Genomic DNA, 69,396 nt, shown 5'->3' with positions numbered 1-69,396 from the left:
TGTGGTTTTAGTATATCCTGGATGTTGCAGAGGACACAAACAATGGGGCAAATCCACGGAGAGGTGGCTTGGGTACCACAGGGACAGTTCATGCAGCTAAATAACTCATAATTGATCAGTGCTAGTTGTGAGACAGATCCTCATGCCTTCTGCAAGAGTCTGACCATCTCCTAAAGCTTTTATTATGTCCTAATGCACCTGTCACTTAATGTATGAGCAGAAGCAATCTTAAGTCTGGCATTACCTTAACTTTCCAGTACTTGACTCTGTAGCCTCAGCTAATAATGTTCTTGAGAGGGACTTTCCAGTAGGTGATTTTATGACAGTACACTTGAAGAAAGGCCAGACTGGCACACCATTACAGAATGGTTGCTCTCTGACTACAGGCTGAGAGAAAAGTGGGGGGGAAAAAAAGAAAAGAAAAAAAAAAAAGACAAACACATGTACACCATCTATATATCACAAACTGTTTTCATAGCATATGGTAATGTCACATCAGAAATTACAGAAGTACATTTAAAAATTCTGTGGTTATGAAAAGAAATTGGTTGTCTCCTAGTGGAAGATTAGAAATGCATGAATGCTATGTTAGGTGTTACCTAGGAATACTGGGCTAGAGCATCTTTGCTTCATAGATTTAGGCAGGTTTGGCAGCTGGAGCTATACTTCAGGTTAGATGTGTGTAGTTTTGGGGCCAGATCTACCAAAGGACCTGCAATCAGCTCTAGGTCAACAGTGTCCGCTTCTCTAAAGTTTGAGTTCTTGTGCAATCAAATGAGTGAAAATACAATGATTCAGATGGCAATTTGAGAAGGAAAAACACCCAAACCACACTTTTTTCCCTGTAATGGGACAGTTTATTTTGGTATGCACCTCAGTCCCCCATCAGACCCACACAAGCCCTTGTAGCTATGGAGACGTCCTGGTTTTATTCAAATCTTAACTATGACTTGCTGCTACCTTCCAAAGATCCTGTAATTCTCTGAGCCACAAGAGCTCCTCTCTTCCCCTACATCTGCCACTTCAGCACTTGGCCTTTCTCTGGAGGGATGCAGCAAGGAAGCTCTTAATGGGCCCCCATGGGACAACAGAGGGAAGTCCAGGAGCTAAGGAGGAATATCAGGCACATAATTCATGACCTGCCTCAGGCAGAAGGGGGCAAACAATAGCAACAACAACAACAAAAACTCTCTTCTTTCCAGAGTGGATTAATAGGAGCTCCCACTGGAGCCCATTAAACAAAGAAAAATGCTGAAAGCATAGGAATATTGTGCACTTCATCATTTTCTCAGGATCCCCAGGGAAAGGAGGGGGAAAGTTGCAGTGCCGCCTAGGTGAAGGGGAGGAGCCTGAGAGAGGACTGGCTCAAAGAGGGGATAGCATTGCCAGGCAAGCGTGGGTCATATCTCCTCACTACGTGAATAGACATCTCTGTTGCTGTGTCTGCAGGTGATGTTTTTCCTTCTCAGGTCTGTATTCAGGTATCCTGTGCTCTCCCAGGATTTTGCAGGGCTCAGTGGATGGTCTGTTTGCTCTGCCATCCTGCCATCTGGTCAGTCTGACACAACTATCCTTGGCAGAGGCTGAAATTTTGATGTATTGTCTAAATTTAGAAGTGACATTTTTTCCAGGCTTTGTAAGCAGAACTAATGAATCACTACAGTGCAATCTCTTTTGCTCCCTCTTCATGGAGTTTGACCTGAATTTTACAAATGACAAAGATGATGTGTTGACAAGACAGGCTGCAAGGATAATATCTCCCAGTATATTCCAACAATCTATCTTGCTCCTGCCCAATATCTTCTCCAAGTCTTTTTTGTCTACTACTCTCATTCCTCTGTCAAAACAGTTTATTCTTCTTTTGGGACCCCATTTGTACAACCCTGAAAACAAATCTTCATGTCCTCTTACCATTTCTGTTCAGGACCTACAGAGAAATTTGACAATACAAATCATCCCAACTCCTTTCCCATCCTGAAATCACACTTAAGGTATTATCAGGCAAGAGGCCCAGAACAGAACAGTTCGCAATCACTTCACTTCCTATACATTGTTAGAAAGAGTAAGGCTTGAGGTATTCTACATGAATACTCATGAATTATTGTCACTTTTCCCATTATTAATATCTTCAAAATTATATATCTAGGCCCTGGGAATTGTGACATTTAAAGAAGCTGTAACAACTCTCAGGTATCTAGAATGAATCCATGTGGTTTTTTTCTGTTGGTTTCCTTTTTTCTATGCAAGTTGAGAAAAACTTGCAAAGCTGCAGAAGCCCTTATATGCAAAATTTCAAGGTTGTTCTTGGCTTGTAAATCATGGGATTTACTGTGTCAAGTAAGAGCAGGAGAATCTTTGCATAGAAATCAGGTGGATAAAAGTATCACTTCTCCACCTAGTAACATCTGTTCACCACAGGGATGACTTGACTTAGAATGGAGGACAAGAATGTAAGATGATTTTTCATTTCCCCACCTGGTTTGTAGCAGCCCAGATAGGCAGTCCCACAGGGCACAGTGCTCTCTCCTTGGCTTTGAGAGGAAGAAACAGTTCAAGCAGTGACCATGTAACATAAGCTGTCTCTTAACACTGAATTAATTGCTGTTAACAAAAACAGTATTTCACAAAACCATTTGCAGAACCTGTTGTGTGAAAGGTGTTGACTAATTAAAGTCCTTACAGGGTGTCAGAGCTCTCTGGGAACTTTATGACACAACATGGGTGGTTTTTTTTTTTCCTGTAAAAATCAAAGCAATTTTGGAGAAAGGTAAGATTGTCAAGTTTGTTTATCTGCGACCATCTCAGATAGATTAAAGCCCTATTATGCATGCGATACAGAATTTCTTTATTCCCACATAAATTATCTGTATATATGCAATTACTCCTTTCCAGGATGTCTCCCAGACTGGACTGCTGGATTATGGAAATAGCTAACAAGATAGAGGAAAGGGCTTTGAAAAATGGTGTAACGTGACTGGGCGGTTAACTGCGCCACCTGTTAATCAGGGCAGACAGCAGCTTTATATAAGGCATACATAATGGAATTTTTCCTGAATGCATTTAGCAAACAGTTGATTTTTCAGTTGCATCTAAGTGACCAAGAAACTGGGTCAGCAGCAAACACATGCATTTACAACTTGCACACACAGCACTGCACCATCAGGCCGAATTCACTATTCATTTCTTGTAAATGTTTTGAAAACCCTTCTCATTGTTAAAACACGTTGTTCTTTTAGCTTTAAAAAAAAAAAAAAAAAAAAAAAAAAAAGTTAGTTTACCACATTTGGGACCACATATTTATTAAAAACACATTAATTATAGTGAGATTATAACTGAAAGATAAATAGCAAAACAAAGCATTTCATTATGATCAAAATGAACTGATTTTATTGCACTAATACTAAACAACCAAACATAAAATTTGCTCTTTAATGGATTTTTGGAGTCCTTGACAGTTCAATTTTTCATCCTAATTTGGTTTAGGAGCACCACTTGAAATCTCAAAATACTCACAGGACAGGAAAGCTACTCTGCATATACCTGCATGCAGGATATGAATGACTCTGGACTAGTCTTCTCAGGGATGATGACAACAGATGGCAGCTCCACCCCAACAACACAGCATAAACATTTCCTACATAGCAATGACACTGAGGGGCATCTTAACCTCACTGACATCTGCCTACTGCTAGGTTAACTTTGTGAGTAATTTTTCATATTAGCACACTGAGAAAAGCATCTGCCAAAACAAAATAATACAGTGCATATGTGGTTAAGTATATGGGACAAAAAATGTCTCACACTTTGATGCAGATGTAATCAATACATTGTACGGTGAATTTCAAAGTGATGGGAATGATGGTTCTATACTCTAGGCACTTAACTTTCTCATGATTTATGTAAAGTAATTGTCAAGGTTTTCCCTCTTGAAAACAGTGAGAGGTATTGGTCTTCATTTGCTCCAGGGGAGGTTCATGTTGAAATAATTTATTCTTAGAAGGAGAAGTGCTGCAGTGGCACAGGCTGCCCAGGGAGGTGGTGCAGTCACTGTCCCTGGAGGTGTTCCAGAGCCGTGTGGATGTGGCACTGAGGGACGTGGTCAGTGGGCATGGTGGGGATGGGCTGCTGGTTGAACCAGGTGATCTTAGAGGTCTTTTTTAACCTTAATGATTCTATGGTTCTTTGATTCTACAACAGTGGAGATAAGTGTCTCCAGAGGGAAGGTGGGAACATCTTTTTCAGGCATTTTGCTCATTTGGAAGTGCCATTCTTCTTCCTCTTGAAAAACAAGACAACTCAGCATGGCACTGTTCAGAAGGTTAACTTCTGAGCATCTACATGCTAGAAAATGTGTGAAGGCCTCCTTCTTTAATTGTAGATACAACTTCGAAACAACAACAGTCCAGTACAGTGCTAGTGATTCATGGAAAGACTCAGTGCCTTCTCCACATGTGGATGATGAAGAACTGTTCTAGGACAGGAAGTTCATTTTCATGCATCACTAATGACATTTATTCACTGTGCAACAACAGCTGATTTGAAATAATGAGTTAGAGGTCATGAACTCTCTGTTTTACTCTGTTATTGATTCCTGCAGCATTTTCATCTTTTTTTTTTTTTCCCCTTTCTGAAGAATTGCTTTTATTTCTCAACAAGCAATCTCTGTAGCCTCCTTAAGTAGGTAGGGAGAGAGCTGTTCTTCCAGTGTTTGCAAGGATGGGCTAAATTAAGCAAATTCTCTCCTTATTTTTAACTTCCCACTATCCAAACAACAGATCAAAGCCATTTTTATGGCCACGCCGGACAGTTCTCCATGGCAATTGCTGCTCAGAGGCCTGAATTGCTACAAAAAGGCCAACCTTTGAACTCTTCAGCCCTTCCCACATATAACAGCTCCTGCTTGTTCAAAGCAAAGAGCCATGCTCGCAGTCATGGATTAGGTAAATATTTTTGGCAGGAAAAAAAAAAACAAACCCTCTGTAAACGGTCAGAGGGAACTGACAGGGGAGGAGCAGCCTTATGAGGTATGAGAATGGGTTAAGCAAAGGATGAAACTGCGTAACAAACACCTTCAAAATATGTAATCAGTGACCTGCGCTCAAACTGTTTGTGTGCTCTCTGTGTTGCATTCCTTCTGTTGCTGCTGTTATTATTTTTGGCCTGAGAGAAATGGCTTTCTGAGTCCATTTCACCTTGATGGATTATGATGCCATTTTAAATGTCAATTGGTAATAATTGTGCCATAAAAATAAATAATAATTTAAAAAGAAAAAAAAAATAGAACCATTATAAATGTTATCAGTTTAAACCCACAGTGTCCCTTTTATTAATATTTATAATTTATGGGTTTGTTGAGAAATCTGCAGAGACAACAAAGCTAATAAATCTGAGGTTAAAAGGACTGCAGAAGGCAGTCTGTGTGGGCTTGCTGCTAGATCACTGCCAGCTGTTGAACTTTGAGAAGATCGGAGCAGCTGTCACTGAGGAGGCTGGTAGAGTCCAGCAAGGCATAAAGCATGGAAGACAGCCTACAAGGACATGATGCTCCAGAGGTGACATGGAAATCTGCAGCTGTGCCATAGATAGAAATTGCTGGTGAACCTTATCACCGGGGTCTCTTACTACAAGCCTATACTTGCTCTGTATTTACTGGCTGAGCACTAGCCCTGGGAGAGGAGGTCTTGTGAGCTGTGGCCTCTGCTCTGAACATAAGCACCAGACTGCACTGGTTCTGTATCGCATGTGGAAGTGGGAGCTGAAGGAGCAACTTTCATGAACCAGGTGGACCATCGCCTCATTACTGTCTTTATGCAAAGAAGAGACCACAGGGGCAGGAACTTGAAGGGAGCTTATAACCAGGGAGGGGAGTGACTTTTTACATGACTAGATAGTGATAGGACAGGGAAGAATGGCTTTAAACTAAAAGATTAGGGGTAGATGTTTGACAGAAATACTTTACTCAGAGGGTAGTAAGGTTCTGGCACAGCTGCCCAGAGGGCTGTGGTGCCCCATCCCTGGAGGGCCAAGGCCAGGTTGGATGGGACCCTAAGCAGCCTGAGCTGGGAGGGGGTGTAGCCCTAATCATGGCAGCAGCTCAGGACTCAACTGTCTTTAAGATTCTCTCTAACCTAATCCATTCTATGAATATATGGTTGTATAAAAGGGCACACTTCCTAAGCAACAGCATAAATGCAATTTGTTTTCCTCTTTGAGATAGGCAATATAGCACAAAGAGCTCCCAAGGTTTCATCTCAAAATGATTTTGAGTCACCACATTAAGGAGTCTTTGCTTTCAGAAAGCTCACTGTACTTTAAAAATTTCACTCACTTTCTGGATTTCTAGATTTGCTTGACATAGCCAAGAAGAGTTGAGAAAATCAGCACGGCATGGTTTTCTTGTAGACAGCTGCCTGTTGGTGTGAAGAGGTGACTTCAGAGCTCAGCAGCTCCAAGAAAAGATGTGTTTCCTACCTGCAGGTGTTTATAGGCTGAATTGGACAGGTAGCACAGTAATTGTAACAAATGAGAATCATCTACATTTCCAGGTCAATCAGAAACATAAAAATATCCCCAAACTTCCCTACAAAAGCTATCATATTAGAATTTGGCAGAAAAAAATCAGTTCTTCACTCTTCAGTAATTTAAAAGTAAATCATTCCTTGTTTTGTACATAAATAATTTGTTACATTTCAGCAACTCCATCATTTAAAAAAGGGGTCGACAGAAATATTTAAATTTGTAAAATGTTCATTTGCATTTCAAGCTTCTATTTTTCCCCTTTTCTTCATTCTAGTACAATACAAAGAAAAGAAAATCCAACATAGCAATCATTACAATAAAAAAGAGTTCAAATTTTTTGTTAATGAAGCAGTACATATCACTTTATTTCCATTTTGCTATTTAAAGAAATATGAAAATGCTAAAGTCTTCCAGTATTACTTAAACATTTTGACACCAAATCTACTTATTTTTTTTCTGAAGAAACTTTTGTATGCAAAACATGGGATTTATGCATCATTACATTGATGCTTTGTAATCCCCTTTCAAGAGCTGTCATTTATTCACTCTCTTTCCTACTTTAGAGCTTGTTGTGATTTTCTATATAGAAGAACAAAAATATATTTCTCGGTTGGCACTGCCTTCAGGTTTAATAAAAAGAACAATACAATAAGACAGAACAAAAATAAAGCCTTCACGAGGAAGCTTTCAAGTTATAAATTTGTGTGTGTGCATCCCATTTAAACCCAAACATAGGCAGAAAATCATCCTGCCCCTGCGAGCAGCAGGGAGGTTCAGAGTCACAAGCTAAGACAGAATAGTTACACAACCATGCAGAGATTGATTTTGAAACATGGGTCTATAGCATTGTCTCAGCGGGTGCCTATCTGGAGAGAGTCAGCAGTGGAAGCAGGCAGTGTGTATTCTGTGAATACTGAGAGATTCCAGTTTCACTTGTTACGTGTTGTCAGTGTGATCACTGCATAAAGGTATGAAAAGTCAGAGTATGCCTGTCTCCCCTCTTTTTTCTTTGGAATATGTTTTAACACAGACACTTGTATTTCTTTAGAAGCTGGTGTGAGCACTCATAGAGACATCACTGCCAGAAGGCTGTGTCTCTTCTTTTCAAAATGGTTTGTGTTTAGCTGAGCAGAAACAGAGCTGAGGTGCAGAGGAGGCATAGAAAGTAGATTTTTTGCCCTGAGAGTCTCTAGCCAGGGTCCTCCAAAGATCTGAGTCTTCTCACAAGGAGTGTTGGAACCCATTAGACTTCCTCCTGGAATTGCCCTCCTACAGCAAGAAATGAGCCCTTTGAACACCAATGGGCTCTAATAACAAACCAAAGAGAGCTTTCCACAGTAAGGGAAAGCATGTCCTTTCTTTCAGATGAAGCAGACAAATCTACAGATTGTGCTTCACTCCTGCACCTACGTACAACCTTTGGAAAGCTGGGCAGAAGAGGGAGCTTTAAAAAACAGAGGCTCCCAGTCCCTGGAGATGGTTGCTGTGTGCCTGAAATCTTCCAGGCAATAGATAGCACAGTAAATAGCTGAGAGTCCAGACGCTGTCATATATGCTAAACTAATACACCATAGGCTGGGTCAAGGACATTTCATTTGACTCATGATATCTGAGAAACGAGTAAGATTTTAAGCCACTACAGGAAGACTGGTCACTGTTTTAGTATCCTAGGCAAGCAAGTAGGGAAAATAAGGCATTTGTAGGAGGATGAGCTGAGTTCCTCTTTCTGTTCTTTCATGGTAATCCATCTCCAACTGATTTTCAGCGCAGTGCAAAAAGGCAAGCCCTTTTCTTAAATAGGCTCATCCCAGGTGTACATTCATGGCATCTTTTTTTTTCTCTTTCCCTCAATAGCATGCTCATCTCCTCTCAGCACACAAATTACCCTCCCTCTCATTCTGACTAAGCAGAAAATGAGAAGAAATTATTCATCGTGTTACCATCCAGAAATACAGGCATTGACAGAACACAAAAGAAGATAAGATGGTGATGCTGCCTTTGTCCAGAGCAGCACCTCTCAATGCATGCTGAATTTATGGGCAAGGTGTCTTTCCTGCAATGCCACAAGACCTCTTGCATCCTCATTCATCGGGCAGTGAGAAGGGTGAGATCTTCCTTCACACACATGTCCCCAGTGAGGCACTGGGGATGCAGAAGGATGCACTGGGAACAAAGAACAACACTTCTCTACCTCTTCCATTTCATCAGAACAAAAGACACTCTTTTGTCTAACCTGTTGCCTGGGGAGAAGCTTGATTAATAAAATCAGTTAATTAAACAGACTTTGTTATAACTGTCTGCATCACTTTTTTTTTAACCTTTCATTGTTCTTCTTCCACTTAACCACCCACCCCCACTCCTTTTCCAGTATTTGGAATCTGGAAAAAGCCGAAAGCCTTTCATCTTATCAGATGTGTTTTATTGCCCCCTGGTTACACAGTAATTTTGGTCTCCGCTCAATTAAGAGGTCATATGATGGGATATCAGCTCAAGAATTGTCAGATCATTGGACAAATAAGGCAGGGCCTGCCGATACAGTAATAAGACCTGATAACGAAAGCACAGAGGAGAACCAGCAGGAGAGGGAGACACAACCATAACAATCTAAAAGGTGAGGGGCAATCTCAGAAGGACACACAAAATACCACTGTGGGACAGAGAGAGGGAAGGAATGTGAGTGTGTCTAACCACACATTCTTCCCAACATAAAAATTAACAAGACAGAGGAGCCTCAGGAGTGGAATCATTGGCATTTATCAGCAATCTCTGGGGAATCTTCTACCCCCACAATGGACTCCTGACTGGGAGACATAGACAGCCGGTGGGATGATTATACTGCTAGATTGTTTGAGAAAGAAAATCATGTTTTATCTCTAGGAGTAGAGGTGGGGGGTAGAGGGCACTAATTCCTGTTCCTAAGCTTGTTGCAAAGGGCCTCTTTTTCTCTTGTGACTGATAAGGTGGGACGATGTTGAAAAGCACCTGTTTGGAAAGTTCAAAGGGTTTCCAGAGTGAAAGAAAAGAATTTGAACCAGAGCTGGTGGCTATGGGGGAGAGCTAAAGGATAACATGGGAAGTGCTGGTAAGGGAGGTTTCGATGTGTGATACCTCCTTGTATGTGAGAGAAGTTTACCAAGTGTCTGGTTTGCTAGTAAGCAGTATGAAGGACAAGTATTTGTCATGCCTATTTTCTATTAAACTATTTTCTTAAGTTAGTAATAGCACAAAATCAAACAAGTAATCAAGGCTTGTAGCCTGAAACTAGAGAAGGAAGATAACTGCCCCAGAAACAGGATTTACCAACATGAAACAATTCTTCAAGGGCTTTTTTCACCTGGGTCTGTGAAAAGTACACCTCCTCCAGGGATGGCAATGCAATTGCTCAGAGCTTTGTAAATCTGCTCCGACCTGGGGCTGTTTGGAAGTGGGTGGGGTTGGTGAGACTTTTCACCTCCAGCTTCTGATGCTGGTTTCCCCAGGCACGGAAGCACAGCTCTAGATCCCAAGCTGGCCAGCAGAGAGGAGCAGCCACGTGTGCTCATTTCAGGGTTGCCTCAGTTTCTTCTTCATATGATCCTGCAGGCTGGCTAGGCACGAGAAGGGAAAGGTGCACACCTTCCCAGCTGCATGTTTCTTGGGGTGCATCAAGAGCAGGGTGAGCAGGAGAAGACTGTCCCCCCTGGGGCTCCTTTGGCAGAAAGATGATGGACCCCTGTGAATGTGCCAGCCAGATGAAGCCCGGCCTGTCCTTTTCCATTGAGGAGATCTTAAAGAAACCTTCTGCCAGTACCACCAGCAATGAAACCAGGAACAGGAATAACTATGCTGAGAGATCTCCAACTCTAAAAGCAGAATCACCGTGGGCCTTTGGTAAGTACAGGTTCACATAATGAAAAATTACCTTTGTTTTTTTGGTTTTTTTTTTTTGTTGTTGTTGTTGTTTGTTTATTTGGTTTGGTTCGTTTTTTGGTGGGTTTTGTTTGTTTGTTTGTTTGTTTGTTTTGTTTGTTAGTTTAACCACTAAAACCATCTGGTTTGATTAGATATAATTTTTATTTTTAAATTCTTCAGGAATTTGGGATTTCCCCAGTCAGACACAAATAATTCATTACATTACAGAAATTATCTCTAAGAATTAATTTCCTTTTAACCTCACAGAAGATAGGGCTCTGCCGTCAGTCTTTGAAGGGATTTTGAACCATCCAGTGTCAGTGGAGAAATGGGTATGCAACTTGAACAGTCATTGCAGGTAGCTCTTTTCAGTAACAGTGAGGTGTCCTTATTGAAAACAAATAGAACATCCTGTACATTTCCCTTTAAAAAGAATAGGTTCTAATATTAATTAAAAAAAAAAAAGTGGGGTGGCGGGGAGGAGGAAAGCATTGCTTGTCACAAGGAAAGAGAGACTGAAATTCAGGAAGCTGCCCTAAAACTGCTGCAACTTAATGAAGATGATTTACAGTTATATGAAGAGCTGACTGTGGTCTGGAGTGGCAGTCAGATTTCATTTTGTATCATTTTCTGATAAATCTGACCACTCATCCTCAGACAGGAGAAATGGTCTGTAAGGGTATTGGTAGATAAGGTGTTTTAGAACTCAATCACTAGAACAAGAAAAGAAAAATCATCCGTGTTTAATCATTTTTGCTTATTGTCAAGGACACTAGGCCTTTTCATGTTCTAAATAAAACCAACCAGTATATAACTATATATCATGACTTCGACCATAGCAAAGCAGCAGTACATTAGCCTTTTTGACTTGAGTTTCCTTAGTTAAGTTAATTCGGCTATCAGTGAACTTCTACCCCTTCTGAAACTGTCTCCTTTCTTTCCTTAATAAAGATCAATGACCAGCACTTTCTGGATCTAGTATTTATTATTCTTTTTTAATCTACACTTTCCATGAGACAGAGGTGTTTTATGTATGCAGGCATCTTCACTTAAATGAAAAAAATGATCATAAGTTTTGATGGAAGATTTTCATACACTTCTTGCTTAACTGCTTTCAACAAAGCTAAATGATACACTTTATTTTTTGTAACACAGAGAAATTCTTTGTGGATTACTTCCCCATTTACCTGAAGACTGGATGAACTATCAGTAAGAGAGTCTTTTTCTAAAGACCTGATGGTTCAAGTAATTGTTGCTTGTTCACATAGTTTCAGCTCTTTTTATGTCATAGTGGAATTCTGATCTGGACGGGAAAGAAAACAAGATCTAAATCAGGAAGGGAGGTACAGAAAAGTGAGCACCAGATCCAGGCTATATATTAATTATGGTCCTGAAACAGAACTTGCTAGATTGCAGGAGTGGACAGGGACATAGCTGATGGTGCAAGCATAAGAGGACCCACATGACAAAGGAGAATGGGTGCCAGGTTGCCTAGTGGGAGGAAGTGCTTCTATGAACATTGCAAGAGTGGGATTCTGTGAGTTGAAAGTCCTTTCCAAAAGGCCCATGGCCATCACCTTGTGCTATTGGATCCAAAGTGAAACATGCAATATCACAGAAAACAGACAGTGCTGTTCATAGCATGGATTACAAAACTGCATTTAAACAACGTGAGACATCTCTCCGGAAACAAACAAAAAGAATATTGTAGACAGGATCAATTATACTAAGTCTGTTTCATGATCAGTAAGTTGAAGATGACCAGCCCTGTTTTACAGTGCATCTCAGCTAAGCATTCCACTCCACGCTCAAGAACTGACAAAACAGTATGTGGAACATGGCAGGTTCTGGTCAGGTTCTGGGAATTGCTTTACTGTATTGACAGTGCAGTCTGATCCCAAACTGCTACACTTGAAAGTACAGTCAGTTTTTCCCTTTAAAGTGATGCAGGCAGAACAGCCTGAATTTGCCTTTAACTTCACATCATCATCCAGCCATGGGCTAGTTTACCAAGAGAATACAGTGTCCCTTCTATTCTCTGCTGGAAATAAGGCTGGATTAATATACTTAAGGCAGTGTAAAACGTTGTCTAATTAAAGAGGCATGCATATATGTATGAATATTCACCTACCTCTCTCTAAAACTAAGAAAACATAGGAAAGATGTACAGAAATTCCAAAATTTTGTTCTATATTGTTGTTGCAGTTGATCAAAGAATTTAAAAAATAGAATGAAAAAGCAGATCTTCACTTTTAGTTTCTTACTAACACCAAAGAGATACCTAAGCTTATTACTCTTTACCTTCCCAGCAGAACTGCCAGCTTTTGCAGATAGAGTTTGTTTCAACATCGTAACACTGTGCACTGTACATCTTGGGATACTTGCTGTGTTTCATCAAAGTCATCCAACTTCATGTCATTTAACACTGGCATTAAACAAATTATGTAAGTATTTAGCCATGTATAATTTGGCCAAAGTGAGGGAAATTAAATAAGCTAGGGAACTTGGTGGAAATTCCAGGATAGGATACAAATCCAGCTGCTCTCTCAGAACAGCTCAGCAGCAGCAAAGAAGGAAGTACTAAGGTCAGGGCTGAGTCACATCTTACTGTAGATTTCCCACCTCCCATATGTTATGCGTCTGAGCCAGGCTATGATTTACGAGAGTCAGAGATGTCTCATACACATACCCATATCTCCCATGAAGTAGATACCCAGGCTAGAAACAATTGTCCAGCCAGTCTGTTGATCTAGGCAGTCTGGAGACCAAGGTCACACTGGTCCTAAATCCTAACTCTGGGTTCAAGTGTTGAGAAGAATTGTGTGTAGAGAAGAATTGAGAATATTCTGGTGGGACCGGAAGATTCAGAATGTCAGAAATGAGGGACATGATCATAGTTTACCCTGGAGTCCTTTTCCAAGGCAACTCAGGGCACAGGACCAGATGCCCACAAGAAGTTAGAACTAACTTAAGTTATATGACAAAAAGAATGTGGTGTACAGTGACAGCAACTCATGGAAAGCTGGGGCAGTAGCTGATCACATCTAGGAAGATTTCTGGGTCTGATTCCTAAGTTCACATATTTTTGTAATGGTATCTTCACTGTGATTTGGAATAAGGAGTGTAGTCTTCCAACAAGCCTGTTTGAAGTATTAGGCATTTGTGTGATTACTACACAAACATGACTACCAGGTGCCCTGGAACTGCAGTTGTTGGCCTGAAGTCTACTGAAAGTTTTGAGTTTTTGAGAGACTCCTACAAAGTTAAAAAAAGGAATGGTGAACAAGAAGATGTTTTAGTATTCAGCCTGCTTCTTCCCTCTAATTTTTTCACAGTGACTGGAAAGAGTAACCATGGTCTTTGCAAGGGGCACAAATAAACACTCAGCAAGTACTGGTCTCCTCCCTAGAGTCAAATCTTTCATTTTAATGAGCATGGACTAGCAGGTGTGTTTTAGAAAAAGGGACGGTCTGCTAAACAAGTCACTCATCTGTTAAGTGAATTGGCCCCTCTTCTGAAATCCCTGGGAACTTGATTTTAATGTGCTTGAAAGTACATCTGAAATAATTGTTCATTACTCCCCCAGTTTCTGTCAGTGAGGTTCCACCAACAGGAGGTCTTTTGTCAAGGCAAGGAGAGCTGGGGTTAAGTACACTACACCTGGGAAATTAATAGTAAAAGCAGTAATAGATGCAGTAATTGTGTTATTTTGTCAGCATTATGCCCTGTTGTGTTAAGGATATGCAAATTAATATCAATTCAACTGCTGCTTCACACACAAGTGTCAATATGGTGAATATTTACTTCACCCATGGCAACACTCCACCCAGATTTGTTGCGAAAGAGTAAACAGAAGATGGAAGCATATAACTGAATAGATACCATCTGGCCAATATCAGCAATTCACCCCACCTTTCACAAGAAAAAGGTATCTACCTAAAAAAAGAAGCAAGAGAAAAACAGCACACACACAAAAAAAAAGCTGCTTGCAGTTCTCAGTAACAGATTGGTCCCTATTCACCATCTTAGTAGGACCCTAAAATGCCTGAGGCCTTCAACAGGTCAGTTTCTCTCCAGTGATTCCACAAAGAGGCTTAAATAGAACTTAGAGCATTGGAAATAACCTCCTATTTCCAAAAACAAATCTTACATGTTCGCCTGAAATTTTCCATCCTTTCCTACGCAGTTGAAAGTCAAACCAAAAAGGCCATTTTGGGCCGTGAGTCAAAGTCATTTCTGTGCACAGCAGTAGCAAATGTCCCATGTTGCATCAGGCCATCTCCGTAACCAGGAGAAATGAAGAAAACTGCAGTACCTGGAGGAAATTTTACTCCCCATGCCAATTCACAGATTACTTTTCTGAGCTCTTTGCTATAGTCATATGAATATGCATTGAAAAATACTGTCTGGCCTTAAGAGCTACCACTTGCTAGTGCCCTTGCTTGTTGAGGTGAGCAAGTACTGTAGAAAGTTGCAGTAGGAGGAGTAGGACTAGATTCTGGAACTCTTAACTCTTAGATCTGTGCCTTAAACTCAGTTTCATCCACTTTCAGTCTTCTCCAGAAAGTTCCTTTGATTTTTCCAACCTCTCCATGAGGATTATACCACTATAATTTGCTTCTCTGATCTTAAAGAAAAGTTTCTCCCATTCCTTTATACCAGTTCATGTAGACATTGATATTTTCCCATCTGCCTAGGACAGTCTCCCTTTCCCTCCTTGGTTTGTCTTTGTCAGTCTGATTGTTCTATATGTATTAATATGTCCATTGTTACCATTGTTATGTCCATCATTACGGTATGTGAGTATCTCAGGGAAATATTCCAAGCAGAAAAAGTTGTGTATGGAAGATAAAGACTTGTGAAAAAAATTATTTATTTATTTATTTATTTATTTATTTATTTGTATCGTAATTTGGAAAACTCCAGTGTCATCCTTAGGAAGGCTTAATGACTTCTTCAAAAAGCACCTTGCTCAGGCACCCTTGTATTCTTCATTAGTGTAGGATTAAAGTGCTGTCAGTTTTGTAACATTTTTGTCTTCACAGCATCCCATCTGGCAACAAAGTGCAGCTAGTCCTTAATTTTGTGATGAAGGACTGAGATAGAAATCCTAAGAATATACACTAACACTGACATCATCTTAGTTTTTGAGCAAATTATCTAATCCCAGCTCCATACCAGTGTCCATTTCCAGATCTATTCTTCTCCCTCATCCCATTAATGTCGCTCTGTACTCCATCTGTCTCCCAACCAGAAAACTCTAAATGAATTGATCCTAAATGAATTAAAGGAGTCCCATTTTGCATGATATGCATGAAAAACAGAGGTGGAACTTATACCACATTTTTAAGGTCAGCATGGCTGGACGTATGCAGTTGTACTTCCCCAGTTTCCCTGGAGATCTGAGGTAGTTTGAAAAGATAACATTTGAATAACCATTCATCACTGAAAAGAAATTTTGGCTAATTTCCAGAGCTCCTGTGACTGTATTTTCTTCATGTCAGTGTCATCCCTCTGTACAATTCCTATTGTCTAGGTTTTTACTGAGGGCAGAATTGGTCACTTCATCTCCAGATGTTATAATTATCATTGCTTCAAGGCTGGTTAGAAATAGAACTTGCTACTTGTTCAGAAAATAAAACTTTGACAACTCTAAAAAGTTAGATGATTTGCCAGAACTATATCCTGAACCAGAAATGAAATAGGTATTAGAAGCTGAGTTTCTGCCAGCACAGCCTATTTGGGGCCATGCCCACTGCTGTTTGAATACGAGAGAGGTGAGCAGAATAACTTAATGTGCTGTGACTCCCAGAGCCTAAATGTGAGTGACTGCTCAGTCCACGATTATGCTAATATTTTAATGTTCTTTGGTATTAATAACTGATCTGTGCTGTAACATTAGCTTTAGTGCAGTGTTAACCATGGAACCTAAATTTCACAAAGTTTGCTGAGTTTATGCGTTGCCTCTTACTCTGCCCTTCCAAGCAAAGAAGTCCAGGCAAGGAGGAAAATTAGATCAAAATCTAGGTTTGCCCATTAAAGCAGCAGAGACCCAATTATCTTGTCTCCAGACAGTCAAGACTGAGACTTGAGATTAGCCTCAACTTCCACTGAATGTTTATAATGCACTATGCACCAGTGTCATCTGTCACAAAGGTAGATGGGAAATGTTGAGTCAGCCTGGGCAAAGGCTACCATTAGAATGAGGTGATACCTAAATCTGAGCAGCAAGCTGGTCACAGGTAGGACAAAAGGTCCTGGGCCAGGAAAGACAATGACCTTTAGCCTGCTCTATGGCCCGTCTTCCTATACAATAGATATACCTACAGGTGTTAAAGAAAGGATCAGAATCGAAAAGCATTTGGCATCCAGAAAATTCTATGGCAATCTTGCTGATAGATTTCTAGAGCAACCCCACATTTACTGCATTTCTGGGTTCTTCAAAAAAGGTAGCCGGTGACTTGGTTCCTGGCATGGAGACTGATCTTTCTTGATCTTTTGGCTTTGTCTCCTTATTTCTACACTCATAATTTGAACATGAAGAAAGCAAGGAAAAGATTAGAATCTGGGGGATGAATTCACCACAGTCATGCCCCTGGCAACCGGGGGGTCATCCTAAAAATGATGTAAAACACAGAGTAAGTTCATTTTAGCTATGATCTAGCTGTATTGGTAAAGTATGTAGACCAGACATGTTTCTTTCTTTCACCCTTACAGGGAAGTGCACCTAATTACATTTGCTTTCTCAAAGCTTTGCTGTATTGTGTCCTTCACAGATTTCAGCAGCAGGAGTCAATTACAGAATGACTTCCCTTCAGATAAAATGCTTCTCCCTGCCATGTGTGCTACCCCCATGGCCAGAGCAAAGAAAGTGCAGTCAGCTCACTGCAGGAGAGCTACTGACAGCTCAGCTTCCTTCCTGGGTGAGGACATAGGACGTGAACAACTGGAAGGCAAAAGAAAACATGAGGAAGAGGAAGACCAACTGTGTGATTTCCCAGTGGACCATCCACTTCATGGTGAGTGTCTCCAGACCAAAACTTTTTCCTAGAGTACTCAAAATGATAGCTGTTATCTCACATGTTGATACGCAACAACAGACATCACGAATATTTCTACTCAAAACTCCTGCCTGAGTCACAGGTGTGATTCAGCTGTACAGTTCAGGGGATGACCTGATGGAAAAGAGATCTGAGGAGAAGGACCTGGGTATGCTGATGGGTAACAGTCTGGCTATGAGCCAGAATTGTACCTTTGTGGCTTAGAAGGCCAATGGTACATTAAGGTGCATTACAAAGAACTTGGCCAGTGGATCAAGGGAGGTGATCCTCCCCCTCTGCTCTGCCCTGCTAAAGGACTCATCTGGAATGCTGTGTCCAGTTCTGGGCTCCCCAGTTCAAGAAAGACAGGGAACTTCTTGAGAGTGCCCAGCAGATGGCCATCAAGATGATGGAGGTCTGGAGCGCCTCCCTTATGAGGAAAGCTCTGGGACTGTTTAGTCTGGGAAGACTGAGGAGGGATATAATTACTGTTTATAAATATCTAATGTGTGGGAGTCAAGTTGATGGGGCCAGTCTCTTATCAGTGGTATGCAATGATAGAACAAGTGCCAATGGATCTGGAATGCAAGAAGTTCCATACAGGCAAGAACTTACTTACTTGGTGACAGAGCACAGGAACAGGCTGTCTAGCCAGTTTATGGAGTCTCCTTCTCTAGAGATGTTCAAGACTTGTCTGGATGCTTTCCTGTGTGACCTACTGTAGGAAACCTGCTTTAGCAGGGAGTTGGACTTGATGATCTCTGGAGGTCCCTTCCAACCCCTATGATTCTCTGTGATTCTATGTGTGATTCTTCAGACTAACCATCAGAGGGCCCGCCCTCTGAGCTAAGCTGTAGCTCAGGCTTGTCAACCCTATCAGTTTTTATGACAGGGACTCCTTTGGGGGTTTATTGCCCTCCTACTTTGAGAAGCAATCTACAGAGCTAGCAGGAACCAGGTATTGCACAACTTGAGGAGCAAGGCTGCCGAACATGCCGAATCAGCTTGATGCCTTGCACACACCCTGGACCCATAGCACAGGTGGTGAACAGGTCAGCAGCACACAAACAAGCAAACAGGCAATGGGCAATAGTTCTGGCATGTAGGATGTGACAAGTGCTGCTTTAAGTTTGTTGAGTTTCCAGAAAGGTTAATGTGGACAATAATGCTACACTTCAGAAAACTGCCTCTTAGTAGCAGTAGCGAGATCTTTCTTTCCCACATGGTTTGTCTTGTGAGAACCTGCTGTCACCTCCTCCTTCTCCACAAGACCACCTGTCTTGTTGCAGAGAGGAGCACTGCAAGATAAGTGAATATTTTAGCCAACTTTCTTCTTATAAGTTGCAGGCAGTAAATGACAGGAAGGCAAAATCCCATGTTGCATCCTCAAGGAGGGGTCAGGGAAGCTCATCTCTGGCATACAAAGCTGCCTGTGAATGTTGAAAAGGAGAGTATTTTGTGCAGGAGGGAGTCCCCAGCCATGGTGAAGACACTTTCCCAGTGTGGCAGAGGAGGTAGGCAAGTGTCCCAGCTCAGCATTTAGCCTCATTGACTGACACGGTGGTTGGTACCCACCTGATAAGCAAAGCGGGAGAAAGCATGTAATTACCTGTATAAAACTGAGCTGGGTTGAGCTGACCCTTTCAATGACAACTTGTATTTTAAAGACATTTTAAACAAAATCCCTCTGTTCCCTGGAGGCAGTGGGGTTTTGAAACCAAGCAGAGCTTTAATGATGTGCCATTTTCTAGGCTACTGGTTCCTGCAGTTGCTGAGTCTTTGATAGAAACTGGCTGAAGGAGAGGGAGGAACCAAAAGCACTGGATTGGCATTTTCCCCACAGTGCACAAACAATGATGTTTCGGATCCTGTTCACACACTGTGTCATTCTTAACAGAGAGCTGGAGGCCTGGGTTTAAAATCCTTTTCAGCATCATAAGCTCCAGTCTCCATCCTCCACTCTGCTAATGGAAAAGAGCAGGCAGCTCTTTTTCTCCTGCCTCAGCTGCATCTGGAGTTGTCTTTTCTAGTTGCAGTCAGCAGCAGAGCCTCCAGGAGAGGTAGGCTGGCATCATCCCCAGCAGCTAATAGCAAACAAACTTCTCTTACCATGTCTAAGTGACTTTGTGCTCCGGGTGTTCTTTTGGCACAGTCACTACAGGCTGGTTACATAGAATCCGAAAGCACTCATAGAATCATAGAATCATTAAGGTTAGAAAAGATCTCTAATATCACCCAGTCCAACCATCAACTCATCCCCACCATGTTCACCATTCACGTCCCTCAGTGCCACATCCACACGATTCTGGAACACCTCCAGGGTTGGTGTCTGCATCCCTGGGCAGCCTGTGCCACTGCAGCACACTCTTTTGGAGATTTTTCCTAATACACGACCTGCTCACCTGGATCAACCTGAGGCCATTACCTCTTGTTCTGTCATTGTTACCAGGGAGCAGGGGGTGACTCCCACCTCTCCCCAACCTCCTTTCAGGTCATTGTAGAGAGCAGTGAGGTCTTCCCTGAGCCTTCTTCAGACTGAACAACCTCAGTTCCTTCAGCCGTTCCCCATCAGACTTGTGCTCCAGACTGCTCGCAGTTTTGTTGCCCTTCTCTGGACACACTCCATGGCCCCCATGTCTCTCTGGTAGTGAGGAGCCAAAAACTGGGCACTGCACAAGAAGTGCAACCTCATGAGTGCCAAGTACAGAGCCTGCTAAGAAGCCATCTTGGTGGTGTCAAAGGATAACATCAGCCTCACCAGGAGGAGAGCCTTCTGACATGGAAGACAAGTCTCTCACCCCTCTATCTGTATAAAATATCTACACAGTTTGTGAGAAAAGGCACATGGCTCTGACTGAGTAGACACATTTGTGCAGATGTCAGGGAGCAGAAGAGATGAAGCATGCAATAAAATCACTTCAGAGGAGGGAGAGATGGGTTTTGTTTGGTGCTTCTTTGGATAGGAGGAGAAAGATGAGGAGGAGAGTATGACAGTACACACTTCATGAGCAGACAGTTTGAGATAGCAGGAGGACTCCAACAGTGACCCTTGAGTTTGGATTTGGAGCATATTTCCAGGCAAGACCATAACACTGCAGTATTCCTAGAAACTTGCTTTTCCCACAAGATGGCTTCTGCAACTAAATGGGTTAGAAATGCGGCATCATTTAAACCAAAGAGATTTATGCCCTTATCACAAAGCACTTCTTGCACTTTGAACTCAGAGGCTGTGTTGCAAGTGAAAAAAAAAAAAAAAAAAGAAGAGCCCTCATGTTAGAGATACACATGCAGTGCCATTTAATTTTGCTGAGCCCCCATTTGAATTTGGAAGATTTCATCCAGCACATGAATACTTTCACCTGTGGCAAACTGCATGAAAAACTCTTTTCCGAAAACCCAGATCTCAGAAGTAGAATTGGCACAACCCGATTTAGAAAGAGATCATACTGAGAGAAGCTTTACTTTGGAGCTGTAGTTGTAGATGGCTGCCATTTTGCTATATGCAACCGCCATCACTGCTGGTGTCTCCAGAACTTAGGAACAAGCACAGCAAACTCTTGCAGCCATCAGTCAGCATCATAGCACCAAAACCATGTCAACACCCAAGTTAAATACTGAGCACTCATTTTCTTTTTAGTTCCTCCTCTCTGCCCTGTGTGAAACCCTTGTGACTTAACATTTCACCTATGCCAGCTCCTGCTGCAGAATCCCAGCTTGATTCAAGTTCTCGTGGGCAATTCTTCTACAGTGCATTTCACTCAGGCTGAGTCTGGCTATATAACATTTGTATTTGTGTGTCTCCTGTAACTTTATACAACCAAATGCAGTGGGTGAGTGTTCCCAGAAATGCAATTATTTCATAAGTTTTTAAGCATGGGTAATGATTTCAGTGCTCTGCTCCAGCCAGGGAACGGTCAGTGCCTCAGAGAAGACAGATAGTAGCATCACCTTAGTACACTGGCAGATGCCCAGTCTTCTGGGACTTATTCTCTGGGCAGTAGTTCAAGCACAAGGTAGATCAGGCTTCCACAAATGGGGCTAGCTCCTAATTTCAGCAGGAACTGAGGAATTCAGGACATGGAACAACTAGACAGTGTGATTTCATGCAGCTCACGTCACCGTCTTTCACTGTAGAGGATTCTGCCACAGTGAGTAGAAGTCATTCATGTATTTCTATAGCAGAAACCCTCTGCTCATTGCTGATTGGGAACTCAAAGATCTTTTTATTACTCTTACAGATTAATTTTAATCATAATATATTTGATCCCAAAGCATATTGACAAGTTCTGGAGGCAATTATCGTAAAGACAATGGAAAATATGGAGATTATCCCAGTCCTGGAAAAATTCTGGCATAAACCATGTCCCTTCTGCATTGATGCCAGTGTCAGGCATCTTTAGTTTGGTGTTTATGCTTTCTCTGAAGCCACAAATTCATTTGTTCTGTTCATTTCAAATGATATGGTCAAATCCATGTATTTCTGTGAAATGGCATGGTTTATCACTCAAAGAACAGTCCTTTCCCCAATATGCTGACTTAACACATTTATAAAACTCCTGAAAGACACTGAAGCACTGTAGAATCACAATTCCAGATAAATATCTGCTGCCCAGAATATGCCAATGGGACTGAGAAAAAGAGCAGAAGCATCCCATTGTCCTGAATAATGAAATGAAGCAATTTGAAATGAAAAAGAAAAGCAGCTCCTTCTTTTCTGGGAATTTCAGATCCAAAGGGCACATTACACAGGAGGTAGAGGTTAATTTGCTCCTGCAAGTCCAATCTGTGTAACATGACCACTTGTAAAGTTGATGGCACATCTTGATAAATTTACTTCAAAGGTCTTAGAAGTACTTATTGGCTTCTCCCCAATTGTCTGAAAGCTTTTCTTTACACCCCTAGGATCTGGTGCTTTTAATTACTGTTCTTTAATATTGATGGCAAGCCTTTTACCTACTGTATGAGCAAATGCTTGATGCTGAAATTAGAAACAGCAAAAGCTGTGTACTAAAATAATGATGGAAATAGGCTTTCTTGGAGGGAGTGCAGACGCTGAGGCGGGGATGTAAACAAGTGTACCTGATTGATGTCTTGAGGTTTGCCCAGATACAAGTAATCACAAATAGCAGGAATAAAGAAGAAAACAGGCTGTCAGTGCAACCTGCCATAAGCTTGTTTTTCTCCATGGGTACATGGGCAGACAGCTGGGTTCTGACAAAGGCTGATGACCAGAGAGTGTGGGGGGGAGTGCAGTGGTGAACCTGTATGCAACACTGAGTACCATTGCTAAATTACTGTGCCATACTTAACCGTCATCTCTTTGCTGGTGGATGGGATGGGATAAAGTTGGAAGGGAGTCAGGCTGATGGTGAGTAGCATCCCCAACAACAAACTGTCCGTGTGCATGGTTTGATGTGTGTCATTTAAGGGCAAGATTGGTGGTAAGTGGATAGTTGGACTAGATGATCTTAGAGGTCTTTTCCAACGCTAATGATTATGTTGTTCTATCTCCCTGCCAGCTCCTCTGAAAATCAGACTGAGAAATTCCTGCAGCCACTGCTGGCCTAGTGTTCTTAGCATAACTGTTTGCACTGCCCACAGCCTGCACCTCTCTGCATTTCAGCCTTGCTGTCAAGTGATTAGGCACTGCGCTGTGCCGTAGAGTGAGCACAGCTCTTTGTCAGGGAATTGCAGACCAAACAGGGGGAAGTCAAGCCTTTAAATGTTCCAGTCCTGCTGCTATACACTGACTTCTGCCACGCCTCAGTGGCCAGCAGCTGGATGCTAAATGCTACATTTCACTGGCAGGAGTCTCTATTCAGAGCACAGTGTATACATACAACTAGGATCAATCTCACTGGCTGTGCCAGTCCATCTTGAAATTGGCAATAAAACCACTTTAGTAAAGATTAGCTACAGTACCACATTCCCGCCTAAATAAATACAGCACAAGCACTTTTGAAAGCCTTGAAACACCTCTTCAGCTAGGAGAGGGACTGCCTGGGCAGTACCCAGACAAGCATGTTTTGACCTGATGCCATCAGCACGCTGTAGTAACTCTTTTTTAGAGTGGCAATTGCTTTGCTATTGGCTTGACCACCATGAGCTGAATGTCACCATGGGGGAACGGTGTCCAGAAAAGTCACTGGAAGGAACCAGCTGGGTGGCTCAAATATCTGTAATTGATTGAATTAAAAAGAAGAGAGAGTGTTTTTCTTCCAAAGAGGCTGAAAGGAAAAAACAGAATTCAACAAGATATAATGAAGCTTTGTCAAGGCTCCTGAGTTTCCTTCTGAAAAACAAGGGATGTAGGCATTTTTGTTACACTGAGAAAAACATATTTCCAAGGATATGAAGCTGAAGTCACTGCTTGCTTATGTAACCGCTTTCTCTCTTCTTGTCAAAGCAGCAGCAAAATCTTTGAAGCTGGTTATCACATACTGTGATGGAGGGTCTGTCTGGAAATGACAGAGGATTGCAGCAAGATAAACTGATCCCACCAGTTTTCACCTGCCTAGATTACATACTTCAAAACACATGCGTCGGCACTGACTAGTAGCCCTTCACTGGGATTTTTGTTCTTTATCTCTCTAACAAATGCTCCTAGTAATGAGATCAAGTAGGCTTGATACAGTCTTAGCCTGCTAACAGGCTAAGCGTAAATGGGAGTTGCAACTGCAGTACTGCAGAGATAACACTGGTTTAGCTGTTTCAGGTATGCAGGTGAGGCTGTAGCCCATTTGTCTGCTACAAACCAGAGCCCAGAATGGATTTGCCAAAGTATAGTGTTAGTGCAGATGCACAGCTTTTACTCAGCAAACTTGGGTACAAGCACTAATCTTCAGTATTTATTTGCTCATACCTTTAATACCTTGCAGCTGTGTTACAGTGGGTGGTGAAAATGAGCCATTATACGCTAAGCTAAGCTAAAATAATGTAAACAAGCAATTGAAAATTAAACTCCTTCAGCTATGAGTAGTATAAAGCCTTAAATTGCCTTGCTTTTTAGGAAAGGAGTGATAGAGGTGGGTATTTGATGACCAAATTTCACAACGACTGCTGGAAACCAAGTTGTCCAACTCCAACTTTAAGCAGGACCAGCTTAGGTCAGATTGCTCATTCCTTTGTCTATTCAGGCTTGGAATATCTCCATGGATAGAGACTTCAGACCCTCTGCAGGACTGTATCCCCAGATCACACTACATCACGATGAAAATATTTTTTCCTATTACCTAATCAAAATTTTCCTTGCTGCAGTTTCTACCAATTCTACCAAACCTTATCCTTTAGCAGCATGCCTTTAAGAAAAATTGGTATTTCAACAAAGCTCTACTGTTTCAACTTGCTCCAAGTCTGACCTAGTAATAAAGCCAGATCTGCAGAGGACAAATGCGCCTGTTACTGAATTTAAAGAAGCTGTACTGCTTTATCAGCGTGGAGCATCTGGCCCTTCCAATGTCAACAGTAAGGCAATGTATAGACAGCTGTATTTTTAAGCATCTGCAAATGCTGACATATCTAGCTGCCTGGTATTTCCAGGCTTGGTTTCAGCAGTCAGCTAACCTGTAAATGACTTTCACAGAGCATAAAAGCACACTTGAATATCCCAGCTTTTACATAGAAAATAGCTCAGGAAACTCAGACAAAGTCTTATTTCCCCAGAGACTCTAAAGCTACGTTTGCAAAGCCAATGTTAGACTTTCAACACTTTCTAGTCTTACATCTTCCACCCACATTCTTTATTAGATAGTAATTCTGAATGCCGTTGTTTGCTATGGGATCTCTAAGCAAAGGTCCCAAGGCAAAGAGAAGTATCAAAGCTACAGTCACAGAAAGTTTCATCTTGCAAGGGAAAATGTTAACATACAAGCCCAGATTTTTTTATATATTTTTTATGGATTTTTTTTTTTTAATCAAAAGTAGAATGACTGATTACTTATAGAAAAATATGCAGTTTCTACTGGCAAAAGCCTTGATTACTTCACAGGAGTCTCTGTTGTTAGCAATTTAATTTCATTTCCACTTGAAATCAAAGCCTGTCCTTCAGTCTCTACTGTCCTAATGCCTGACCTCCTGTTATTTTATTTTGTTTAATCTGATGAGAGCAAACTTTGAAAAACCAGGTTCCAGAAGTGGCTCTTATCAGCACTATGTAGATCTTTCCCTTCCATAAAAGTCATGTCTGTGAAACAGTTCAACATGCCCTTTCAAGAAGGAAAAATGTGGAAAAAGATGAGAGACAGGGTGTTTCTTTTTCCTGTCATTGAGATATCTGAGCTGTTTTCATATCAAAAATGCTGAGAGGAGACACTCAAAACTCATGAACCCATTCTCTTTTAAACTGCGCTGTCCAGTTCTGAATGTCTATTAGCTGTCAGTGGGAAGTACAATCTGGCAGATCCATTCCCTGTCCCCTCTATAGCAAAATTTGAAACACTGAATGGTTCAAGGCATTCTATCAGGCTTACAGGTACTATAAGATGTTCAATTCTCACTAAGTTTATTCTCACATATACATCTCCTATGCACATCCTTTGTCTTCTCATTCTCATATATTCTCTGTAGGGCAGACTTTGCAGCTCCTTCCAGACTCATGTTCTTCACTACCGAGTCTTCTATATCCCATCCCTGTAGAGATAGTATTGTACTGCTTGATACAGATGATTTCTTGCATCAGTCTAGGTTGATTAATCAAATAAACTCTGCACCAGCTGTCCTGCTAGACATTCTTAAGCAGATAGCCAGGACATATTTACATCATCATCTTTGTCTACAATGTGTACAAACATTCTGTCAATGGAGAAGTCCTGCAGCTAGCAAGGTCTGATAATGTAAAACATTCTTTTCTAGCTCAAGTAATATTCTCTAGTATGGGAACTAAAGGTTTTGCCTTCAGTTTTTATTTCACCTGTATGGTGCTTACTGATAAGAACTACTGATTGCTGTTTATATGGTGTCCACTCTGGTGGGATCAGATCCAGATGGCCTTTGACAATCATTTAATTCTCATTGTGGGCCACTTCAGCCATTCTTACTCTATAGAGTCTGGTCAACATATGAGATAGGTCTTATACTGGATTAAATAATTATTCATGTATCCTGATAGAATACTAAAAATTAAAAAATAAACTAAAAAACAAAACAAAACAAAAAACAAAAAACAACACCACAAAAAGCAAACAAAAAAAACCCCCACTTTTTTCATCTGAAATAACATGTTAGATTTTAAAACATAGAAAGCTTCTCTGCATAGTTATCAAATTATATTGTAGTGCACTGAAATAGGAATTTAAAAATAAACAAACAAAAAAACCCTAAGCTAAAAACACATGGGTCTTTTTCATTGCTAATTCTGAAATCTTCTGGGAGGTAGTTGTGTTTGTTTCTCCTGAAGGCTTTATGTTTGCTAGAAGTTACACAGACTGACATGGAATACGAAGCCTGGCAGGACATGAACTCTGCTAGTATTCCAGAAGTTTATGTGCAGTTGGGACCATATGAAAAAGGAGGTAGTTACTTTTCAGCTTGGATCACTTGCTCCCCCCATGTAAATGTTGGAGGTAGACTGCAGTTTCTCCCAGGTTTGGAGAACAATCTCCCACTACAGCAAAAGGCAGGAGCTCAGATCAGTTTCCAGTGAGACATGCAGGACATTGCAGGAAGGCCCCAAATTTCTGAGACCATTACAGAGTCAGGACAAAAAAATTGTTCTCTGGACCCAGTATGTGAATTGCCCTGTGCTATAGAAATATAAATACTCTATATTGTAAAGATAAAAATGTAGCAGAGAGATTCATTACTGTATGACAGAACATAATGTATTTGACAAAATATCACCTTGGTACTCAATCTTACCTGTCTGAAGTATTTCCAAGGAAGATATGGAAGACAATCCTCACAGAAAGGTGTGAGGTGAAAATCTTTCACACAAGAGACGCTGTGGACTAATTTAGTAATATCTTATCCTCAAGGACATGTCTTGAAATTCATATTCTCAGTGCTGATAGTTTATATTGCCCTTCTCAATTCATAGTGCAACAAATCCTTCTTTTCTTACAGTCATCTTTTAGGAAGGTTCAAGTCAATGCAACTTTGTAATTAGAGCTTCTGGAAGAGGATGCCCATTGTTATCTTCAGCATATATACAAAAAATACTTCTCATTTCAAATCTCTTCCCTGGTAGCATCAGCAAGATTCAATTTAAATGACATTTTTCACTTGGGGCTGAAGCCAGGTCTGCTTTTTAATGAGTAGTACTTTGATAGGCCAGTGAAAAGTCTAATGATGCGGATTTAACTCAGTTGGACATAAGCATTATTAGGTTGTTCCTGAGATATGGGAATATTGACAGTGTTTATGATAAATGACTCTCCTCAGTTATTCTTGCATGAATGATCTCCTTATCAATGTATCTGAAGTATTTTAAAAAGAGCAAGTATTCAGAATGGATTGTACTTACTTACAGGTTCCCAAATATTGCATCTCAGGCATCTTCCTACCAAATCGATGGGCAGAATTATTTTCCTTATACTCTGTGTCAACAGAATCACAATAAAATTTCCACGACAGAATGGAAAATGTCATATTCTGGTTGGGGTAGAGCCTGATTTATATTGTCTGAGGTGTTTAGATACCTTTTTCACTGATTCAGCCCCAGCTAGGAATAGTTTACGCTAATGCTAAAAAGGAAAAAAATGTATTTTTTGTTGAGGGAATAAGCTAACTGTCCCTGGGTAACTGTTCCCAGTAAGAAATGCATGCATCTGGTTACATCGTATGCATTGGTAGTTGTCATCAGACCATAGATAGCCAAAAGCAGTTATTCAAAAAGGGGGTTTTCTTCAGCAACATTGTGTCAATGCCAATTACTTCAGGTTGTTGAGTAGCAAGTTCATCACGGACACTACTGAGATTTTAATTTTTATCCTTCTACCAAGCTGCAGTCAGGTCAGAAGAAGAAATAACTGTGACTCACAATGCTTGGGGCATAGCTTTTTGCACTGCTCATTCAGTGTCAGATGGAACATTCTCCATTTGTGCATCAGAAAGGATTCCAGACATGGGATGAGGCTGAACTCCATGTTCTGCAGATCAGTTGCCTTACAGCTTAGTTTCTGCTCTCACCCTGCATGCAAGACATCAGTCCTTCAGCATCATTTAAAACCAATCCAGACTTTATTCTAGCTTACATCAGGTGGATCACATAGTTCATGATCTAAATAAAATACTCTTACGTGGGAGGGCATTTTAAAAATACTGTAGGAGTGCTCAGTGTAAAGCCTGTTTGTGAGGTCACACTGGAGCACTCTAAAAACTCAGTTAAATATGTAATTTCTCAGCAGATTTGACCTAGAAAGAAACTGATGGAGATATCCAGTGGCAGGGTGACGTGGGAAAGAAGTTACTAGTGCTCTGGGGTGAAGGGAAGATGGAGATGTTGACTGTAAGGTAACTGTCATGAGGTTCAGCAGTTCTTTTCTGTTTCAGAGGTTACAGTAGTCTAAAAACGGCTTGGCTGAATCTCACAAAGAGTCAGTCCCTATCCACAATAATTCAGTGGCAACTTTTAAGGCAACAATGAACATGTCCACGCAAACAGAGCCAAGGAGCGTAAGGAAGCGAGGAACAGCTGCAGACTTTGTAATAGATCTCAGTAACCTTGCAAAAACTTAGATAAGTATCCTGAAGAAATAGTCTGAGAACAAGGGCCTTGGTCTAGGGAGAGGAAGCAGGCCAGGGCTGACACTGTTTATCTATGGACAAAGGTTTCCACATTCATTCATTATCCCCTCACTGCCCAACAAGATTCATGGCTTCCCGAGTGGGGAGAAATTCATTTTAAGTCCAAGGAAAATACAGACTTCTATTTTATTTAACAAATAGCCACAGATGACCTTGAATATTCAAACCACTCTTCTGAGGGTACTACACCTCAGAGCTTGGGGAAATTGTAGTAACACCAGAATGACAGCAAAAGACAGGCATGGAAGATTTATAAACTGAAAGAAAAATGGTGATTTGTCACAGGCACAAGAACAGCACCAAAACAAAATGGAGTATCTACTTATTCTTTGTCTTTACATTAAGAATTTGCTCACAAATAGTTAATAAAGGATTATAAATTAGCAATGAATGTTGAATACATGTGACAGATGAGCAACAAAGATCAAAGGTTCATCCAACACTAAAGGACTCTGATGACAAAATCATTGCAGAGATAACATGGTTAAAATGCATTTTGATTTTAAAATATGTATATGTCTGCAGTTGTTGACAGGCAGTGAATCAGAATTAGCACTGCGTGTGGACACTGTTGATTTTCTTTTTGAATGCTAAAGTCCACATTCATTGTTGGGTCAGGAGACAAGCATCTGAAGTATGTACATCTCTAGAAGGTGTTGGAGATGCCATCCCAACTGCACAGCAATTTGTAGAAATTTCTGTATCTCTGAATCTTCTTGTTGTTCTCTGGCTATTTCCATTGAAATTCAATATATATTTCCTTCTTTGCACAGCTGAGAGGAAAGGGAAACGGAGAATCCGGACAACATTCACAGCTGAGCAGCTTCAGGAACTTGAGAAGATTTTCCAAGTGACTCACTACCCAGATGTCCATATTCGCAATCAGTTGGCAGCAAAGATTAACCTACCAGAAGCCAGAGTTCAGGTACATTATGTCTCCAAAGGCTAAGCTCACTGCATCAATTCTTTACTCAGGATATATTCTAAATATTTCATGCCTGAGTGACAACACTAATGAAATATGTGATCTCTGTGTTGCTTTACATGAGAGGCCAGTGTCATTATTCTCCTTTTACAAATAGGGTAAAAAGCATTTGTCACACAGCTGAGATTAACCAAATGGGATTAATCAAAGGGTTAACAGGTGGTTTAAGTATATTAAATGCATTGCAAGTAGAAGTTACAGATGGTTATAAGCAACCTATTGGACTCTGTAGCAACAGAACAGCCATTTATGAAAAAAATATGTATCGATTTATCAACCTTTTATAGGCAACATAATTCATTGCAATTCACATTGTCTCACTTCTACAGTTTTTCAAAAAATTGAAAATAACTACCCAAATGAAAATGTTTTTTAATGTCTTGTAATTTGAGACCACAGACTATAAATGCCCTGACTGTAATTTCAGTTCAGGGAAACTAATCTAGCTTCCCCCAGCTGTAATATCATCTTTATGACAGAGCTTAACACTGACCCCATATGGCTGATGTATGTGAAATATGCTGCATTGAAATATATATATCACTGGATTTGGGAATTTGGTATTCTATTTAGAACAGTTGTGATGATTTTTAGAGTTTCTGTACTTGTCATAATTCTGGAGTCATTAGTGTATTTCTGTGTATGTATCCCACTCTAACAATCAAAGTTCACCATAGAGCATTTTAATGACTATGACATGCCTGGGACTATGGACTAACTGTGATGATACTGCTTCATAGTAAGGAGACAGGGAACATCGGAACAGCACAGCTGCAATGTTCCTACTAGCAATATCTGTGCACCCATAACACATCTGCAATGGCATGAAGCATGAGATGGGCTACTGGTCAGTGTTCCTGAAAATCAAACCACATGAAAGAACAAAACCATCTTCCATGTTAAAAAAAAAAAAAAAAAAAAAAACAGAAAAGAAACAAAAACAAAAACCAACAACACAAAAAACCCAAAAAAAAAAAGTCATTTATAATCTGTGGAGAAAAAGAAAGAAGGAAATAAACTCAGTTATTGTGGGAAACATCAACCTGAGATGTAGAAGAAAGAAGAAAAAGCACACCTGAATTCCAGATAGCAAATTCCCTGTGCAGACAGGAAATCTGACATGGAAGTTCTCCATCTTTCTTGACTGATAAAGGTTACCGGACTAAGAACTAGTGGTAACTTAAGTACAAGATTATTTTAATTTTGATAGTATTTGTTATATATAAACAAAAAAGGAGTGCAAAAGACATTTTGAAATATAGAATCTGTGTGTCTTGCTTCTAGTGACTTGCTGCTTGAGAAGCATCTTGGGTCATCAGTTTGATATTCAATCAGTCCTGGAGCCCAGGAGATATTTCAGGACCTGGAAGAGAGCTAGTATTGTGTCAGTGCTTAGAAGTGTAGACAGAATGAACAGATAATGACTGACCTGTGAGACAAACATTGATTTTGGCAAAACAGTGATAAAGCTGATATGAGCCTCTGTTAATGATGAATTAAAAGAAGAGTAATATAGTTAATGCTTTTCATCGTTGGCTTATGGAAAACAAATGTTGTCAAACTCTTTTTTTTTTTTTTTTTTTTTTAATTAGATTTCATATTTGATTGATAGAGTTAACAACATTGAGGGCATGTGACTGCAAGGACCTTGCCTTGGTCTTACGCTGCTCTTGGATTAAGATCAAGATGCCATGTGCTAGTACACAAGAAGCTGAATGTGCAGCAGGTGTCCAATCACAAATGAGGACATTTCAAAGGAGGTCTCTCATAGAAACCATTTACTTATACAAAGGTCAATTTGTAATGCGTAATCAGTAAAATCTTTAATAATAGAGTTATGAAATAGTAAGAAGATAGGGGACTGGTAAATAAGGAAGAAGTTGATTCTCTAGTACATCGTGTTCTGTCTCATTAGTCATAGGTCTGCAGGAGAATAATATGTGGACGAGCACAGAGTAACAGACAGAAGCTGTTCCTGCAACATGGGGCACACCAACCTTCCACTGCACTCTGTTTTAGCCTTTATTTTCTCAAATATCCTTTTGGTCACCCTCCTTCATCCTGCTCCTAGCAAATGCTACTGCTGAGAGGGCAAATGAGTGCTTTGTGAAGTCTCAGGCAAGAGTAAGAAGACAGCTGATCCTGGCTTTAGCACCAGTGTGATTTTCACAAGCACATGCAAGAATGCTGTACTTTGTGCCAGTTCAAAAGCACTGGAAAACTGCAGGTTAATAGTAAGCAGAGAAAGAGTAGTATCAGTAGGCTGATGTCTGTGGTGGATAAAACTTGCAGGAATAGGTTTAAATCCCAGTAAGGGAAAGTCAAGGTGCACATTGAGAAATCATTCCAAGGGTGGGGGTATTAGAGAGCCAGTTGGGCAAAATGGTTTTGATTTGGGTTCTAAACACAGCTGTGCAGATATTAAGTAATAACAAGAAATCCCTCAAGTGAGTGTTTTATCCAATGTGCAGACTCTGGAAAGAACACTTAAAAGGTTGATTTTTTGGCTTTGGTACACTGCTGTACCCTCAATCGCTTATTGGTGATAAAGAGGAATCATTTCAAGGTACTGTTTCACCATATAACTTCTGCCTGCTCGAAAGGGAATAGAGCAGTTCATACAGACTAAGCAGTTCTCAAACACATGCAAACCCAGATAAACAAGTCTGTCCTTTCAGTAACCTCAGATAATGCTAACTATCAGCAATATAGCATAGGTCTCCTGGCATTCCCATTACTTCCTGGGCAAGAGATGCTGAAATAATTGAGCTGTTCATTATCAGATTTAAAATGCATATATATTTTCAATCAGCAGCATCTGTTTTTGATCCCTAACACCTTGTGTTCACTTGAGCCACTTGCCAAGTAAGAAATGCTTACATTCAAACAGCAAGTTCCTAAGCCAGCTGGTCTACAATGGAAAGGGAATCCAACTTTCACAACATTGCAACAAAATCTACTATTTTGGCTACACAGCTAATACTTTTGTGCCTCAGCCAGAAGCCAGACAGGTCAAATAAACTGATAGATGAAAGAAACTGCCTTGAGAAAACTGGTTGCCATGGGCAAAAGATATGGCAGATAACAATGAGAGCACTGAGTGATTCAAAAGGTGGCATCTTCTTGAATCTTTTGCTTAGTATCCTTACATGAATTTCAAAATGTTACAAGACAAATACAGGAAAAACCCTGTCGTCATAGCTCAAAAGGTGATATGGTCTTTTTTACTTTATATATTTATACAATATAATATTTATTTTTAGAAGATGCAATTCTGTGAGAGAAAAGTGGTTGTTCCAGTTATGCAGAGATTCTACTTGCTATGCAAAGTGCAGGAGGTTCTGTGTCAAACACAATGTTTTCCTTTAGGTTCAGCCTCTGTTTATGCTGAGCTAGAGGTCAATGTTCTCTGAACCTCACTTAATGAACAGAAAAATTAGTCGGATGTGAGCAATTCCTTCTGTAACAGTTATTTCTGCATCCTTTCTTGCCTGTATTCAGATCTGGTTCCAGAACCAGAGAGCCAAGTGGAGGAAACACGAAAAATTTGGCAACTTTGGAGGCCTTCAGCATCTGACAGAAGTTGATTTCATTCCTGCTCCCAAGTCAGATATCACAGTGAGTACTGGTAGCTATCTATAAAGCCAGTGAGGGGAGACAGCTATCCTTCACCAGATCAACTTGTCACATGGGACTATCCAAGAGAGAGAGTCAGAAGGACAAAAAATGGTGATATGATCCAAATAAGTCCCAACAAGTGTTGTCAATGAACGTATTTTTTTTTTAGCAGTAAGTATTATCACTAAACCTGTTCCATAAATACGCTGTGAGGTCTCTCTTGTGGGGTAGTCCTACCCTATTTTACTACTAAAATTTTTACATGGATTTACGTTCCCTGTAAATCATGCTTTGGGTCAAAACATCTTTACCACAGCAGGCAATGTCCCAAACTGGAAGGAACAGAACATTTCTAATCACAAAGCTGTGTTTCTTTAGCCAGTATTCATTCACAGTGTCCAGCCTTGTTAGGCTGATCTGTTGCTTTTGCCCACAACTGTTGCCCTTTGTAGGCCCAGGACAGTTAGACTAGGCTGGCGCACAGAGTCCTTCTCTGTCAGTAGTATTTCCATAGCTATAACAAAGAATATTTTGCCTTTATTCCTGAGTCAGAGCACTTCACTGGGTTTCAGGGAGCCTATTCTTCTACTTTTTTTTCCCTTAATTACTGAGCACCAGGGAAACAACTAAGGTTGACTGCAATTTGTATCTAAATAAAAGTCAAAGTCAGTACTGATTTATCTAAGACTTCATTTTTACTCTTAAAAGGCTCCTAGCTTGATGCCGAGGAAGTTTGCAGCCACCATCCCTTCCACAGGATACTACTCACCACTGCAAGGGCAGCTGACAACTGCTTGGCTGCCCAGCACATTCTCCTACATCCCCCACCACTTGGAGCTGCTGCCTTTCCCAAAACCATGCTTGTTCTTCAACGTCCTCCCTGCCTACAGTGCACCACGCTCCCACAAGATGGAACAGAGCAGTATCTGTGCCAGCTCTACATAGAGGATATGGAGGAGCAGGGGACTTGGGGAGCACAGTTTTATCACCCGTGACAGTTTGCAAGGGGCAGGTGTTCTCCTTAAGCAAGTATGCTGGGATGACAAATGGCATGAAGTCAGTACCAACACAAGAAGCTGCAGTCTAATGAACATTGGCAAGAGCCACCATGGACTGGGAAGGAGATCAGTGTTAACCAGAGGAGCAGCATGTTCTGCAGAAACCAAGCCAAGAACTTCTCCCTGGAGGGACAGTGCACCAAACTGAGTGGTCCTGCAAAAGAACTTGGTTTTTACTCAGCACTGAGATATGACCACATGACTCTATTGCACCAATGCCTTGGGGAAGGAAATTTTCCTGCTGTGAGGAGCATGTAGCCCCAAAGTGAGGCCAAACAGGATTTTCCTCCTCCATATATATAGGTTGCTTTCTTTGGATATGCTGTTCTTTACTTGGGGAGGGGCAAAGAACATGTTTAGGTCAAAATATCAGACTTTCAAGATACTTCTGTTTTCCAGAGCATTTGGTGAGGGAAGGGAGTGGGTTTGGTTTGATGGATGTGTTTTTGACTTGAATAAAGGGACAAAAACACTATTTGAGTTTAAATACAACAGTCTGAGAGGGGCAAAAGGGCTGAGCTCTGGATTTGGTACTGTGAGTCTCCGGGGGCAAGAGAATTCTTCAGTTGGTTAATTAAAATGCTTATGAAGAAGCCTCTCAATTTTTGACCTGAATTAAGAAAGCTCTGAAACTCCATCTGAAACAATAACAAAAAGAGACGGCCTAACTGAGTTTAATCTACTAGACATAATAGGATGTTATGACCCCACAGTTTGGCTTAATTGTAGATCAATAATGAGATCGGCCTACCCATTTACAAAATGTCTGTATGCCCTATTATTTGCATAATATTAATCTCCTTCCAACATATGGCTTTTTCCCTGCTTGTCAAAGGTCCAGTGCTCCTTCTGCAGATGTCTCCACTGACTCATGGGAAACACTGTTGGAAGGCATTGTTTAAAGGATTGCATTGTTTTTTGCTTTGCAGCCACAACACACACTGCTCACCAATAGGGGAAACTGCTGAGCAAAGGCAGTAAAATGTGGTCTCCCTCCCAGACATACCACTTGTAAGGGTGGCCAGTTGTGACACAGTCCAAATACAAAGCAAATCACCACCCAAATGCTTGCTGAAGAGTCTGCTGTGTGTATGTGGGAGTGCAGATAGGTTAATGCCTCTGTATAGGTTGTACATTTAAGAAATCTCTCTGGGTATAATCCAGCTGCCAGGTCTTCAGCCTTTTCCCAGTCACTGATAGTTACATAGGGTTCACAGTGAATTAATAGCATTTCTGCCATCTGGCTGGTACCAGTTGCCCCTGTATTTTACATTTGAGAGACCTGAAAACAACTAAGTAGTTGATTGTTGCAGGGTAAAACATGAATGAGCAAAACCCTGCCTTGTATGGACTTAATTTCTCCAGGCCACAACTATTCATCAGAAAACACTGTCCTGTCTCCCACAGGTGCTTCATTCCCTTTTTCCTGCATTTGCTTGAGTCTTTACATCCTCTTCGTCCCTGGCATCTTATCTGTCATCTAAAGGACAGTCAAGTCAGACACAGCATTAAAGTTCAGAACCATAAAGGGGTTAAAGCAACCAACTGATTAAAATCAAGGGGAATTAGTTATGCTATTCACCTCTTGCAACTTCTGTTCTGGGCACACATATACTTTAAACCTGCCTGACAAAGGTTTGTCAGAGGAACAAGTTGTCTGAGGAAGCTGACCACACACTAGCAATACCTGCTAAAGTGCAGCAATGGTTTGATCCTAATTTCAGAGTAAAAGCACAGGTGATTCACTTTACTTTGTAGGTGTCTGGGGATTTATCAGGGAAAAAGAGTCAGAGGTGTTCAGTTCTTACTATACTGCTTCAGAATCTAGCATCTCTGCTATGGTTGTCCCAACCAGAAGAACTCTGGCTATCTCAGTAGCCCAGTAGCTGAAAAAAAAGCATAATTATAATCTCTATCCAATGGGCCCAGCAGAGAGCTCAGACTCAAATCTAGTCACAACATTTTGTTCCCTTGGCTGATCTGGATAACTTCTCCAAGGTAAGGGGCAATGTGACATTGTCCCTGTATGCTTTGCCCTCATGAGGCTTTATCTGGAGTATTCTTTCCAGGCCTAGGGCCTCCAGCACAAGAAAGAGAAGGGCCACAAAGATGACCGGGGGCTGGGACACCTCTCCTAAGAAGACAGGCTGAAGGAGCTGGGCTTGTTCAGTCTGGAGAAGGCTGCAGGGAGACCTCATTGCAGCCTTCCAGTATTTAAAGGAAGATTAAAAGAGGGAGGGAAATGAACTTTTTACATGAGTAGATAGTGATAGGACAAGAAGGAATGGTTTTAACATAAGGGAGAGGAGATTTTGATTAGATATCAGGGGAAGTTTTTCACTGAGAGGGCAATGAGGCACACCACAGGCTGCCCGGAGAAGCTGAGGGCAACTCCCATCCTTGGAGGTGTTCAAGGCCAGTTTGGATGGGGCCCTGGGCAGCCTGATCTAACACTTGATCTAATGCCTGGTAACTCTGCCCATGGCAGTGGGGTTTGAACTTGATGATCCTTGAGGTCTCTTCCAACCCAAGCCATTTTAAGGTTCTATGATTCTATAACAGATTAGAGTTACAGACTCCTTGCCAATGGACATCCTGGAAGGCTGTTGTTCAGCCTCGTGAATCAGGTCATGTTAACCTAAGGACAGCTCAGAAATGAGTGTCCCAGCCTGTGACAAAAATGAAGCATCATTACTTATGGTAGATGTTTAGAGGTTTTACTTCAAATGACAAGGCTATGCAACCTACTTCACAGATACTCTTTGCAGTCCCTCACAAAGTCCCTTATAACCTTCACAGTTCCTCCCCTCTGTTCGTGGCTCTGATTTCCATTCTCATACTGACTTGTCTCAATGTGCCAGGCCACCAATATCAGATAAATAAAACCTCTTCAGCACAAGGAAAACAACCCTGTCGATGATGTTTGCACACTGTAGACACCTCTGAGCCTTCAGACTGCCCTGGCTTAGCTCACCTAGCTATCTTGTGTCCTTGATCTTTCCATGTAAATCCTTCAGGGTCATAGGTATTGAGGGCAAGATTCTGAACTGGATCAAAAACAATTAGATGGATGACCAAGGTCCGAGAACCAACGTAAATTAGCACCAATCAAGAAGGTGGAGACTGGAACAAAGTCCAAAGAAGTTGATGAATATGCATCAGGGGAAGGGATTGGGGAGACCAGTGAGTTGGCAGGATCAGGATCAGCTTTGTTCATATATCAGCAAATGGGGAGTGGTGGGCCTGCACTGCTGGAGGGGAAGAGGGCACGTCTATACAGAAAGAAAGTTGGATACCACATAGATTATGAGGCTGCCCAACTCCCATTTAGATTATTAAATGTGGAAAACTGGCTACATATGAGACTGAAATTGACACCACTGGGCAGAGCAAGGAGGAACATGTGCAATGATCACTACTTTGATCAAAAGCTAATTTTGCTGTGCCGTTTCCTTTTTTTTTTTCCTCATAGCTGGACTTTCCCAATTGGCAGACTTTTACCATCACCATAGTAAGACAGCCCAAGGGGTTCTAGAAAGCTTTTCTGTTATCAGTGCTGCTGTTGTTCTGTGGGGGTGTGTGGGGGTGGCTGAAAAAGAGAGCTGAGGTTTGCAAGGAGTTGTTTACTTTTGAGAGTTTCTTTTTTTTTCTTTCCTGTGATTACCACAGTCAGAAAAGGAACATGCAGAGAGAGTGCAGCCTGCTCTGCAATTCTAAACAGGTACACACTAGACCTTGGGTCAGAAAAAACTGTGATTTAAAGCAGCTAAACATCTGGTTCTTCATGCTTGTTGAGCAAGATCTGTATCCTTTTCCCATTCTGTTATCTGACTTGACTTTGCTAAGCAACTGCACTGTGCTCCATCACCCTACATCTCCTCTTAGCCTGGACTGAAGGTCTCACTTAAGCATCTCCTTTTTTTCTCTTCCATGTGTTTTTGTATTTGAGAAGATTATATCAGTTTAACCCAGGGACCAAATGAGATGCACTTATGTGCATCTCAGGGAGGTCAACCAGAAAGTCTGGATGCAAATAAGAACCTAATTCAAAACATAGTGGTTAATGGAATAATTCAGGTGGGCCTTCATTTAGCCAGGAGATTTTGTTTCTTTCCAAAAATGTTGCTTAGGTCCATCCTCTTTGCTTGTATCTTCAGGCAAACCTGCTCTGTCCCTGGGCCAGTTTTTAGCACACTCTCCAGCCATTGGATGTGCTCTTACTTTGGCTGAAATCCATCATTTATAATGTCTGTCCAAAGATACCCACACAGACTAATTTTGTTTTCAAGGGACTAGCAATAAAAGCTCACCCCTGCCCTCCCGAAGCCTGTCAGAATGGAAAGGGCAGGAAGGGGAAGAGCCTTTCATTCCATCTCTTCAGAGCTGGGAGATTCTCAAAAGATTCCAGAGCTGTTTCATTCATTTGATCAAAAATAAACCTGGTGTCAAAGCCGCTAAGAGGCTTTAGAGTAAATGCTTTAGAAGAAAATCAAAACATTTATTTTTTTTATCAGCTAGAAAAAATAAATATCTGCATCTCAAGGTAGCCAAGAATTAATTACCCAAATAGCTGTTTTCACAGCCATTTCAAGGAGAATGTGTGGCTTCATGGGACAGCTTGTGTTGGGGCTGCAAGCCTTTCTGGGATCAGTATATCATGTGATACATGCTGGCCACCTAAATGATCGGCAGCCTGTTAAAGAATTAAAGAGCATCAGCCAGCAGCCACGTGCCATGAATTCATAGCAGCTGCCCCTTTTTCTGCATTTCAAATCTCTCTAATAATCACATTCTTTGCCATTGCATTCCTCATCTTTGCCATGCAGCTAATGTCAAGTTTACAGAGCAGAAACTCACTGAATTCTTCATCATCTTCAATTAAATGTAGGTGCTGCTATTTACAAACCCCCCAGGCCTTGTCAGCTTTTAACAGTTTCAAACACTTCCAACAGCAGAAAGAGCTGTTTCATCTGCTCCTCAACAATAAAAAGAGCTAATTTAACACTTCTCTTTCTTTCTCTGCCTGAAACACACTCTTGACTCAGGGATGGTGCCCTTTGCTTTGTTTGTGTCTGCTGAAGCTAAGAAATTGTTCAGGGCCTGCAGCAACATCAGCCTTGCTTGTCACTATTTTTTCTACCCTCTGATGCCTTGCTATTCCCTCTCTCCTTTCTTTTACCTCCTCATATGCATTTAGAGAACAAATGCTCATGCTGCTTTTGCTTTATTCCCTTGGCTACACTCCTTTTACTGCCCTGAACATAGGTCCATCCTTCACAATACTGCCAGGATTCCTGGGGTGGGAGTGCAAGCTTCTTGGAAGGGCGTCAGGCAATGGAAAGTATCTCCTTACTGCCATGAAACTCTTGATTGTGTAGGAAGCTACTCAAGAAAGGCCTTCTCCACAATTTTCATGGAAAAGGAGGAATAAAATAGGTGAGATTTACACTGAATATAAGGAAAAAGATTTTTACACCAGTGGGGGCACTGGCACAGGCTGGCCAGAGTGGTGGTGATACTCCTTCGCTGGACACATCCAGGATCAGGCTGGAGAGGCTCTGAGGACTCTGATCTAGGTGTGGGTGTCTCTGCTCATTGCAGGGGAGTTGGACCACATGGCCTTTAAGGGTTCCTTCTAACTCAAATGATTCTACAATTCTATGGGTATATAAGTGTGTAGTGTTCAGGGTCTACCATATGGTTGCCAGTGTTACCCCTCCTATATTTAAAGAAATGTAGGTTCCTATCAAGGAATCTTAAATCTCAGTCTGCATTGCAGGTGTTTGTGCTATATTTTATTGATGGCATTTAACAAGCGCCCCTCTGTGCAATTCTCAGACACTTCGAATTTTACCAGATTTTAACCTTCAAGTTAACAGTTTTCTGTGTTACCTGTCTGCCTCAGGCTGATGTATTAACTTTAAGTGATTCGGTCTTCTTTGAGAAAGAGTCTTGGGAAAACATGCTGTTTTGCTCACTGTGACAAAATTCTGGTACCCTTTCAAAATGGAATGGTGCTTAGAGCAGGAGCTTGAAATCTGGCACAGAGGCAGCCTTTTCTGTCAACTGTGCTTTTTGCTGTCATTGCCACCGACAACTGTCATCTGGCCAAAGTATCAGTCTTTGAAGAGAATCAGTTCACACAGGTTTATTTCCAGTCCTTCAGGTTATAGCAGTTACATTCCCTGAAGAATCTTAAAATCTTTAAGGTTAGAAAAGACCACAAAGATCATCTAGTCCAACCATCAACCCCTCACCACCATACCCACTAAGCATATCCCTCAGTGCCATAAAGGCACAGAATCAATGTTTTATGCAATGCTTATTCTGATGGCTCAGCACAGCTTCCTCACAGACTCACTTTGAGCTTGCTTTGAGCAACGCATGGCCCAGACTCTCATGACAGCCAGCAGAGAGAGCTGGCCCTGGTTTCTGAGTGTCCCACCACCTTAACCACAGGAGCAAGATGGTGGAGAAACCTTCTCTACCTAGTAGAGGGGAAAAATTCCTCAGGAGAGGGGGGCTGGCAAGGAGTTGTGGCTGAAGGATGACTGGGAAGTTGAGAGGGTATAAATAGAAGAGTGATGCTAGTTGATTGAGGACACACTGATGGGAGGCCAGGGAGGTGCCACTGGCAAGGACACCTGTAGTTTCATGGAGCCAAGATAGGGGAGTTGCATAGCAATGAACCAGGGACAAGAGCTGATCTGAATTGCAATGAAGTTCAGGTTTGTGCCAATGAGTTCCCAGCAGATGCTTAGTTGGTGGCTTGAATTTTGGGGATCATTTGTGGAAGGCTCCTCCTCATGCTTTGCTTGGCTGGGTCTACACTACAGATCTATTTGACACTACTTGATGGCAGTGTGCAAAGCTCAAGAATGCTCTCAGCCTTTTCCAGCTGTGCCTTTCTTGATTCCCTCCTGCAACAGAGAGAGACTACATTCCCTCACCTGAAACATGGGTTGTGAGGCTCAGATGCCACTGGGAGGAGAATGGCAGAGAGAACAGGGGCCTCAATATAATGCCAGAGCAGCAGCATATAAGGCCTGAAAGCTCACAATTAATATTGAAGAGGTCCTGCCTATGGCCTGTCTTTCAGTGAGACCTTCCAACCCATGCATTCAATTAAATCAGATTCTACAGGGGAAAAAAAGCATCCAGCAATCAATTAAGGACTGTCACAATACAAGAACAAAAGTGGGCAGAGCAGAGTATTCACTCCACCCTTTTGGGGTTTCCTATGCCTTTTAGTGCTTGGTTTATCTACTTTTTTCTTTGCTCATCTTCAGCCTGCGGTGTTGCAGAGAGCATCACTGGAGAGGGGCAAACAACAAGGATAATAATTCTATGTGCTATGAACAAAGCTAAAAATTCTCGTTGACTCTGATGGAAAGAATCTGACTAGAGTAGGAGCCATTTTATTACCTGATTATGTAGTAACTTACTGAAAGGCGGTAATAAGATGTTATATAAATGTATATATCTGATGAGTGTATGTGTGTTTGTAAACGTGGGTGTGTTTCTTGAATGAAACTGCTTAAAGTCTACTGGGTCAAAGAATAAAAAAATAAAAAGAAAACAAAACCAGCCACACTGGACCAAACCCCACATGTACACTCATACCAGCATCCAGATAGTGTTTTGATGGTCAGCACTGGATGCTTTGGTACATGCACTAGTCACACTGCTATTCCTTGTTGTGCTGTGTGCATCAAGTCAATATTGTGCTTTCATCCAGTTCACATAAACAACCTGACTTGCTGCTATTTCTCAACAGAAGCTTCTCTGTCCTTAGCATCATCTTCTAGTTGTGATATATCCCCTGACACCAGAAAACCTTCATGATCAGGATTATCCTTTTCCTCCTCTCTGCAATGCCTTCACAGTCTCCTGCCACTGCCTATTCCAGAGCAAAAATGCAGAGCCTCCTTTCATCCCACACAAGCACCTGCCTTCCAAGGTACTCACAGCACACCCACTTTTCACTCAGATTCTTTGAGGACTGACTGAAATCTGAGGTGGACACAAGCTCTGAAAAACAGATCCATTTCGGGTTCAGGTTGGATACTAGGAAAAGAGCAGTGCTGCAGGGGCACAGTAGTAAGTAGGTGTGAACAGAACTACAGCTGGAGGCCCATTGATGTTGCACTGGGAGTTATGCAAGTGCAAACTGGCATTAGCACAGTGTTCCAAGACTAAATATCATTCCAGGTAATTTACTGTTCTCCAGTATTAAAGCTGCTTTCTGTACAAAAACAAGAGCACACAGTAGCACGTCTTTTATTTTCTGTATGCTTAGCTGAGCTACCTTAGCAGTGTTGCTTTCATAATGTTAAATCTGTACTCATGTTACAACAAAAAATGGCGCTGAAGGAGCCATGAAAATTAGTTCCTTCTCTTCTGGAAAATGACATCTCCAGACAGAAGTGAAGGGTTCACATCCTGGTGAGCAGCTGTAAACAGTGGGTCTAAGGTGCAGCCATGGCTTTTTGCCTAGGGTCTGTAGCAGTGGCAACTATCGCACCTTCAGCACTGGTATTGACAGATACCTTCAGCAATACTTCCTGCTTCTGCCTCTGAGACAGGTCATGCGCTATGTTGAATTGTTTGAGTAGGCTTCCCACTTTATACAGAGGCTTTGGGTCTGTAAGTGCACCTAACTCTTCCTACCGAATTTATAGGGAGACTAAATCCCTAATTCAGGCAGGCCCCATCATACTGATCCTCAATGTTTTTCTTGTAATGAGGGGCCCAGAACTGAACACAGCACTGGAGGTGCGGCCTCACCAGAGCTGAGTACAGAGGGACAGTCACCTCCCTGCTCCTGCTGGCTGCACTATTGCTGGTACAAGCCAGGATGCCTTTGGCCTCCTTTGCCACCTGGACACACTGCTGGATCGCGTTCAACTGGCTGTCAGCTAACACCTCCAGAACCTTTTCCTCCACTTGGCTTTCCAGTTGCCATGCCTCATTTCTATAGTGATACATGAGGTTGCTGTGACCAAAGTGCAAGACCCAGCACTTGGTTGTGTTGAAACTCAAACAATTGGCCTCAGCCCATCAATCCAGCCCACCCAGAACCCTCTGTAGGGCCTTCCTACCCTCCGGCAGATCAACGTGATAGTTGTCTTAGAAGTCTAGTAGTCTGCTTTTACCATGCAGCATGGCAAGTAAAGCAAAAAATAAAAAAAAAAGACAAAGGAAGGCTTAATTAAAAGATAAACATAAATGAAATCAAAACAATCAATGGTAGTTCAACTCTAATTGAATTTTATTGTCAGCAGAGCTGCTGTTGTTTTTCCCTTCCTCCCAAACTGAGAAGCTCTGGAGTAGAAATTTCCCGCATTGAATTTCACATTCTGTTCAGTTTGCTTGTGAATTTTTTATTTATTTATTTTTTTAAGAAGAATGTAGGAAAAAAAAAAAAAAGAAAAGAAAAAAGGAAAAAGGAAAAAGAAACTTGAAAGGAACCTCTTTAATTCCAGTCAAGGCCCTTAAGCAACCCACTTTCTACCAGACTGTTCAGGGAACTGAGGGTGTGGGTAGGAATCATCTGTCCCTGTTTCCTGAGGGGAAATTCCCCATGTGTCATAGAGCTGCGGAGAAAGGGCTCTGGAGTCCTCCAAGGAATTGGATTGTAATTCTAATGTGATGGCATCAGCTAATTAGCAGCTCTAAGAAATCTCACCTCCAGCCCCTCTCCAGATTTTTCTCCAATTATGGCTAAGGGTGAAGCCCTCAGAAGGGAGGTGAGGAGGGGGGATGCTGTCCACCGGTGTTGAAGGTTACACAGATGCAAAGCATAAAAATGACTGAGGCATTCAGTGGCAATCCTGTTTGATTCTGACCAACAGGAGCGTTAGCATCCTGCAAATACGGACAAGTTAATGTGGGAGATACTAAGAAGAGTAAAGTCCCAAAGCCTCTTCTCTGGCTCTTTGCACAGAAGTAAATATTACCCGTGTCATTGCAAGAGACTTACTAGTCTCCAGATTTAACTGCACTTGTTCACATGTGTGTATGAATATAAACATTCATTTTTCTTGAGGTTCTGCTTTGAAATTCTTAAATACAGAGGTTCTTTTGCTGCACTCTTTTCTCATACATATCATGCAGAGCATGATATTACCACAACAAGAATAATCACTTGTATGCCAAAGGCAGAGAACACTTTAGTTGCTGCTATCCCCAAGAGTTTCCTGTAGTGCCCAGAAAGTTTGGGTGTGTTTTTCATACCTCTGTGGCGCTGAAAGACTCTCCTGCTGAAACCAATGTAGTCCATTTTTCATAGAAAACAAAGTTCTTCCCAACTGCCATAAAACTGGGCTGCCTTATAAATGCCATAAAATTGCACAGTTTTACAAATGCCATAAATGTGGCGATGCAAAGAGTGAAAATTATTTCAAGTGTGGTTGCATCTCTCCCCAGTAACTGTGAGATGCCTGTCAAAGTACAAAGCTTTGGAACAGTCATATCACTGTACAAAGCAATATAAAGCTCAGATGATGACATCAACAAATGCTCAATGCTGAAACTTAAAAGAGCAGCTGTAAAAAACAGCACTCCCTGATAAAAAGCACAACATCAGTTATAGACTTTATGCAAAATATGTATCTACTATATAAACATACTGGGCTGCAAAATATAGCTAATAAAATAAGTGATTTGGCTGCCTGCTGCTTCCAGAATCACTCACAGTCCTCAGTTGGCATCATTCCCTAAGGGTGAGTATTTCCTCGCAGCAAAGAAGAAACTCTTAATGAATCTTTTCTCTTTTGTTGGCAGTGAACAGCCACCCTTGAAAATCTGATTTTAGCTCACTAGGATCATTACAAGTTCCCAGTGTAATAAATAAATAAATAACTCTACGATATGATATGATTCTATGATTCTAAGAACATGCTAAAAAAATCAAATAACTTACCTCTCTCAGGGATAGCACCTATTCTTTCAGTTCAGAAATACCACTGGCATGCCTACATTTCTATGCAGTGGATCACAAGGCATCAGTCATGCTAAATGTCACCTTGCAGTAAAATGGCACCTGATGGATGTTCCATCACTGAAGACATTCAAGGTCAGGCTGGAGGGGCTCTGAGCACCCTGCTCTAGCTGTAGGTATCCCTGTTCATTGCAGGTGAGTTGGATTAGATGGCCTTTAAGAGTCTTTTCCAACTCAAACAATTATATGATTCCACAATGAGAGACAAGATACATTTAGATTGGGCCAATGCAGAGAAATAATCTGTCGAGTCACCAGCCAGTTTCAACATAGTTTCACTCTTGAGCCATGTTCTTGTGAGCTGTACCTGAGCAAAGGCATCCTCTCCCCTTTTTCAGATGGTTCCAGGTAGTTCCCTTGACAGTGATGGCACTCATACATGCTTTCATACTCACTTGCTGGCACTTGAAGTGAATAAAATCTCTCCTTCACACACACTATAAATTTTGAGATCTATGTGACAATAAAATTCACTTTGAAAAAAAGCCTTCGCATTTCTCTGCTGGTAATGGTGATCTTTGCTGCCTAAATACAGCTCAAGAATAAATATTTCTAGGGGTGTTCAGACTGCAGTAACTTCTTAACAGAAAACAAAGGCCTTTTTTCTTGGCTGATCCCCAAAGGACCTTATTATTCAGGGGTGGCAGGCTACTTTGCACATACTACACAGAGAACTGGCTGCACTCCCACCTATTAACTTATTATTATCTGGTTTGCATTCACTTTCATGGGAAACCATCCTCCAGTTAGGGTAAGCCTTAGAGATGTGCTAGAGGCACACCTCAATCAAGGACTGCATTTCATGGGCAGCTTGGTTTTCTCCCACCAGCTTTCCTATAATCAGGAATAAACTTAATCAATGACCTCATCAATGAAGTCAACCAGCTACTCAAAGTTAGAAGTATTTAAACTATTTAAATGTTGGATTCGACTCCTGGTGATCCAGCAGCTCTGCAGAGGACTTGGGGGTCCTGGTGGACAAGAAGCTGGACGTGATCCAGCAGCCTGATCTTGCAGCTTGGAAGGCCGCTTATATCTTGGGCTACACTAGAAGAGGGGTAGCAGCAAGGAGGGGAAGATTGTTGTCCCCCTCATGAGATACCATCTGGACTACTGCATCCAGGCCTAGGGACCCCAGTACCATAAAGATGATGAGCTATTTGGTGTAAGTTGAGAGGAGGGACACAAAGAAGATTAGAGAGCTGGAGCATCTCTCCTATGAAAAAAGGTTGATGGAGTTGGGCTTGTTTAGCTTGGAGAGGAAAAGGCTCTGGGGAGACCTCATTTAGCCTTCCAGTACTTTAGGGGACCTAAGGGGGAGGGAGATTGATTTTTTACACAGTCTAATAGTGGTAAGACCAGGGGGAATTACTTTAAATTAAAATAGGGGAGATTTAGGTTAGATGTCTTGTGGTTTAACCCAGCAAACAGCTAAACACCACAGTCCTTCACTCACTCATATCCTCTCAGCAGGATGGGGAAAATAACTAGAAAAAAAAATTACAAGTCATAGAGAGAAATAAAAACAATTTACAAAGACAGAAAAAGAAAAAATAAAAATAATTATATATGAATATATATATATGCGTGTGTGTTTATATTTACAAACTAGCGACGCACATGGCAATCACTCACTATCAGTACCTAGCCAGTCCATGGGTAGAGGCAGCCATCTCCACCCATGCCCAACTCCCCTCAATTTTACACTTCTTTTCACATGATGTCATATGGTATTTAGTATTTCTTTAGTCATTTTAGGTCAGCTGTTCTGGTTTTGTCCCTTCCCAGCAGCTTCTGCCCCCTCAGCCTCCCTCACTGACAGGACAGTATGAGAAGCTGAGAATTGAGACATCCTTGGCTCTGTGCAGCACTGCTCAGCAACAACAGAAACACTGGCTTGTTATCAACATTGTTTTCCTTCTAAAACCAAAATATAAGCATCATACCTGACACTGTGAAGAAAATCAACTCTGTCCCAGCTGAAACCAGGATAAGATGTTAGCCAGAAATTCTTTACTTAGACGGTGGTGAGGCACTGGCACAGCTGCCCAGAGAAGCTGTGGTGCCCCATCCATGGTGGTATTCCAAGCCAGGTTGGATGGGGCCCTGGGCAGCCCTGCCCATGACAGGGAGTGGGGCTGAGTGAGCTTTAGGTTCTCTTCCAACCCAACCATTCTATGATTCTGTGATCCCTGAAAATGGCATACAGTGTTTCCTAAGCACCCAAGCTCTCCAGAGTGATGTCAACACTCATCCCTCTGTTCCTTCTTACACACAGCACTGCCTCAGCTCAGCTTTTCTCCACAGATAGCTGCCTCACCAAAGAAAATAATCAAAGTACCCAAAATCCACTGGGGTGTTTTCGGGGCTTTCAACAAAGCTTCCTGCAAACCTCCTATTTCCCTGCTGTAAATATACCTCTGACACTTTAGGTGGAGCCTCCTGGGAGTACAGTGGAGTCAACGCAGAACTAAAGGACAACAAAGTGAGTTTATGGCTTGGTAAATCTCAGCAAAAGCAAAGCAATGCTCTTCCTGGCTGGTCTTTCTCTTTTCTCAGCCAGACTCCATTTTGTCCACTTGGGGGTTTCTTTGTTGGCTGTTTTTTATTATTTTCCTCTCCTTGTTTTAAAATGCCAATGCATTGACAGATGTTTCCCATATATTTCCGTTCTATGCTGCTTTAAATCTTGCTGCTGTAGCAGCTACAAGTCCTTTCAAGGGATTATTGCCTTCATTCTTACACCTGGGTCATCTGGATATCTGAAGGGAGAAAGCAACATTCTCTGCTGGCTCAGTGATTAAAATGATTTATCTTGCCACATCTCACAGTATCACATTGAGCACAATGCCACCACTCTTCTTGAACACAGGCTCCTGCACAAGACTGCACTAATGAGTTTTTTTTTTTCCCGCAAGCAGGAATGAATTCAAAAACCCTAGTGCTTTGTTCTGTGGCTACAAAAATACCTGTTGCTCAAAGCCAAATTCAGATGGAAGCAATACATTAGGGGGGAACCACATTAAAACTCAAAGCAACCAGGTAATGTAAAGCCAGCGTCCAGAATGATGATAGCAGGAGTATGTTCATTAACCAAAGGCATCACAGCTGCCTTTCTGCTGCTGAGCTGTGCAATAGCATGCAGTTCTCACATCCAGAAACATCTCTCAGAATCAATGCTGCTTTGGTAATATAGTTTAATCTAAGCATTGCTTCATTTATCCTATTATAGACTGAAATTTTATCTTTCTTTTTACATCAATTATTTTTCCTCCTTTACAACAAAATTTACATTTAAAAGAAGTGCTTTAAGCAGTGGTTGCATTGCCCAACACAGTGGCAATGCTCACAAAATGCTGTGGAGAAATAAAACAAAGCCAGGGTTTACTGAACGTTGGAGTTTTCCTTTGAAAAATAAGTATTTTACCATGTGCTGCCCTGAACCTTGAATTTCCTGCCTTTAGAGAGTCCATTCAGCCCTGTATTTGACTCTAACTGGAAGAAGAATGCAATACACATGTGTCAACACATAATATGGCCTGGCCCTATTCTGATCCTCTCTCTTAGCCGATGTTGTTCCTAAATATCTCAGCTGGTGATACAAAGCAGATTGATGGCTGCTGGGGAAGGTTGGTGCAGTCCCACACCCTGAGCAATGCTGTTACCATTATGTAAATCCTAAAAGCCCTTGCTTATTGACTCCTCAAGCCAGGTGCGTGGCAACACCACTTACAACCCATGTCCCTATCATAGATCAGCCCTGTATTTTTTTCCCATTTTCCACTAGTGAAAACAGTAGATACAAAGGCCAGGGCTGGATGACTAGCTGCCTCACTGCTCCTGCACATGACAGCACCAGCCCACCCTGCCAATTAGGTGATCAAAGGAAGAAAACAGAGCTCTTAACAGCAAACTGCTCATTGTGCAGGCTTTCCTACGTGGGGCCAGATCGGGAGGACTCCAGATCCCTCTCAGCCCAGCCGATGGGGACAGATAACTCCCCAGACTGGAAATTGGTGTCCAACCGACCAGGTAGGCCAGCTGCCTTTGCATTTTCTTTATCAGCCACCTGCTGTATGACCCCAGTCCTGTACTGTGCACTTGTGATGAGAGCAAAGAGATCTCCTTGCTATCTTACAAGACAATCGAGTCATTTAGCAGCAATTAGGCTCCCTACCAGCTTAAGTCATTTACAATTATACAATGGCTCCTAACAGCTCCAGAGTCCCAAGACACTATTTGAGGGAGGCCATAAACCAGTCAGGGGTGTTGGCAGAGCTGAAAAGGAGCATGGAGCTAAATAAGGAAAAATGAGGTAGCCCATAAGGTTTAACCCTGAAGTGCCTCGGTGAGAACCACTCTTCTACCATTCAAAAACATGTAACCCCCTTTCCAGAGTGAAGATAATAGTCAGCCAACTCACTTTTCCAGCTTCTGTCTCTGTGTCTATGTAATAAGCATAAAGACGAAAGGGACAATTTCTTTAATTTCCTAAGAAGCAGCACTGTACAGTGCATTCTTAGCATTTTGTTTTGTTGTAGTTTTTGTGCTCCTTGTATGCATTTATCTGGTTGCTTTATATCAAGACACTAGGACTCCTGGACGTGCTGTGGTTGGCAGCATACTGTGTAAAGCTTCAGACCCCCTCAGCATATTTGCAAGGGCATGGGCTCCATTTTAGGTGCCCTAAACCTTCCACAGAAGGTGCAGAAGGAGTTTGTTTTCATAGGCGAAGCTGACCCCTGCAAACTGTTTCCTTGGAAATACATGACAAAGCCTTGCAAATGGGAGGTTTTGATATCTGTGCTCACATCACTTCTTGTTTTCTGTTTGCTTGTTTTCTGCGTTCTATTTCTCTGTTGCTAGCACTTGCGACACTAGGAATCGAAGCCCCACAATCCATTACAATAACATTGCTAGCCTGACCAGTGCAGCCAACCTCTGTCTTCATCTTCTAACACCTACAGCAATGAGAGCTATTGCTGAGCTGGTAAGGCCTGATCTTGTGTGCTCTCAACCATTCACTTATTCATGATTTCCTGAAGGACAGCAAGGATGCAGATAAAATGCTGCAACCGATTGCTGTATTGCTTGAGACAGTGCTAAATTTGTTCTCTAAACGTTTGCCCCCAAAGCATGATCCATCCTATACACGATTCTTCCGCTCAGCTGCTGGTGAAGCTGGAGGAACTTTTTTGGCTTGGTTGCTTCATGCAGCAGTGCTTAGAGAGCAGCGCCATCCCCTCAAGGAAATGAGGCTACCTGAAGATCTCAGGGAGACAAAGCGGAGATCACCAGATGAGTTTTCTTCTCCCAGTGGCAATATTTCTGCAGATATGCTATTAACAGGGGCCTGTCTGGGAGCACAGCCTTCATTTTCTGTAAGTAGTTGAGACTGCCAAGGTTAATGAAGTTAAAAAGTGTCAAGGACCAAGCAATGCTGAAGTTCTTGAGTTGCACGTATCATTGCTATCTCCCTTCTGCTAGCAGAATGCTAGAAATGCTCCCTGGAGAAATTGAGTCCATTTTATTGAGAGAAAGTACACTCTGTTTATTAGCAGTTCTCACACCTTCTAATCATTACTTCTTTAAAAAATAATTACGAAATGAAGCATAGGGCAAAGTTATCTTCTTATCCAGTGAGCAACCTTACAACTTATCACCTGTTGTCATCATTAGGGCAAGGTACAGGCAGGATGATAAGTAATGCAGCTCAGAGGCAGAGCTGACAACAGCTGTGGGTTCCTATATGGTATGTGTCTCAGTGCTTTGAGCCAGTACCACTCAGCAGAAAGGACATGGAGTTTCAAGCCAGTTCCATGACATGTGCTTTGTGTTGTTTCTGGGACTTAGATTCTATTTACTTTCACTCTTTTGCTCCTGAAACCCATAAGCAAAAAAGGTAGAAGAAGACAGACTCAAACTCTCAAGGACAGAGCAGGTATTTTCTGCTTTGGCATGGTGAAGACATACAGCAAAGTCATTGCCCAACCTAGAATGGCTTGTAGATGTAGTTTCTAGAAATTACTACTTGCTAGAAGAGACATAATCTGCAATGTAAGCAATATACACGTAAGCTTGGAGGGGCATTGAATACTGCAGAGCCCAGACCTTCTTGCACCACACACATAGTGGTGTCCACTATCACGGTCCACGAGTGCCATGTTTGATATAGAAAGTTGATTCTTTTCACATAGGGCTGCAGAGGCAGAACAAGCAGATATTTGGATTCTTGTTTCCTCTTCAGTGACCTTTTCAACAGTCATTGCCACTACCCTGCTAAATAATGTGATCTTTAGAAAGGGTACATTAAAAGTAATAAATCTAAACAAGCCATGGTCTCAAAAATACAAATAGAGAGCTGAAAATAGTACTGGGCTTTCATTACTGGTGCCATGTCAGTAGGGGATTTTCTGTTTGTCATAGGAATCTGCCAGGAAACTTATTTAAATGCTGAACTTCTGAACTTCTCCTTTCACCTGTATTTGAACCCTGCTAAATGATTTTACAACTATTATTGCTTTATAACCCATGACTGTAAATTCTTCCATTAGATTTTATTACTTAAGGATAAAAATGTGTGCTTGGGGTTTGTATTTATATTTAATAATATGTGTATGTGCTCCCACAAAGTGGCTGAGAGATAAGATAGAAGGGCTGAATGGCTGTTTGCATCTGAGGATGGCGACGTCCCTCGCTGGGAGTCCATTTCAGACTGCAGTGGGGAGATCTGACAAAACGTATCTGTAGTCACCTCTCCAAATGGCCCCCAGAAGCCGGAAACACTTTACTCTGGTAGAGGAAGGGAAAAACAGTTTTGTCAGCCTCAAGTAACAAGAAAATGGGAAAACTGTTTCAAACTAAAAGGGGTGAGATTTAGACTGGATGTAAGGATGATGTTTTTTACAATAAGGATGGTGAGGCACTGACACAGGTTGCCCAGAGGCGGTGGATGTCTCATCCCTGGAGACATCCAAGGTCAGGCTGGAGGGACTCTGAGCACCCTGACTGAGCTGTGGGTGTCTCTGTTCATTGCAGGAAGTTGGAGCAGATCCCTTCCAGCTAAAACAATTCTATGAAAATTGTGAATTTTCCCCTTAAAATGTTGCAATATTTAAAATTGTCACTTAAAACACAAGACTGCTTTAGCTTTGTTCTCTTTTCTGAAGCCATAGGACTAAGCATTTCAAGCTTTCCTCCATTATCCAAAGAGCTAGATCCTCTTTTTATTTTTAACAAGCCCTGACTTATACGATATAGCAGGACTCTAAAACCTTTTCTGTCTCTTGACAGAGAAAACAAAAACCAACCTAACAATCATTGTGAAACAGCTGACAAAAATGATGGGAATGTATATCATTGATCCTCAATATGCCCATTTCTTCTATATGAACCCTGTCCTTTGTGTGATGAACTGTAGAGGGATAAAGTTGAGTTATATTCAATTGGTTTCTTTCTTCCATTTTATTATTATTATTGTTGTTGTTGTCAAATAGAAATATCATGAAAAAGTGAAGATTTCCACCAAGCTCTGGCTGAGGAGTGCTCAGAGTGCTGACATCCTCTTTCATTCTTTCTCTCCATCAGTTGGCAGGAAGTCAAAGCCTTGTGGGGTACAGATTGTGCCCCAGGCAGAAGTGAAGGTGCACACCTAGAGAAGACTGCAGTGTTGCAGCCACACAAAAACAAGGACAATGTGCACAGAAAGCACAAAGACAGCCTGAGAAGCAGGCAGCCAGACACGAAACAAGTTCAGCCTTTGCTCATCTGACAGTGATTTTGCCACTGCTGGGAGAGGACTAGCTTTGCTTCAGGACAGTTTGACATCTTTCAAAGGCTTCTGCTTTTCCTCCTTAAAGGGAAGCCTGGAGGAGCTCTATCCAAAAATACCCACTTCCGCTGACAGTGCTGACTCTCCACCAAAGGTCTTGTGAAGAACTCGGTTGGGGGGGAGGTCTAAAGCACAGAGGACATCAACTTCAGCCTGAGAAACAGTTGAGAAAGGGGAGGGAATAGGGTTTCTTTTCTTCCCAGAATAGTTCTCTCATTTCTGCCAACACTTCAAGATAAAATGAGGTTTAACAAAAGTAGAAGGGTTTCCGTAAGAGGCTTCAAAGACACGAGCAACTCAGAGGTTGAGGGAGACCAGGGAAACTCCACTTCCTGCCAGACAAAAAGCACTTCAAGCACAGGGGTCTGGATGGGCACCAAAAGTTTGCAGAGTGCTTTGGAGTATTTCAATTTCATAAGCACACCTCTGTTTCAGACAGTATAAAACTTATGCTTCACAGTTTGCTCCCTGTTTCTCCATCTCATCTGTCTCCATTACTCAGTTGTTCCAAGTAAAACTCAAAAGGATTTGCTCTGAAAAATGAAGAATTGGTTTGCAAGATCCCAGAAGAGAAGAAATGTGCACTGATGGCATTTTTAAAATGGTATTATCATTCTGCTTTAACAAAGTTTAAGGCAATTAACTCCCTAAGAGCCTCAGGTGGCTGATTTCCTGATTACTCAGCCAGAGGGAATGTCATCGCAACTGCAGCAATTAATTAATTAACTTGTGCCAATTGATTGGAAGAGTCACCCCATTATAAAGCCCTTGTTTCAGTCTCTTGTCATTTTTCTGCCACTGCTGGGAGGTTTTTTTTTTAAGGATTTCTTGAGGTTTTGTTTCAGACCAAAGTCAGGCTCCTTTTAACGCTCACAGCCAAAGCAATACATCAACTTTTGTCTCAGGCTAGGGTGAAAAAGACCTGGGCACTCATATCTAGTGAGCACCAGGTATGTTCAGGTAATGTAGCTAAATACTTTGAAACCAGAAAAAAAAGTCAGCTATAGGGCTACATGCCCAACCAGGCATTGTGCTGCATGTCCATCAGATAGCAGCTCAAGGAGCAAAGCAATAGCATAGCTGTCAGACTCAGTTCTGCTCCCAGAGGCACTGCTTCCCGTTGCAACTGGTTTCATCTAAGGCAGCAGGGTGGAAAGACAGAGCTCTCTCCATGCACTGTTGGTGATGTTAGGAGAGTGTGAGGAGGCAAGCAGGTCAGGCGTGTAAGTCTGGGCTCCAAAAGCATAGTTTTTCCTTGAGGGTCAGCAGAAGGATTGGGGCCTTTGTCTCCAAGCCCCTCATTTCTCTCCACTGAGCTCTGATAGCACTTACTTTCTCTGGAAGTTATCTGAGTTGTGCAGGCACTTGTCTCCTGCCAAGAAATAGCTGTGTCGGGACTGTGTGCCATTATTTCTCTCTCTGTTCCCTTTCCATGCTGATGGTGGATTTCAACTTTTTGGGCTCTTCTCCAGCTGCTGTCAGAGTTCTTTGTTTATTAAACAATTTCTTTGCCTTTTCCCCTGTGGAAAGGACAGCGCAGGGAGCATGGCAGCGGTCTCCAGCCTCAATTCAAGCATGGTACCAGGGATCTCACCACGTCCCGTTTGGCTTCCTTGTGGCATTCAGGTTTATCACACTCCTTCAGCTGCTGATTGTGAGAAGCAAGAGGTGTGCATCACCACCTCTTCATGCAAAGCTCACTGTGCAGCGCTCCTGGCATTCTGTGCTCTGCACGCTCTGCTGACCATTTGGTGCCAAACCAAGAAGTGCAGGCTGCAGGCTGCCAAGCTGGCCAAGCAACAAAAATACAGCAGACCTCCACTGGGCTTTCAGGTTGTCTTTGTTTGTTTGTTTTGAAAGCATGCAACCGAAAATGTTTCTTTTCATGTTTTCTGTGGATAGTGACACTTTGCACAAGGGTGGTGTGACTGGAGTGTATGTGGAGATCCTCAGCATTGACTTCTCCTCTGCAGGCATTGGGCCAGCAGCTGTGCAGGCAGCCTCTGCAATCACTGCTCACCATCTTCACTTCTCTCTCCTTCGGCCTCTTGCTTTACTGCCACCTCATGCCGTCCTGGCAATAGAAAAGGCATGGACTGGATTTGTAGTGCTCTCATCATTGTCAAGGCCATATCCTCCAGTCATAATGGATCATGTGGCAGAAAGCACAGTTCTGGGTGATGGGAAGATCCTGTCACCTGTTCCAACTTTCAGTCTAGGAACAAGGCAGAGCAGGATAAGACCATAGTGCTGAGAGCACCCATGAGGTAGCGCTACTTGCTCCCCTTGCAGACCATGCATCCCATGGCAGGTAGCTGTAATGGGGCTGGCTATCCCCCTCTGAGACTGCTCTCTGCTTTTGTTTCTCTAGATGTGAAAAACGGATTATACATAGCATATTGCTGTGAGGCTGTCTAGTTTTCTATCAAGTAAATACAGAGAATTGTCTTACAGGTCTCACTGTGTTTCACAGCCCTAAGCCGATCACATTCAGATAAGGTTTGTCCAGCAATCCATGATGTCCTGTCTGGTTAGTGTTTCTCCCAGCAACCCCATCTCTAATGTTTTCCATTTGGTGGCTTTGGCAGGAAAGAGCTCATCCTCCAGGGGGTGAATTTTCCTTAAACATCTGGAAAGCCAAACTCAGCGAGGTACCTAAGACTCCTAGAAACTGTGATGCTACTGCTTCAAGAAATGAAAAAAACTATCCTTTCTAAGGCAAGGGAGGGTGATAAGCAACAGGGATTTATTAGTCCTTTTAAATGTAACATCAGTGAGTAATGAGCATCTTACTCATGACTGATTTGGTCCTGAGACATGTGGAAGTCACAGCATTGAGCACTACCCACTATTGCCATGTTGGCCCCCTTTCCACAAACCACTTCAAATTTCTCTCATTCCCTTTGTCCCACTGGCTTGCATGTTCAGTGAGTTTCCAAAATAACTACCCTGTGCATTTTCATACCCCTTCCTAAGTAAAATACCTAGTCAAAGTGGATGAATGTAACCTGCATTATGAGAGCATGAATAATACTTAATGGAGACACAACATGAGTGACTTGAAATAACGTCAGCATGGGAATCTCCATCTCTGGCAGCGATTTGTTGTGCATCTTTGGACATGCATGTCTCTACTATCTTTGACACAGCCTGTTGCTCTTAACCTCAAGTTCCTGCTCTGTCTCTTAACCTCAAGCTCTTTAGGGTGAGTACCATTTCCATCTTCAGCGTTGTAAAGCTCTTAACGCAACTTGTTCGTGTTCAAAGACTCCAAGCATTCTAATCTAAGTAATAATAATTATCTATTCATGGAACTGTATAAACATTAATCATTTTTCTCTGTCCTTTGCAAAAGAATGGTTGCCAGAGGAGGTTACACCACCCACTTTCAGATAGTGTTATATTTCAGGAGAATATCGCTATACGAAATCAATCATTTCTTTAGCACTGAAAAAAAGAAATATTCCATCTTTTTTAATCTAACCCACTCTGTTTGCAACATTTTCAAAAGTTATATTTAATTTTTATCTTTCAATATCATAATAACACTTAGGGACTTCCATTAAAGAGTGGGACTGTGTTGTTTCACGAGCAAGGAAGAAAAAGCAGTCTTTGCCCCAGAGAGATATATAAATGGTTATAAAAACAGTGATAATTCATTCTTCTAACACTTTTGTAAAGTAAGCAAATATGATTATCATCCTCATTTTACAGACGGGGAAGTATGTCATGGAAAGGTTAAGTGATTTATCTATCACTACGCAGACTGAAACTGCCTGATCTCAGAACTAGGCACAGTTCTCTCATCTGTAACACAAGTCGTTAGCCGCAAAAACGGAAATGGGAACCAAAGTTTCTGACATAATCGGTTAAAAACATTCTATCTGTTTGTTGAGAGATAAAACTATTAAATAAGAATTTCCCAGAATTATTTTCGTCTTTTGCCAGTAATTCAAATCCTTAAACTGAGAAATCCTGAATTTCCAAAACATATTTTCAAACAAATAAACTGATGTCCACCACATTGTGCTGCTTCTCTTGTTCCTCCCTTTGCATTTCAGAACATCGTATCTAAAAATATTTACATAAAGTGGAAAAGGTTGACATACCGTATATGTTTCCTTTCCTTTTTTTTCCTGATGAGACCCAAGCAGCCACCCTTGCTCAGAACTATCTTTCTGTGACATGTCCCCAGATGGGTCTGACCAGAGTTGATTTCCAAAGCAAGCCAGTGCTGTGCATAGCTCCCATGGACCCCTATGCCTGATGGGCTACGTATTGGAAGAGACCCCTTCCTATTCCTGCTGCACGTAGCCTGGGAGATGGACAAGCTAGTGTTTTGCCATCGTCTGCGATTCGGGACCTGTGTGTGATCAACATCAGACCAGCATGCCCACATTCCTTCAGGAAGCCTTGTCCTCCAGAGAAAGGTGATGAGCTTCACTACAATCCAAACTCTCCATGTCTCCTTTCTCTATATAGTTAGCTATCATCATAGTTCAACTGACACTACGGTAGCAGATGCTTTCCTGTGGCTTTAGGTCACAAAGAAATGATTGTCTGTTTTCTGATACACGCTTAATATTTAACTGATGCAAAGTAAAATCCCAGACCAGCTGGTAGATGTGAAACTTCAGGTGTAGCAACAGCAAAGCACCCTTTCCAGGCTGTTGGGAGAACCAGGATAGGCACTAGCCCCAAAGTGTGTCTTTCCTGCATGCATGCAGCTCCCATTCCCTCTGAAAAAGTTTCTCTCTTAGAGAAATGGAGTCCAGAAATGTCTCCTCTGTCATGTTCCCCAAAGGGCATCATTGTTTATTTCCTCTTTACCTTTTCACCTCTGCTTGCCCTGTTTGTAATGTGGAGTTTATGATGTAATTATATCTCACACAGCTGAAATTGTCCCCTTATCACCAGACTGATTACACTTAACAAGGCATAAACTCCCTCTCTCATTCTCTGCCAGGAGTCCAATTTTAAGCTCTAATTGTTTTATAGGCCTTTTGCGCTCAGGAGAGAGAAAAAAAAAAAGAAAAATTGGTTGCCATTTACATATGTTGTGTAAGGCACATTTCTCACCCTCCCATCTACATGAATGCCTCTTGGGGACTGCCCAAATGACCAACAATTCTACAGCTTATATGCCTCAGCGCTCTCCTAATGATTGCTAGAAGCCTCAACTTTTCTCCTTCTTAAGAGTAAATTGTTTCTTAGAGGTGAACAGTGAGAGCACCTTTCCAGGGAGAGAGCTGTAGTTTCTGCTCAGAGTCCAGAGCTGGCAGGTCTGGCAGAAAGCAGGAGAGTGCCTAGCTCAGTTCTGACCCCCATACGCAAGGGCTCAGCAAAGACACTTGGTCCTGTACTAAAGGAAAGCAAGCAGGGAGTTAAATGGGCTAGATAGCACCCTCTGGGAGTTCTGGATCTCTAAGAGAGTAGTTGTGGTATTTCACAAACAGCACCTGGATTATTCATAGAAACAGAGAATCACTAAGGTTGTAAAAGACTTCTAAGATCACCTGGTCCAACCAGCAGCCCATCCCCACCATGCCCACTGACCACGTCCCTCAGTGCCACATCCACACGGCTCTGGAACACCTCCAGGGACGGTGACTGCACCACCTCCCTGCACAGCCTGTGCCAACTCTTTTGGAGAAGAAAATTTTCCTGATATCCAGTCTCAGCCTACCCTGGCACAACTGAAGCCATTCCCTCTTGTCCTGTCGCTGTTATCTGGGAGAAGAGGCCAACACCCACCTCGCTACAACTTCCATTCTTGGAATCTTTTCCAATCATTTTCCCATTGGTATCTCTACCTGCTTTCCATTTTCCTCCTTGAAAAATGAAGGCTACAAAGTGATACCCGCAGACAAAAGGCGTGTTTATCACTTTCTTCCTTTGTAGTGACTCATAAGCATAAATGAAATCTGGCTAGCCCTTTGGAAACATCTCAACAAAATTCAATGAAACATCATGGAAGACTGCCATTGCCATGCAGCCCTGCCTTGAAGAGGTGTTAAAATATGCTGAATCTATCACTTGCTTATTCAATTTAGGCCTTGCTTAGAGTTTACATGTATTCCAGACGTACTTATAAACCAGTCCAGAAGTGGATTGTTCTCATGCTAGATGCTGTACAAACCCAAAGGAGCAGATAATTCATGCTCCATGTGGTTCACCAAAGGTCTCAGGGTACCATTTCTTTCTACAAATCCAGTGGTCCAGGCAGAAAAACTGCAGGGCTAATAAGGAACCATGCACACACAGGCAGGGATAAGCAAATGTCAGACCAGCCTCACAGTCTTGTTTTTATTTAATCATTCTGAGAGACAAATATGTATGGTTTCATTGTTTTCAGATGGAGATGAACTAAAAGAAAAGGGACAACATAAAACAGTCTGGCCTGAGCAAGGAAGAGAAGCAGGTAATAGAAGGAGGAGCTCATTATGGCAATTTTAACAGCATTTAGGGCTTAGAATGATATCATAGAATCATTCAGGATGGAAAAAAAACATTAAGATTATCAAGTCCAATCACCAACCCATCTCCATCCTGTCCACTAACCATGTCCCTCAGTGCCACATCCACACGGTTCTTAAACATCTCCAGGGACAGTGATCCTCCTATGTTTTGATGGTAGTATTCAGTTGCCTGCCTGCATCCACCTGTTGCAGGCCACATTCAGATTTCAAGGGTAAATGTTAGGTCTTTTAGTGCATGTGCAGCACCTTGCACAGAAAGAGTCTGCTATCTGAACATATGTACTGCTGTAGTACAAGCAAACACAGTGATAAGAAAAAGAGCTCATTTAAGGGAGGGCTGGGTGGCCTATCAGAATAAGGAGCGAAGGACACCGCTGGGAGCAAAGTGGTGTCATGCTCAGAGTGGAGAGGTCCCTGCTGACAGTTTTTTGTGTCTTATCTGGCTCTCCTCCAGTTCCTTTGGCTGGTAGAGCTGGCTTATTCTGCAATAGCTTGTTCTATTTTCTCCTTTCTTCCCCAAGCTCACTTGGCCCTAGGGATGTTCAGTGCCCTATTTGCAGTCCAAGCAAATAGCCTTTCATAGAATCCAAGCCAGATGCCCAGCTGGTGAACAAATCACATAGCTCAATTGTCTTCTGTGGTGCTGTGACAATTTATAGCAGCTGAGGCTCTGGTTGTGTAAACTGCAGTGAGCTTGGAGGGGAACCTGAAAGGGCTGTGTACACCATAGGTTGAGGATGTATATCAGTGTGTGAGAAATTGTGAAGGGCTTTGGAGAGAAATGCTGTGAAGCAAAGCTGAGGAATACAAGTAAAGCAAGCAAGCTGCCAAGAGAAGAATACAGAGGAGCACTGGGGGTTAGGTGTGATGGGAAATAATTAAACCCAACAGGGCATGCAGGCTTGCTTTCCTAACACACTTGCCAACATGGTGATGATGGAGAATGAAAATGCACTAGATGCCATTCTGTCAGTCCCATACGGATGGTATTTTATATAGCATCTTGTGGGTTCTTACAGTGGCAAACAAATCCAAGAGGGCACAGATGTGGACATGATAGAGTGTGAAAGCTAACTACAGGCCATGGGCACTGGCGTGTGCCCAGTAAAAAAAGCAACAGAAAGGGAGTCACAGGGAAGCTGTCGTTGTTCCACTGTTTAATCTGGTTTCATTAATGTCTGCATTAAAGATCTGGAACAGTTTGGAGGAATGAACACAGAAGATGTGAGGACCTTCTTTCAAAGGCAGCCAAGGAGGAGAAATTACAAACTGACAACAGAAGAAATTGAAACAACAGGAAGAAATTACCCAAATGAAACATTCAGCTTGGCAAAAAACGTAACTGAAGAGATCAAGGGAGAGAGGGAGGGAGGAAAATAACCCAAACCACAGGTGCTTAATGGGAAAGAGAGAGAGCTGTAAGACTGGAAGATGACTATGGGTCATAATAGAGGGCAAATTGCGTATGACTTTGGCAAGGTAATAAAACACTCTTCTCCGTGCACAGAAGCACTGCATGCATTATACAGCAGCAAGCCCCGCTCTTCTTTCTCTACAGATGCCACACCTAAACTATTATTTTCAGTTCTGAGCACTTCAAACACCAAAAGCTATTGACATAGCAATATACATTGATTACGGGAATGGAGACATCTAATTACAAAGAAAGGTGGAAAGAGCAAAGTATGCATCAGTTCACTAACCAATGACTAAAAATAAATGGGATAATTGCTGACATGTAGTCAGATATAAAAAAGGAACAGCAGTATTACAGGAAGGAAGAGAAGTATAACTAAGGATAAAAGAAAAAATTAATTTGTAAAGTCTCAGGAAACTCTTCCAGGTAGCGATAATGTATTCTTTCTTGTAATAAGTTTCCCCTATGGAAGGTAGTGGATTTCTGTGATGTGAGATATTGAAAGGTGCCATAAATCAACAAAGACATTTTGTGGGGAGCATAGGCGTACCTGCTAGAAAGGAATAGTTTGCAAGACATCCTAGCATCACTGGGAACAGTGATGGGAACAGACTAAAAAAAACTAGAATCGCCAGCCTTGCTGCAAGTCAGGGTCAGGGCATTACTAAAAAATTGGCCAAAGGCCAGATTTGATGGTGGGATTCGATGAGTTTGCAGGGCCTGTGTAAAGACATATTTTGCTTAATGGCTGCCTGTGTTTGACTGGCAGTGGCCAGAGCTACTCTGTGCCAAAGCAACATGCACTGTGCATATCCATGCCAGGGAATGCTATCCAACCACACCTCTTGTTAAGCCACCATCACAATGCCTTCCCAAGGCTGAAGAAAACAACTGCTCTCCATGTGGACTTATTTCTACTTTGTGCTGAGTGTATGTATGTTAGCACAATGCAAAAGGCACGTACAGTACCTCAGTTATTTGGTGCCTCTCAAGATGTTGCTCTTGCAGCCCAGAAGGCCAACAGTATCCTGTATTGCATCAAAATAAGGGTGGCCAGAGGGGAGAAGAAGGGGACTATCCTTCTCCACTCTGCCTTCATGAAGCCCCATCTGGAGTACTGCATCCAGGACTGGTGCACAATAACAGTTCTTGATAAAGCAAATTATCAGCTACAAAACACTCCACATAGTCAATGACTATGTTCTTTTGCCAGCGATGAACAAGAGCTTTCATACCATGCTTGTAAAAATTTGTACCAGCAGAGGTGACCCACTGTTGCTGTTGCCAATACTGACAAAAAAACACTCACTGCCTCACTGTACTCATGTGCACTGTTTGGTTTGCACAACAGTTCATCAGGCAACAATGAATGTCTGTGGGTGACATTTTTCTGCATGAAGGAATTCAAATGACACACCTTTCATTCATACATACTTCCATGTCAGACACCATTTTGTTGAACCACCCTTCTGCTGCTATCTGTCACACAGCAACAAAATGTAATGGAATGTTGGTGGGAAGGTCAGTCTCTATTGCCATACCACCAGCATCCACAACTTATGCCATCAGCCAACATAATAATATAGGAGGCATTACTTTCCAAGCAGCCTTCATTAAATATATTATATAGTTAATGTATGTAGGGGCCAGCTGTGCTGGGCCTTGCGCAGCCCATGGCCATGGGTTGAACGTGCCTGAGTTAGATGTTAAGAGGAAATTCATTACTCAGTGGGCAGTGAGGCATTGGCACAGGCTGCCCAGAGAAGCTGTGGTGCCCCATCCCTGGAGGTTTAAGGCCAGGTTGGATGGGGCCCTGGGCATCCTGAGCTTTATTCATTTCTTCATACTTCTTACTCTCCTCTTCATTTTGCTATTATGAGAGGCCAGAAGGACAGAAAAGCCTATATATTTCCTCCACTTCAGTTGATATGATCTGCCCCCAAGGGACACCTCCCTTTTGTATTTCTTCAATTCCCAGGCCCTTCTTCTTTCAGACTCTCCTTTTCATTACACACCAATTATCGTGTCTGATAAAAAAAAAAAAATCATTTATTCCACTCAGTCTTCCCCAGACAGCTCCAATTCTGAGTGGATAGAACATGTCTAACCTGCTACCATCCTGTGCTAAACACTTCTGCTAAAAAGAAAGCTCCCAAATCAACCCAGGAAACTGCAGCCAGATTGAGGCCCATGTGAAGCATACACAGACCTCTTCATTTCATGCAGAATTGTGCATCCTTATAGCAAGTGGAGGTTTGTGGTTTTTGTCAGAGTGCAGTGATCTAAACTGAAATAGGAATTACAGATCTTTTTCTCTCAGCCTTATCTTTTATCTTCCCCTTTTTTTCTTTCTTTATTTGTTTGTTTGTCATTGCCTGGACAATCGGAGGCAACAAGGTGTTCCATCACAGGGAGAAATCAACATTAACTTAGCATTAGATCTGACACTCCTAACACAGTTCTGATTTCCTGGAAAGAGAGACAAATTCAGCCCCACTTCACATATAGAGTTGTGGGTGCAGCACATGATCCGATTGCAAAGGCATTACCAGAGAAAAAAGAGAATCTGCAAAGCCATTTTAAGGATGTGCTGGCACTTCGTTGACTGAGACTTCTTTTTGTCGTTGTTTTGGAAGAAACCCTGGAAAAATAGCCAACATATCTGCAGCCAGAATTGCAAATATGTAGGAAATTATTAGTGTATATCTGCAAAATACAAAATATACATCCGTCTTGATTCATTATGAAGCAGTAATCATAGAATCATAGCATGGTTCGAGTTGGAAGGGACCTTCAATATCATCAGGCTCCAACCTCCTGCCATGGGCACCAGCTCAGGCTGCCCAAGGCCCCCATTCAACCCAGCCTTGAGTGCCTCAGGGATGGGGCATCCACAGCTCTCTGAGCAGCCTGTGCCAGTGCTTCACAGCCCTCTGTAATGTGCATCATCAAACATGGACTTTGCAGCTCTCAGCTCTGTCTTTCCACAAAGCCTGCCCTGCACTCTGCCCCCAAGGCAAGCAACTTATGTGACATCAATCCTTGAGGTGACAGAAGAAGTCACTGAAGAATTTTGATGGTGTGCAGTAGTAGAACAAGGACCAACACAGAGAAATTAGAAAACAAGGAGTTCCATGTTAACACAAGGAAGAGATTCTTCACTGTCAGATTGACAGAGCACTCAGGTGTCTCCTCTGGAGATATTCAAAACCCACATAGATGCCTACCTGTGTGTCTTGCTGTAGGGAGCCTGCTTTAGCAGGACTTTGGATTCAGTGATCTCTAGAGGTCCGACCCAAACCCCAGAGTTCTGCAATTCTGTATGATTTCATATACCTCTTCACTGTGTCATGGAAGCAGAGTCAGAGAACTGTAGTTTCCATGACCAAGATGATTAGTCAACCTCCCTCACATGCGAACATACACAGCTCAAATAGTATAAGTGTGTAATTCAGTGTATGTGCATGAGGCTGTGCATTTTTAAAGCCACTGAGGGCCTGCTAGGGAATTCAAAGTCCTGCAAGAGAATACCAGTCAGAAGATAAACCATTTCAGCTTATCTCAGCAGGATTCTTGTCCATGCAGCTCTATCCTGTGTACAGTACATGACAGCTGCTGTGACAGCTGTAGAGCAGCTCTTCCTGTTGTCGCACTGTTTTTCAGGCTCTGCACACGTTTTGTTTCACCACTCTGTTAACCACAGCATTGGTTCCAAGACATCCGTATCACAGGTGCAGCCAGATCGTCCCCTCTTCAGGGCACTGCCTCAATGGTGGTGTCACCTTCCACGTGGTACAACCTTCCAATGCAGGAGGCACCTTGTTTGTTGGGTTGGCTGGGAGACCTTGTCCCAGGAGCCACTAGGATGTTTGTGACTGTGAGCAGGATGCAGCTGGAGTGCCAGATTTGGTGCTTTGCAGCAGGCTCGGGAACAAACATTCAGACTACAAAATGAATCCTTGGAAATTACCAGGGAGAGATTTGAAAGTGCCCCATCTACCTGCTGCATTTGATCAGGGGTGTGTTTCACAAATCAGCAATCATTTGCAGGCATAACCTGGGGGTAATATTTGCTGGAGATACAGCCTTCCATAAAGCTTTTGGATTAAGAGACATGGATATTTGCAAATGCCACCTTATTTCAAAAGCTGTCATAACATCAGCAGCAGACACATTAGTCAGGAAACTAAGTTTTCTAGCAATAGTGCAGTATCTCCTGACACAAGAAAGATCCAGAGCAGTTGGAATGGATTCAGAGCAAGATCACAAAGATAATAAGAGGTCTGGAACACCTCCTCTAAGAAGACAGGCTGAGGCCGCTGGGTTTGTTCAGCCTGGAGAAGAGAATGCTCCAGGGATACCTTATTTCATCATTCCAGTAATTATAAACAAGAGAGAGATCAACTTTCTACATGGACGGATAGTGATAGGGCAAGGTCAAGGTGGAGTGGCTTTGAACTAAAAGAGGGGAGATTTTGATCAGATATTTGGAGGAAATTCATTACTCAGAGGGTGGTGAGGCACCAGCACAGGCTGCCCAGAGAAGCTGTGGGTGCCTCATTGCTGGAGGCTCAAGCGCAGGTTGGACGGGGCCCTGGGCTGCCTGAGCTGGTGAGGGGTAGCCTTGCCTATGGAGATGGGTGGGAGCTGTCTGGACTTTAATGTCCCTTCCAACCCAAGCCATTCTATGATTCTATGATCTACGAATGTGGAATTTTTAATGTGCAGCCTGACCTTGTAAGCTTTATATCTCTGCACACAATGGCCTTTAACTAGGAACATTTATTTTATGGAAAATAAATAAATAAACCATTTCACAGAGCTTAAGCAGACAAGCTACGGCTGACCAGCCCCACAGAAAGAGACATCATTACAATTACAGCCGCAGCAGACCGTGATGATATCTCAGGAGTCAAGGCTGTGCACTGTGCTAGTGTTGCTCAGACTACAGCAAGGCAAACCTTTTAGCTTCATTATTTTGGCTGTGCCTTGCTGCCATCCTGGGAATTTTCTCTTGTTTATTTGTGTTTCTGCCTTTTTGGTCATGAAGTCAGAGCTGCCACAAGTAGTCAAAGGAGTGAGAAGGAAGAATATCGGACCTGGAGAGATTGTAATCTGGAGTGGGGAAAAAATACATTCCGTCTCAGATGAAAAATGCAAGGCAAATGTGGAGGGAGAAGGAAAAAAAAAAAAAAAGAAAACAAAGTGATCTGTAACAGGCATTCAAAAGGTGGGATGAAAAATCAGGAAAGTGTAGAAGTGAAGGAGCCTTGGCAGTGACAAATAGTAAATTCATACGTAAGCAGGCCATGAAATACGACATGACAAAATGCCGTAGGAACTTTGCCTCCATAGTCTGGCCATGGCTGTTGCAAATGAGAGGAGTCACTTGTGCAACTGGTAATGGCACAAGAGAGGGCTGGGCACCAGCGCTATGCCAAAGTGTGGTGCCCACAGTGAGCAAAGCAGCTCTGCTTTGCCTATGGCAGCTTTTCTTAGCTGATAAAAGGAGACTTTTTTGGATGGGAATATGGGGTAGCCTGGGAGAAAGAAGTTTCATGACTGGTTGGCAGAAGCAGTAGCAGCAGCTTACAGATCCTGCAGCAAGAAGTCACATTCCTCCTGTCCCTGAGGTGCTTTCCAGAAGGATAACACTCACAGCTGAGAGGAAAACTGGGGGAAAAAAAAGAACATGTGTTTAGCTTATCTCAGAAGTGACTGTGAGGATATTAGTAGATAACCCAAAGAGTTCTGAAAGTTGTAGCCAATAAAGGGGAATGTGAATGTTGAAGAGGAAAGTTTGTAGGGATGGGAAGGGGTATCACTGTTTGACATAGTAGCATGCTGAGAATGACCCAGACTGAAAATCTCCACCAGAGATATATACAAAGCCAGAGACATCTCTGGGCAGCCACTGGCTCTGGCTGATACCCAGATGTGTTGCTGTGACACCCACCAGGTGTGGTAGGAAACACTGCAGCTTATCCACACTATCTCTGAACAAGGAGTCTGTGACCTCACAGTGTGGAATAAGGCCATTCCTCCTCCCAACTGATACTATGGGCAATTCCAATAAAGCAAGTTCATCAAAACTGGGATTCAGTTTTGTATGGTTAAGGCAGCTACATGTTGTAGCAGCAGTAAAATGCATCCTTTTTCTGACTGTGCCAGTACTAGCAACCTTACAGTTATCATCCCACTGCAGAAACAGCCTGCTTGGATTCCAAGACTCTGGGGAGTCTTGTACATGGTTTTCTGTCACATCTTACAGCTCGCATGGAATAGCAGTGAGATGTGTGATTTTGCCTGTCTAGAGTTGATATATCCTCTCCTTTCTCCCCCATTTTGAAAAAGCTCATGGTAATTTGAGAAAACTTAGCTGGAAATGAAGTCTTATGAATGTTGTGGCCAGTGTATAATGGATGGAGCCCAAGTTGGCCTTCAGCCACAGCAGCCACCCATCAGTCATAAGTGAATCACAGAATCATAGAAAGGTCTGGGTTGGAAGGGATCTCAAGGATTATGAATCTCCAACCCTTCTGCCAGGCAGGGCCACCCACCTCCCCATCATATCCCCAGATATCCTGCTCTTTATGTGGGATGACCTTTTGGCAGTGTCCACAAAGACATTTCCAGGCTTCTAACGCTGGCTATATCCTTTCTCAGCCCAAGCAACCAAGTCTGAGGGAAATGGAGAAGTTACCCAGAGCAATGTCTGTGAACACACAAGGTTTGGGAGGCTGTTCAGAAGACCGTGACAGACAAGAGTTAATTTTTAACCAAAATTATTGGATCTATTAATTGATCCAAACACCATTAGAAGCAAGAACAACTTCACAGGAAATACATCATACATACAGTACAATGTACACTATATGTAACAGATTCTGAGGAATAAGAGCAGGTAGTCCTGTACTCAGGAAAAGTGTTAATAATTATTCACTGAATGGGGAGCACAGAAGGAGAAAAGATCAGCATCAAAAGATCAAATAAGGGTTTTTCCACATAATATTTCCCCCTAAAAACTGTGCATGAAATCACTTGACAAAATATCTCTTCTCCAATATATGTCTCCTTCATTCCTCTATAGAACAACACAGAATCCAGAGAATATAAACAACCATGAAAGACTCTTTGCAAAACCCACAGCACTTACCCATCTCAAGCATAGTCTAAATGTGTTAACCAAACGTATTACTTATATCCCCCCACAAGACCAGCTTTGGGACTGATCAAAATTCATCAGCAGACTGAGACCCAGTGCTCCTCAGGCTTTGGAAAACAACTTGTTGTGTATCTATGTCATTCCTGGAGCAAATCTAGGATGTCCATTCCATCCCCAGGCACGTCCCTCTTTTTAATGTACCATGGGGAGCACAACCTTCCCATACTGTGTGATGGGAGTCTTGTAGCACTCAAAGTAAAGCCAGTGTGGGAACCCACAGCCTTCACCCTTCAGTATTTACACTGAGTTGCTCATCTCCAGGCACTAGAAAATTCAGCAGCATCCCAAGGGAAACAAGGAGTGAGCAAACCATGGGCGGGCTCCTATCCTACACCCACTTGGGTTTTCCCCAGGGAAGCTGAGCCACATGGCTGGAGAGCTTATATTTTTTTTCTGACTCTACAGAAAGGCAACAATAACAACAAAAAAGGTGAAAACAGGGAAAGGGGGGATCCCTCCACCAGCCTGGCAAGATGGGGAGAACTGCTTCCGAAGGGCAGGCTGAATTGATGGAATTTGCTCTTTCATTTTCAGCAGAGGAGGAGAACCTTCATTCCCACCTGTTCTTCTCAGTCATATCTTCTGGATT

General features: G+C 42.1%; 1 protein-coding gene across 1 annotated transcript; it reads left to right on the top strand.

The window, feature by feature from the left end:
- Positions 1-9,037: 9,037 nt before the first annotated feature.
- ISX (intestine specific homeobox) lies at positions 9,038-37,924 on the top strand. Its single transcript, XM_015863546.2, has 6 exons — positions 9,038-9,130; positions 10,102-10,389; positions 17,187-17,429; positions 29,966-30,117; positions 33,679-33,795; positions 34,504-37,924. The coding sequence occupies exons 2-6, from the start codon at positions 10,221-10,223 to the stop codon at positions 34,738-34,740; spliced, it is 918 nt and encodes a 305-aa protein (XP_015719032.1). The 5' UTR covers positions 9,038-9,130; positions 10,102-10,220; the 3' UTR covers positions 34,741-37,924.
- Positions 37,925-69,396: the final 31,472 nt, after the last annotated feature.

The sequence above is a fragment of the Coturnix japonica genome, chromosome 1 (genome assembly GCF_001577835.2).
Source record: "Coturnix japonica isolate 7356 chromosome 1, Coturnix japonica 2.1, whole genome shotgun sequence".
Lineage (NCBI taxonomy): Eukaryota > Metazoa > Chordata > Aves > Galliformes > Phasianidae > Coturnix > Coturnix japonica.
Note: the sequence above shows the minus strand (reverse complement) of the source record. Positions and strands in the feature narration are given on the sequence as shown.

Bases quoted from the DNA above. Each gene is read 5' to 3' on its own strand.
- ISX (XM_015863546.2), top strand. From the start codon at position 10,221: ATGATGGACCCCTGTGAATGTGCCAGCCAGATGAAGCCCGGCCTGTCC. The intron at 10,390-17,186 runs GTAAGTACAGGT...TGTCCTTCACAG, and splicing joins AGAATCACCGTGGGCCTTTG to ATTTCAGCAGCAGGAGTCAA. The intron at 33,796-34,503 runs GTGAGTACTGGT...TACTCTTAAAAG, and splicing joins CTCCCAAGTCAGATATCACA to GCTCCTAGCTTGATGCCGAG.